The 72,089-nt window shown below is 29.2% G+C and overlaps 5 protein-coding genes across 5 annotated transcripts; 1 reads left to right on the top strand and 4 right to left on the bottom strand.

Annotated features, from left to right (window-relative positions):
* Window positions 1-33,270: 33,270 nt before the first annotated feature.
* LOC136089263 (vesicle-fusing ATPase-like) lies at window positions 33,271-35,887 on the bottom strand. The gene is made up of 3 exons (XM_065815111.1): window positions 35,766-35,887; window positions 34,883-35,140; window positions 33,271-34,110 (listed from the first exon to the last, which is right to left on the bottom strand). Exons 1-3 carry the CDS (start codon window positions 35,884-35,886, stop codon window positions 33,365-33,367), a joined length of 1,125 nt encoding a protein of 374 aa, XP_065671183.1. The 5' UTR covers window position 35,887; the 3' UTR covers window positions 33,271-33,364.
* Window positions 35,888-47,977: 12,090 nt separating this feature from the next.
* Window positions 47,978-48,940, bottom strand: LOC136089547 (histone-lysine N-methyltransferase SETMAR-like). Its single transcript, XM_065815599.1, has one exon. It carries the CDS (start codon window positions 48,938-48,940, stop codon window positions 47,978-47,980), a length of 963 nt encoding a protein of 320 aa, XP_065671671.1.
* Window positions 48,941-49,273: 333 nt separating this feature from the next.
* Window positions 49,274-53,745, bottom strand: LOC136089233 (uncharacterized). Its single transcript, XM_065815029.1, has 8 exons — window positions 52,599-53,745; window positions 51,794-52,459; window positions 51,439-51,678; window positions 51,225-51,301; window positions 50,664-51,076; window positions 50,369-50,527; window positions 49,769-49,960; window positions 49,274-49,609 (listed from the first exon to the last, which is right to left on the bottom strand). The coding sequence occupies exons 3-7, from the start codon at window positions 51,447-51,449 to the stop codon at window positions 49,769-49,771; spliced, it is 852 nt and encodes a 283-aa protein (XP_065671101.1). The 5' UTR covers window positions 51,450-51,678; window positions 51,794-52,459; window positions 52,599-53,745; the 3' UTR covers window positions 49,274-49,609.
* Window positions 51,507-57,000, bottom strand: LOC136089546 (uncharacterized). Its single transcript, XM_065815598.1, has 8 exons — window positions 56,290-57,000; window positions 54,840-55,980; window positions 52,937-53,326; window positions 52,599-52,714; window positions 52,364-52,459; window positions 52,172-52,284; window positions 51,794-51,991; window positions 51,507-51,678 (listed from the first exon to the last, which is right to left on the bottom strand). Exons 1-8 carry the CDS (start codon window positions 56,998-57,000, stop codon window positions 51,507-51,509), a joined length of 2,937 nt encoding a protein of 978 aa, XP_065671670.1.
* A 7,230-nt stretch (window positions 57,001-64,230) lies between these two features.
* LOC136089545 (uncharacterized) lies at window positions 64,231-64,794 on the top strand. The gene has a single exon (XM_065815597.1). It carries the CDS (start codon window positions 64,231-64,233, stop codon window positions 64,792-64,794), a length of 564 nt encoding a protein of 187 aa, XP_065671669.1.
* The last annotated feature ends 7,295 nt before the right edge of the window (window positions 64,795-72,089 follow it).

Genomic DNA, 72,089 nt, shown 5'->3' with positions numbered 1-72,089 from the left:
TACGCTAAATATAAGAAGCCAAAATACAAAACTTAGAATAAAATGGCGAAATGCAGAGTCATTTCCGAAGCATGAACATTAAACCAAACAGTCTTTTAAAACAAATTAAAAAATTAAATTTTCACACTTTTAAACAACTGATCTAAATAGCATCAAGAATAATTTTTCTAAAAAAAATAAAAAAATAAAAAACTAAAGTATAAAAAACGTAAAGTACGTAAAAAAAACGTAAAAAAAAGTAAAGTAAAAAAAATTAACTTAAAAAAAAGGATAACCGCAACAACCACTTAGGGGTCGTCCATAAAGTACGTAAGCTCATAGGGGGGAGGGGGAGGTCTTCAAAAAGCGTACGAAAGCGTATGGGGGGGGGGGGGAGGGTTCAACTTAAAAGTACGTACTTCGATTTTCTAATTTATCACAATTAACCAGCTAATCAATAGAAAAGTTATATTCTGACTAAAGGTTCTAGTTTGCCAACATAAAAAGATGTGTGGTATATGGAGTAGAGGGTATAGTTTTCCTCTATGCACACACATGTATGGACGCCCTAAGAACTTTTTGATGTTCCAGATAGGACACTTTCACACATCGTGCAAACTCATAACTTAAGTTTGTTTATACCTATGCCAAATGAGGAGGCCTTGCAAAATATCGGGATGGCGGAGGCCTGTGAACAAAAAGCCTTAAAACGCTTACCCTCCCGACCCCCAAAATGAGAGGGGTCTAAATTTTGCATGGTCATAGCTTTTTTGTAATTTACATTATTTTTCTACAAAAATTAAAATCTGTCGATAAATTTAAATTTAGTTTAGATGTTAAAGTTAAAAATTTTGCTACATAGTTCCCTCACGTTTGGGAAGGGAAGGGGGGAGGCAAACGCTTTAGGGCTTTTTGTTCCCAGGCCTCCGCCATCCAAATTTTTTGCAAGGCCACCTCATTTAGCATATTAACAAACTTAAGTTTGCACGATGCGTGAAAATGTTCTATCTGGAACATCAAAAAATCCTGGGGGGGCCATGCACACATGCCACCCCTTATATACTGGCCCTGAGTAAGACCTGAGGGCCGTGGTTGATGGGACGGAGTCACCCCCAAAAAAAAACGTTTCAATGGCGTCTCAAAATTTTCCAAATTTGACCGCTAGGTTTTGCTAAAATAAAAAGCTTCTTAAATTAGCAAAAGGGCACAAAATTTGTTGTTGCCCCCTCCCACTGGGTTTTACCCTTTGTTTTCAATATTACTGATCTCACGTAAGACTCGTTTTTTACTTACTAAAGAGGGGTGCCTGAAAAAAACGTTCACCTTAATTATAGTTTATTTACATTTGATTCGTTACTAAAACAAAGAAAAGGCTTCCATGGATTTTAACGGGAATCGAACCTGGATCTCCGCCGACTATATCCGCCGCATGAACCTCTCGCCTAAATACACGCTTACTTCCCCTTATTTTAAATTTATTTAAATTATTATTTGCATATATACTTTCAGACGTTTTTAAAATGCGCAAACAAAGAGCTTTGGGGTCGTATAAAGTATCGGGATGGGGGGGGGGGGGGTATTTGAGAAACGTACGTACTTTTAAGGGGGGTGGGGACATAAAAGTACGCATGGCAACAGGGGAGGGGGGTGGTCAAATTTCAAAATTTTTGGCGTACGTACTTTATGGACGACCCCTTAGTTTAATCATTGAAGTATTATGTTCTCATACTTCCATGGTTTAATGTAATTAAATGCAAAAAAAAAATGTATAAAAAAATAAAGTAAAAAAAATTAATTTAAAAAAAGTTAATTTATCAAAAGTTATCCTTTTTTTGAAGTTTATTTTGTTTTACTTAACTTTTTTTTTACGTTTTTTTATATCAAACTTCATATAACTTTTATTCAAAAAAAATACATTTTTTGATTTAAAGTTATATGATCGATTGTGAAGAAGAGTGTTCTATATAATCAAGGAGGTATAATAGAATGGAGAGAGGACGAAGCCAAAAATCGTTTAAAATTGTAGTACAGTCTTTGTTGTAAGTTGTTGTATATTTCAGCGGTAAGTCAAAATGACGCCTTTGCGTTGAAAAAAGAAAATTTTAAAATGTAATCTGAAAATCTGTTACCTTTGTAAGCTGTAATCAAAATGGATTACTCTCTTAAAAGTTGACTGGATAAGTTTTTAACAACTGTTCAAGCAGTAATCACAACAAAAATCATGATCTACGTAAAGTAATCGCTTTTTGAATACCTCCATACAAGGTATAAATATCAAAGTTTTAGACAGTTTTGAAACAAAATCATTGGATAATTTTTGTTAAAAGTGGTTTTTGACAAAAATCTCTCTTCCTCCAGTCTATTATACCTTCTTGATATAAAAAAATAACATCAAGTTATTTTTTTTCAGTAAATTTTTGATACTAATTTTATTTTAAATTTTCAAACAATAAAATTTAAAAAAATAACAAAAATGGAAATCACAATATTTAAACAACCAGTTTCCAACCACATATTTAAAATCAGGCATGCAGCAAGCATTTTATTTTTGTTGGAGAATTTAACTTTATGTAACGACACAGAGCAAACTCCAAACATTCATATGTTCATGTTTATGTAAAATAAACGCTTTGCTAAAATATTGCGATTATTGGAGTCTGTTAACTATAAACTAGGGATGTGCCGGAATTTGTGTCTTCTAGATCAATTTGCTTCTTCTGGCTGAAATTAAATTTTTTTTTACTTTTTTTTAATTATATTTGACACAGACTGTGTAAATAAATCAAAAAATCATTACCCTAGTACGCAATGTAGAACTATAGGTAAACCTAGGAAAAAAATGCAAATGTAATTTTATTTGCAGAAATAGTAGTACTGCAATTACATTTGAAAAAATTACATTTGTATTTTTTACCTAGGTTTACCTATACTTCATCAATGCTCTGTAGGATAATCTGCTTCGTTTAAAATTGTCGAAGAATAACAGTTATGAAAATTGAATTTTCATAACTGATTTTAGTCTATAAAGTTATTGTGGCTGGATAGCTCAGTTGGTTAGAGCGTTAAACGAAAAGTTAAAACCCAGACTATTGTACGATACAGGTTCAAATCCTGCCACCACCAACTGAGCGCTTGAGTAGTACTTGTGTATGCAAAAATGTTGGTCAATAACGGACACTACTTAGGATTAGTCTTAATGACTGTATGTGGCTGTTCCTATGCTAAGCCAAGAATATCTTCGGATATAACATTGTATTGAAAATATAGGAAATTCAAATAAATAAACAAAAGTTATTCGTAATTTTTAACCAGTATTTTCTTATTAATTTCTTTTTCGAAGTCATTAATTACTGCTTTTTTTTATTGCATAAAGACATTCTTTGATGTAGTCAACAAAAACATCTCATTTAAATTGATGTTTAGTGTTGTGGAGTTAAGAGGAGGGGAAGGGGGCAAAAAGAACAAGTTCAAGGCAACGGGGTTTGGGGATATTTTGGGGCATAATTCCTCCCGGAAATATTTTTTGCGAAGATTGCGATTATGGTAAGCATATTTTATTTGAGCTTTAATGTGTCTTGATGAAACTTGAGTTTACTAAGTTTATTTTAGTTCACAATTATAGTTTTGTAACTTTTGGAAATATACTTGGAAAATTATTTCATAAGTAACTAATACTTAATACTTCTGTTTTAGTATGTTATTTTAGAAAGCTTTTTTCTAAAATAACATAAAACTGAAAAAATATTGAATAAATAACCAAAAATTTTGAGAAATTCTATTTTTTGAACATATAAAAATAACGATGTTATAAAAAATATAATCCATGAAATATAAATTAAACAAAATATATGATCTAATTTTAAATCAATTTAAATACGAGTGGTATTGAGTGATATTATACCACGTCAAAAGCAATGTAAAAAGGTTTTATTATTTGAAATGCGGCGATTCTTTTTATCATCAAACCGATAAGAATTACTTAATCATCAGTGTCTTTAACTAATAATATTATTATATAGTTATGTACAATTAGGCTTTCTGAAAACCTTTTAATGTGTTGTTAAAAATCATATTAAACTCATTTAAAGACTTTATGAATAACCAATAGTATAATGATGTCTCTTTGCGTAAATTTTGAGATGTAATACTTTGAGAAAAATTTTGAGATTTTCCACGATTTAAAGTTGCGAAACCTTAACTAATACTCTTTTAGAAAAATACAGATGAGCCCTCCATTTGAAGGACTGCATCACTTATTGAAGGACCTCTCCGAGAGAGGCCGTGTTATAGAATATGCCCTGGGAAGAATAGAATTAGAATAGAAGAATAGAAGAATTCAATATTATATTTTTTGTACGCGTCTAACTCATTTCGCAACTAATTAGTTTATTTACTAATATCTTAAATCCAGTTTTTGTGAATGAATTAAATACAAATTCGATATTTATGTCGCAGATTCCGTCTGGGCCATATAGCCTTCTAATCGTTATTTATTGCGGTTTAACAGGAAACCATAATCAATTAAGTCTTAAATCCATTTTATGAGCCAAAAAACTTTAAAATAGTATTTTTTACTATACTATAACATTTATAATTATAAAATACTATCATATTTTGCTATCAAAAATGTTTTAAAATTGGTTTTAAGGGTTCCGTTACATTCATAATTTTTAACGTAGCATAATTTTATGTTTGTAGACCAAGCTGACCGGACCCGGGTCTTGTATGCCACATGGACCGTGAATCATGCAAGTTTTAAGAACGTCATAAAGATCACGATTCACAATCGGATCCGGAATTTCTGCAGATATTAAATTATTGATATCCTGTGCTGTTTCAAGCTTATCATCATTTGCATAGTGAAGTAAAATTTGAACATAGTTGCATTCTAAACTTTACTGCTGTAAAATGAAGTAAAATTGCAAAGTGAAGTAATATGCTTTATCCTCTATTTTTCCAAGGGGTATCGCTGCCAACAAGCATCATCCCATTGGAAAATATAGAGGATAAACCATAGGATCTAAGTTGGCAGACATACTTGATATAGTTTTAAGAGGATGACCTCTTGGGTATATAACAACTTCCCTGGAAGCAGGTGGAGCACTATCTTCACCAACAAATGCAACTGCAACTTTATTATGTGAAGGGAAATTATAGCGACGTCTATCTTACCTTTCAAGTAAAGACATTTTTACAACTGACACTCTCCTTCTATAGCTGTAAGTTTCTTCATCTTCCACTTCAGCCATGTTTTTAAATCCAAGAGCAAATGGGTTCTCTTTACTAATAATAGTTTGCAATCGAAAAATTAAATCATTTAAGCAAAGATCATTATCACGATGTTGCATTCTAAAATTTACTGCTGCAAGTGGATCATTGATGTATAGTTGACAATATGTCGGCGGAACATCTTGATTTGGCCTAAGATTACCCATACAATGAAAAACTTGACCACGTATTTTAAAACATGGCTGCCCATGATTCATGGGTTAAACAACATTAACTTTAAATGAAGCAAAAGAAAAACAGGCATTATAACTTCGAATATATTTAAAAAAAATCGGTTTGCATTTCCATCTGCATAATTTCCTTTAAATAAATCTTATTGAATTGGTGAAGGTTGCGACAAAACCACCTTTCCATTATGGCAACATAAAAAATGTGTTTTATCAGGAAATTTTTTTGCACCGCAATGCTGACAAATATAATTTATTTCTTCTAAATAATCATAATCTGGAATAGTATTCTAGCGACTTTCGTATTTAGCAGCAAATACAGTGTTTAGTTGACTATTAATTTCATCTCGTCTAAGCCTATGATAGTATTATATATATGATAGTATTTTGTAAGCATAAATGTGATAGTATAGTAAAAAAATACTAATATAACAATATAATATAAAAATTGTTGTACAAACTATTTAAGTTTGGTGAGTCAAAACTACGTAGAGTTTTGACTGTAACAGCCGTTAAATGTAAAATTTCGAAAATAAAATAAAAACAAAAAGTTCGTCGATAGAGTTTGATATCAAAAGTTCAAAATTTTGTCTATTCTATTTTTGAACGTGTTTTTGTTTGCAGAATCGATTGCATCTTGTGACAGTAAACTCCAATCGTCGACCTCTCTGTTTGTTATATAATAATACCTGCATAATTTCTTAGTATATTGTCGATGAAGTCTTTTATTATGACGATATCTGGACATGCTGTGATAAAAACTCAAAGGCTCTTCAAATCTAATATATTCCGTTGAATTTAATATTTTAAACATTTCTATTAAGTCGCCTCTTCTTCTCCTTTCTTGTAAGGTTGGTAAACCTAATATTTTCCTTCTTTTTTCGTAACAGATACCTTTCAGTGATTCAATCCTTGTCGATCTACGCTGTACATTTTCGAGTCTCTTAATATCTTTAGCAAAAAATGGGCTCCATACAGATGCTGCATATTCAAGCTGTGGCCTAATAGTTGACTTGTATAATAACTTTAATATGGAAACATCAAGATATTTAAATCCGTGTCTTAAAAAACCCAGTGTTCGATTTGCCTTATTTGCTACACTGATAACATGATTTTCCCATTTAAGGTCATTTGATATTATCACACCTAAATCACTTTCAACTTCTGTTTTTTGCAAAATGTGATCTCCTAATTTGTAACTAAATTGAGGATTCGAATTACCAATGTGCATTGCTTTACACTTTTCTCTGTTGAATTTATTAGACCACTTATTCGACCAGTCTAATAACTTATTTAAGTCTTCTTGAAGAGCTTTGTTGTTACTTTCATTATTAATTACTGACATTATTTTTGTATCATCTGCAAATAGTTCTAATTTATTTAGTATGTTTACTTTTAAGTCATTTATAAATATGATAAACAGGAGTGGACCGAGGACAGAATCTTGGGGAACTCCACTTGTGACTTCCTGCCAATCTGAAACAAACTCACCCAGAACTACTTGTTGTTTTCTATTACTGAGAAATGATTTACACCATTGTAGGATATAGGATTGAAAACCATAACCATAAAGCTTGCAGCATAACTTCGATAAAGAAACTGAATCAAAGGCTTTTGCTAAGTCCAAAAATACTATATCAATATTATTACCAGTTTCAACTTTGCTTGTTATATAATCTAAAGTCTCTAATAAATTGGAGCAACAATTTTTACCATTAACAAATCCATGCTGTTCACTTGCTATTAGCTTATTTAAAGCCAAATGGTTCATCATAACATTGTGAATAATTTTCTCCATAACCTTACATACTATTGATGTTATTGATATTGGTCGATAATTTGAAGGATCTAACTTATCCCCTTTCTTGAATAGTGGAGTTATGTTTGCAAATAACCATTCATTTGGTATAACACCACTATAAAATGACATTTTAAAGATCAGTGATAAAGGATGAGAAAGTGATTTTGAACATTCTTTGAGAACACGAGGATGAACTTTGTCAACACCAATTGTTTTATTAACATTAAGGTTTACTAACTGATATTCAACATCAGTGTCATTAAAACTTGGATCGCTACAATAAAAATTACATTTTGAAGGAAAAGTTACATGGTCTAATACCTCATCTTTTAAAAATACTGAAACAAAATACTTATTTAAACAATTTGCAATATCTACTTCATTTGTTATAATTGAACCATCAAAGGTTTTGAGTGCTTTAATCGAATCTTTTATAACTATTTTACTATTTAAATATGCATAATAATACTACATAACACTTTAAGGGTTGTTCTTTGAGTTTTTAGCCAGATTTAATTCAAAAGCTCTTATATCTTTGTTGACTCTTTTTTTTACATTTTTGTTCAATGTTTTATAGTTATTTACCATGTCAGTTTGTTTAAATCTTGAATGCCTGCATTTGTACCATAACCTTTTCTTTAACTTAACCATTTTTCGAAGTTCTTTAGTCATCCATGGAGCATATTTTTTACTTGTATCGTAGCTAATAATTGGAATAAATTTACCACATCCAGTATGATATATACTTAGCCATTTTTTATAAGCTTGACTAGCATTTAAATCTTTAAACTCATTTTCCCAATCAAAACTTGTAAAATATTTTGAAAGTTCTTCATAATTCCCTTTATTATATAATAATTTTTTTTTATTTTTGGTTTTCGATCAATATTGTTGTTTTTATAAAAATATTTGAAACTCAATATATGATGTCCATGTTCAATTCCACCTAGGGGAGGTAAGTGATTCAAAGAAAAAACCTGATTTCTATTTTCTGTGAGGACCAAGTCTAATAAATTTGTGTCAAACCCAAAGCTAACTTGAAATGTTGGCAACAAGACATTTTGATATATGAAGCAATCGCTTAAAAATTCTATAAATTCTAAGGCAATCAAATCTGAATCATTTTCAAGTTTACATAACCCATCATTGAACCATTTTATATTTGAAAAATTGAAATCTCCACAGATTAGAATTCCCGTGTATTTACCATTTTTCCAAGCTTTGTTTAAGTCGAATAGATTTGGTTATTTTCTGGCAACTTGATATATCACCAGCACCTGTTCTATATATACATCCACATAAGATATTTTCCAGACCAATCTCAACTGAACACCATACCTGTTCGATGGCATTATCAACTAAACAGTTTTCAGTTGCAGGATAAGATTTAATTATATTTTTTTATGTATATACAAACTCCTCCACCTCTAATATGTCCACGATCTTTTCTATACAAGTTAAAGCCTTCAATATTTGTTGCTGATTTATCAGTCCACCAGGTTTCACAAAGCATAATAATTTGCATCTGATTACAAGCTATTTCATAAAATAACTTATCAAATTTGTTATTCAGAGATGTGGCGTTTGTATAAAAACAGTTTAAAAAATTACTACTCAGATGCACTTCTTTACTATTAATATTTGAATCAATAAGCATTGTTTTAATGTTTAGTGAATCATGTAGTTTGCACACAGAAATATTATCATTGTAACTCATACATTGATTTAAATTTTTCTTATCCTTTTGGTTTATTTTTTGACTAATTTGATCTGATTTTTTTAACTTCATTATTTCTGATTCCAAATCGAAAGGAATTATTTAATGACCTTTCGAATTTAGCTCTTTATTTAGTTTATTTCTTTTTAAGACCAAGACCTCTTTGTAAATTTTCTTTCTAATTCATTCTGATCTGGATAAATAGATACTTTTTTAAAACTTTCAGAATCTTTTAGTTGCTTGGCAGCTTTTAATATTGAAAATTTATCTGAACTATCAGGTAATTCGACCAACAAAGGTGTACTTGTTTCCATTTTTGTGTTATTTCCATTTGTATTTTTGAAGCGACGGATTCTCTTTATTTCGTCAGTATTAATTTTTATTTCAGAAAAAAGATTTTTAAGAATATTTTCATCAAATCTTTTTCTATTTTCAGCATCCGAGTCAGTCGAATTTTGTATACCAAAAATAATAATATTTTTATCTCTTTTATACCCCGTTCATACTGACGATAAAACACGTTTTATCTTAAAAGCGTATTAAATTGTTATTGCAAAAAGCTGTATAAAACAACAATAAAACAAAACTGCAAGGTTGCTTTGTCAATATAAAAAGCATGTGTTAATATAAAACAACCTCGCCATGTTGTTTTATTACTGTTTTGCAGAGTTTATAACATTATAAACACAAAACACATTTAAAATAAAACGTGTTTTATCTCCAATGTGAACGGGGTATTACTTACATCTTTACTTAAATCTATAAAACCTTGTGTTACCTTTATTTCTTCTGTAGATTTATCGTATTTTTTATTATTACATAATTTACTCCAATCTAAAATGCTATCTTTTTTTTTTCTTCTAATACTTTAACTCGTTCTACTGTTAATAAAACATTTTCACACACTAATTTATCAATTTTCGACAAGTTTTCAATGTCTTTACGTTCCAATTCTGACACTTTGGTAATTAATTTTTCAAGCTGTTTTCTTAAAACATAATCAACTTTTGATGCCATTTCAGTACATTAAGTTTATAAAGTTATAATCATTAAACTTTTTTTAAATTTTTGAGTTATAAATTTTTAAAATAAAAACACGAACGCCATCTTTAACAGCACGCACGTTTTCTATTTAATAGCACGCCAACTTTAATAGCACGCCATCTTTAATAGCACGCACGTTTTCTATTACTATTTTTAAGTTTTTTGGTTCATAAAATGGATTTAAGACTTAATTGATTACGGTTTCCTGTTAAACCGCAATAAATAGAATTGTTTTTCTACTTTAAATAGCGCACACAAATAATTTTTATATATAAGAAACTGTCATTTAAAATAAATTATACAACAATTATATGACTTTAAAAAAAAACTTATCAGCTAGGAGATGTTTAAAAAAAAATTAACTTTTAAATTTTTTTATTTAGATTTAAAAAAATTAATCTAAATAAATTAGCAAATAATAATAAAAAAAATTATTAAAAACCTGCAATTCTAATAATAAACATTTTGCTAATACAGAAAAATTAATAAAAAAACGTTTAAACCCTTTTTCGCAAACTTCAATATTATTTCTTTAAAAAAATTATTAGTAAACGTTTTCAAAAAGTTCGCAAAACATTACAATATTTTGTTCTTCTATACCACATAAATACATCATCTGATAAATCTAAAATAAAAAATGTAACGAATAAGTAAATAAATAAGAAAAACCTTTCATACAAAAAATGGAAATCAATGTACCTTATAAAGAAAAGCTGGTGTGATTTACCAGGGTAGTACCCGCTAAAAAATGAGGCGTTGATTTGATGTTGATTCAATGTTTCTCGTCAACATTGATTCCATATTGATTTTTTGTCTAAAATGTTAGCCACTTATCAACGTTGATTTGGTGTTTACAAAAAACGTTGATCGAATGTTGCTTTTCAACGTTTAATTCAAACAATCATTTTTTCCTGGTGATTCAACACTGATTTTTATAATAGCCGACGGTATTTTGATATCGCTTTTTGATGCATATATCAAAAAAATATATATCAACAGTTTACGAAATATATATATATATATATATATATATATATATATATATATATATATATATATATATATATATATATATATATATATATATATATATATATATATATATATATATATATATTTAAACAACTTTAAAATGTATTCTACAAAATAGAGTGCTCAATGTTCTTAAAAGAACTGAGCAATTATAAATTAGAAGAAAATCACTTAAGAAATTTTTTTTTCATTTACCACTGTATTTCATCGATAAAAAGTCTTTTTATTTATAAAACACAGTGTTAAATGAAAAAAAACATTGTTAAGTGATTTTCTACTGATTTATAATTTATATATATATATATATATATATATATATATATATATATATATATATATATATATATATATATATATATATATATATATATATATATATATATATATATATATATATATATTATGTATGTATATATATATAAAATATTTGTATATAACATTTATACATATTGCTCAAATCTTAATTTGTTTTGTAAAAAACAGGCTGTAAATAAAGGATTTAGCAAAAAAGTTATTGATAGAGCAATTCAAAGCTAACTCAAAAGAATGAAAGAAAGTAGGCACTACATTAAGTAAGAAAGTTTTTTTATTGAATTTAACACAAAATTTACATTTTCAAACAATTTATTTAGCGTTTGCAGCATTGTTCATTTTCAAAACTTTTCGATTGAGTCGTGTTCCTGATTGACTTAAAAATTTCAAAATGCCTGAATAACATTCGCAAATTTTTGCATCATGATGCTGTCGTGTAATCGCATCTAAATCAAAAATTCAAATCAAATTTGAAAAAAATCAAACTGCAGAAATTATAGCAAATAGTTACATAAATGACTGACTAGGATAAACAAAATATATTTCCTGTGAAATAAAAAATCTAAAAAAGTGCATAAAACCATTCTTACCCACTATCATATGATACAGGGTGTATGTTTTAAAATTTATCTTCAATGAACCACCCGAGACATTAAAACAGGCCCCAGCGTCCTCGCTCATCAACAACTTTCCAAAAGCAAAAGCCAATTTATATTACCTTCACAACGACTAAGAGAACTTATCTATTATTAAAAAAATAAAAATTACTTAAGGGTCAGAACACATATTATGTTTATTCTATATGAATGAAATTATCTTAATTTCAATACATGGATTTTTAAAATTGACTCTTGAATCACTTTTCTCTTTTATCTATTTTTGCCATCTAACTCAACGCAAATCTTTTTTGAAAATCTTTTTAAAAAAATGTAGTAAAATAAACAATATTATTATTATTTATGTAAAATATTTTGTAAAAAATTAACCATGAAAAAATACCTAAATGGGAAAAATAAATAAAACTTTTATTTAATTTACCCTCGCAAGATAAATGTCTTTCTTTGCTATCCTCTTTATCCAAAACACAATTTTTAGAGCCATTTTCTACCTAGGTATAGATAAATTATACATACAAAAATTAAATAAAATTTTTAAACATTATATAGTGATTTTTATTTAAACTTGTCAACAAACATGTATTTATAAAATATTTGTCAACAAAATTATATTCTATAACATATAGTTCTGATTTCTATTAATTTTTTTACTGCACACGCACACAGATTTTAATTAGAACAAAAGCAACATTAGGACTTTTTTTTACAAATATATTTGAAGACAACATCATTTTCCCTTGAGATAGATTAGTTTCTTTCGAGAAGTCATTGTTATTTTCAGCAACTGAAAAGCTTGCTATTTCACTGTGTAAATGGGGAGTTAATATTGATTTAAAAACATCTATAATTCAGTAAAAAATAAGCATTTTATTTTAACAAACCATTATTTTACTTTTACAAAAATAGTTAACCTGCTATATTTGGAATCACGTTAGATGTTCTTTAGCTATTTGAACTATCAAAATAGTATCTTCCGCATAGTTCTTCATCACCAATCACAATATCTTAATCACTTTCACAAAATGTCATTGCTGTCTTTCTCCTTTAATATAAACTTTACTTTATAAACAAAAAAAGTGCATGATTTGTGTAATTCTTTATTGCAAAATTTTTTATTTGTTAAAAACTAATTTTAGTAAAATTTACTTTTGCTTTGTCCCCTTTTTCTCTTCGATGTCAGTTTCAATATTTGAAGTATCTGCTGCTTTCTCTAAGTGTGACTGAGCTTCTTCATAAACACAAATCTATGTACATAAAATCATTTATCAATATCTAATGAAGATGTAATTGAAATTTTTACGGCAAAAGCAGGCCCTATGAGAATGGAGTGCAATTGGTGCACCGCATAAAAATTAATGAATTTTAATGAAAAACCCATGAAAATTAATGAATTTTTTAGTTTTTAAAAAACACTAAAAGTTTAAAAAAAAAACTAAAAACATAGTTAAAAAAACTTTTTTTAATCGTTGGAAATCTTCTTTAAACATTCTAAAGACATTCAGAACATATAATTTAAACAAATGCCCATTGGAATATTGGATTTAAAATAAGTGATATTAAATGAGACTATAGTCATATTGTAAAGCAGGCCTAAAATAAATTTGCACCAGCACATGATTATCCTCTTCAGTGCCCTGGTCAAAACATACAGTTCAATATCTAATTCAATTATTTTACATTTTTTTATAGTAATATGCAAACCTGTAGTGTATAAAATCCTAGCAGGGTATATCTTCCAATCAGAGGTTGATGCCTGCAAGGTTGTGACAGCTTTACGAATCGCAGCGGAACTTTTAAATGGCAGCCAGAAGCATTTCCCATCATTTTTCATCCAACTTTTAGCAATCACTTCCACTTCTTTAATTTTTCCATTTAAAGTTCAACAATGGCAAATGAAATTTCAATATTCTGGTGCAATTTAATTATAAACAATCTTATATAAGTTACAAAATAAAATTAAAAATACATTAGAGATTAAAAACAATGAACTTTGTAAAACGCTTTTTAGATTTATTAATGTAAAACACCAGTGTAAATATTTTATTATTTCTATACCAGGTATTTGTTTCACACAAAAAATTTATAAATTAAAATGCATTAAACTCACTTTAAATTTGTTCAATGAACTACATATTTGATAATTTTACAACAAATTTTACAAAATGACACATGCACAGACATTCTTTAAAAAATTGATGGTCTGCAAGTATAATCAAAGTTTGTGTTTTTAATTCAAGAAATCAGCGATCATAAGCAATATCACAATGTCTAAGCACAAAAAAAGCATAACCACCTTTTTAAACAGGTATTATCAAGCCTTTCTTCAAAAGTTCTTTTTTTTTCGGAAAAATTGTTTTTAGGTTGGCTAATGAATTTACATAACAAACGTCTAAATAAGATGTTTCAAAACAATCAGGAAAAAAATTTCGAACTGAATGAGGATTTAGAGCCTTGCATTTTACAAGATCTACCAAAACCTCTTCTACTAAAATAAACCCTTTGTCTTGAATAAAATAAACTCTGTCTCATAGATTTGATGTGATCTTTTTATTTACCACTTGGGCAGAAATTTCTTTACCATTCCTTTCTCTAAGAAAAATATCCAACTTTTTTCTCTCATCTAATTGATTCACTATTTGGGCAACAGTCTGATGTAATTTTTGCACCATTTTTTTAATTCAACCCAAAAAGTTTTCAAAAGGAAAAGCTGATAGATGATCAAGACTCTCCCTAAAGTTAACACAATCATCAGCTAAATGAATCATGCTATGAACATTGTATGTTACCAAGATCTCCCCATACAAAATTTGTACTTCTCTGACAAACTATATAAGCAGCTGTTTAGCAAATGCCACTAACAATTCATTTTTGGCCATTTTATTAGAAAGCAGTATGTGCATAGCAATTGAAAGAGAAATAAATAAGTCATAGTTTTATTTATTTTTCCTTTTTAAAACAACAGGTCCAGCATAAAGCAGAATAATCGAAACTCTGTTGCTTTCCACTTCTCAAGTTCATTTAAAGAGCGTAGTCTATGTTGAAAATTGGATGGTATATAACTTCGTAAATTTATGAGTTCATTTGAAATACTGTCTTTAACAGATTGACTTATTCTAATACATCGGGGACCTTTACACCAGTTTATTAGAAGTTTTTTAACTACCCCAAGGCATATAAGGTGCATATAGTCTAATGGGAATTCAGTTACCATTGGGAAATTTAACTGAACAAGTGGAGAAAGACTCTCAAGCTGGTGACCTTCTTTATAAAAATTATTTTTAAAAGCCATGTCAGTACAAAGTAAAGTAGTCGTTTCCAATAATCTTACGCCATGTTTTTGTGTGCCAACTGCCATACATCTTTCACAGCTATGATAGCCACTATGCCCTATAATGCATTTAACAAATGCTCTTGCAGACGCATCACAAACAAAAGCTTTAATAGTCACCAGCAGCTGTTTATACCCATTAGTTTGCAATTTTTTCATTTCAAGAATAAAATCTTCAAAGCACTCATCCAAATTGTTTGGTTTTCCCTGACCATGCCAAATTGCAACAGCATAGGATCCTTTTCTGTTAATATTAACTAGTATAGGCCAAATGGAAGTCTTTTTACTATTGCACATAGGTGCACCATCAATACTTACAATTAGATCAAGCTTTTCCTTATTTCCAACTGTTGATATGTAATAATCAATTGCACTTTTAACTCCAAGATATATATAATCGCCTCCACTGACATATAAAACATTAACTTTTTGAAGAGATTTTTGTAATGTCTGCCAGCATTTTGGTATAGATGGAGTAAATTTATTTAAGTGAAATAAAAGTGCATTTAAAGCATCATCTTTTATACAGTATTTTAATAACCACTCATATAAAAAATCTTTTGTTGAAGTTAGAGTATCAATACTACTGTATAAACTATTTTTAAATGCAATGTCGTCAACATCACAATAATTAGATTCAACTTTACTTAAACAAAATTTATTTTCTGGCGAAGTGATTGAAAATATCAATATATCACTGTGCACATCTTCAGAAACTTCAAAAATCTTTTAAATGTCTAAATCTAGATGAACGCAATTTCCTCTACCAACATTGTTGCACTCTTCAAGAAGATATTTTATTCTTTTTTCAGTATTTCGTTTTTCTTTCATAAATTCTCTCATATATAGGCTTCTGTCATATTTAGGCATAATTATCTTTATTTTATTACATCACAAAAGAAAAAAAAATAAAGGCATTATTATTCTTATACAGAAAAAATCAATTTAAATTGCATTTTGTACTATATGATTTAAGTTTGCAGTCAGAATTTATCAGGCAAATACTTGCAGCCATTAATAATTTGCTATGATAATAGTAATGTTATTATAATAAGCATTAATAAGCCAAATTGCTGCTAAGTTGTGACTTTTTCATGTTAAATTGTTAAAATATTTATATTAAGATGTTCTATTATCCTTAAATAGTTAAAAAACTACCCTAATTTCATTAGGATAATCTTTATTCAAGAACTGAAAAAATAATTACTTAATAAAATATATGTTTTTCAATAAGTTTATACTCATTTTATACCGTATAATACAATTAAAATTTGGACAAACGTTTTATAACCACCAAAAATAACAAAAAAATCCCAGCAGAAAATGCTCAGCAAATTACTGTTAGTAAACGGCTCAATAAATTTGTTTTTTGTCAACAGTAAATCAACGAACGCTCAGTGTTTGTAAATAAACGTTGATTTGCTGTTGATAACATTGCTGTTGCTACAACATCCATTTATGGTTGATCGCCGTTGATCGCTAATATCAACGCAAAATCAACTTTGATCAACATCAAATCAACGCTTCATTTTTTAGAGGGTAGTTGTTAAATATAATTTTTTCATGTTAGCTTTTAGAAAATAATTTATGTTGGTACATCATGATTCCAAAATATTTATAGCAAAATCATGTAATAAACAGCGCTAGAAACAAAAAATCAAATTGAGATAAAGCAAATTGTATTTATGACAAAAGAATTTGTCTTGGCTTTTAGTTTATAAAATATTTTGTAACAAAATAATTTGTATTAGCTTCAAGTTGTTAGTTTTATAAAACAAATTGTATATGTGGCGAAATAACTTGTCTTGGCTTTTAGTGAATGATTAAAAGCAGTGAGATCTTTATATATATATATATATATATATATATATATATATATATATATATATATATATATATATATATATATATATATATAAATTTCTATCCCTCGCATTTGGAGTAGGGAAGGTAAATGTTTTAGGTTATTTTTATTTCCAGGCTCCAATCACCATAATTTTTATTTCTTAATTTACGTATAATTCGTTACTACACTACAGTTCGGATTATACGTATTTTACACAGAGGTGTAATGAATTATTTTTGACCAGTAGGTATATGTAGCAAAGGTGACAAATTTCTATTACCCAGGAATAATAACTTTAAAATAAAAAAATCTTTAAATGCTTCATGGGGTTCCTACTCCTCGTGGCCCTGGGCTTTGCTTACAATGGCCTTGCGGTAGTAAGGCCACTGGTACTACGTGCAGATAAAGATATTTACATAAATAGTTCTTTATTTTTCATGCCCATATAAAATACTGTAGTTTTTAAAACCACTTTAGGACTTGCAGGGTCTGGGAATATTTTTGAGCAGGCGGGTATTTTTCTTATCAAAGTGCCGAGAAAACCATACAAAAATAAAGCATCCTCTTCAAAAGTTTAAAGCTCCTAAATTTGCGGGGCATAAGGTTATAACCCCATATTCTGAGACTGTTTTAAACTTTACCTCTTTAGTTTTTAAATAATAAAAACTTTTAAGCAAAAAATAATTTTAAAAAGAACTTTAACAATCATGCCAATTATGTCTTTCAAATAGTTTACCCTTTCTGAGTCTCCCATGGGTATAAGCGCCTTCTGCTCATTGTCATGTTTCAGCTTTGTCTGAATTCTAGACCTTTCAAATGGATGGCCAGGGATTGACGGTTTGATTCAAAGTATGGCTTTTATAGCCAAAATTAGCATGAACTAAAAAGGATTTTAATAATGGGCAGAATCCTATTATTAGGTTTCTGCCTGTGAATAAAACCATGATTTAAACCATGATTAAAATGGGTTATTCCATGTGTGTGTTTGTATCTACCACCAAACACAAACTTAATTTTCTTACAGATTAAATTTGATTACCATGAACTATATAAATTTATTGTTTGTGATATCCAAAAAAAAAGAATGAATGCTACATCGATGTACTCAATGTCCGAAAAATACATCTAAATTAGAAGAAAAGCTATTTGAACTAATAGGGCAGTTTCAGGAAGAAGATACTATCAAATTTAACCAAGGGGTTACTATTGATAGATCAGATTTAGTTATACAGCTTTTAAGCATACCACATTAGGTAAAAATGGTGATGGAAAAACTAGTCAAGATAACAGCGCATCCATATATTTCTAAATGCAATCTAAATATTTAAAAAATTTTAAAGAAGAACTGCCATCAAATAGCGCATTAATTCTAGGAGATTTTGCAGAAAACTATAGTTTTGTTGTGCAGTATGAAGTACAAGGTTTCCATTGGAATAATCTTCAGAGCGCACTTCATCTATATTTGGCAAAGATGGCCAATTTCTATTTCCCTGGAATAAAAACTTTAAAAAAGAAAATCTTTAAATGTTTCTTAGAGCTCCTAAACCTCATGCGCATGGGCCCAGTGTTTAAGGGACCATTGGTTTTGCGTGAAAATACCTCTTATTTTTTGACTGGCTGGGAGTGAAAATACCTATTTTTAATATTTAAATATTTTTAACTAAGTTTATTAAATATGCATATTGTAGTTTAACACATAAGTGAGAATACCACTTACGTGTTAAACTACAATACTTACGTGTTAAACTACAATGCTTGAAGATTGATTGGTATTTATAAACATAAATACCAATCAATCTTCTGTCTCAATCTCAATAATATGTGGAAATTTTCAAATCATAAAATAATATAATTAAGGTAACAACGTATAATGCCAATATTTGTAAATTGTCACGCGACGACGCCTTCTTTCACGGTATTTTGAATGGGTTTTTCTTAAGGCAATTATCTTACATTTTAAGCAAATAATTAAAATGTCTAAATTTAATGTTTAAGAAATGTTTAATAAATACATACCAAACAGGGTGTACGTACCAAGGGAAGTCTGAATTTAATTTTTAATGTTAAAAACCCTTTCTTTCTATTTATATTGTTCAAAATGCAAGTAATTAAAAAGATAAAGCATGCTATCGGAAAAATCTGCCCACCTTTCTTGATCAAAAAAGGATGTAAGAAAGCTTAAAAGTATTTAAATCAATATATTTCTGAAAAATTAAGACTGTAAAGATTACATATTAATAGGGAAAAAACAAAAAAAATTTAAGTTTTACAGAAAATTCTGACTTTCTTTTTGATGCCTCCCATAAGTTTCTGGACAGAGTGATTTTTGTAAGTTTTAGCTGCGTAATCCCATTTTTTCTTCAAATCTGTAGCTGATTTTACTGTTTTTCCACTTAATTTCAATTTCTTTTTTATGATGGCCCAATATTTTTCAATAGGACGTAATTCGGGGCAGTTTGGAGGATTCATCTTTTTCGGAACCAACTTCACTCCATTATCATCGTAAAACTTTTGAGCATCTTTTGAGTAATGTATTGTGGCTAAATCATTAAAAACAATACTGAAGTACTTCTATGAGCTTTAATTAGGCGTTTTATACGAAAAAGACAACATTTCACGTATTCCAAAGATTTCATTGTGCCCAAAAAAACATGAATTGGCGATTTTTTGCCGCTAGAGCAAAGTGCCTGCCAAATCATCAATTTTTTCGAAAATTTATCAGTCATTACATACTTGTATTTATCACTCGCATTTCCTCTTATTTTAGAAGCATAGTAGCACTGCCCAGGAATTTGTCTAAAATCCATTTTAACATAAGTTTCGTCATCCATCAAAATGCATCCATTATGTTTTGTTAACAAGTTGTCATACAACTTTCGAGCTCGACTCTTTGCGGTTGAATTTTGTTTATCGTTTCGATTTGGCATTTTAACTACTTTAAAACTTTGATATCCAAGTCTCTGTCGCCATTTGTGTACAAAAAAATTAGAAACCTTTAGTTTTTTCGCTCGATATCTATCAGACCAATCACGATGTTCTTCCAATGAAGTCTCCAACCGTTCGAGAGCTCTAGGATTTGCTCTGCGTTTTTTTCGACCACTTCCTTGTTTTCTCTCAATAGTTTTCTGTTCTGTAAACCGTCTAAGAACAGTATCTACAGTTCTTCTTGATATTTTTAATGATTTCGCCAACTTTCTATTCGATAAAGTTGGATTTTTTAAGTGTTTGTCCACAATCAAAAATCTGTGTTTAGTTTGCTCGGTTGACATTTTGAAACTAAATAATATTTGTAATTATTTTTTTCTGCCAAAATGTTCTATTATACAAACACTACCACACACACAAAAATAATTTCAAAAAACGACCGTTAACTAGCTTTACCACACCGCAAAAGGTGGGCAGATTTTTTCGATAGCATGCCTTGCACAGCTTTATATAAAATAATTGGGGTTGTCCATTGATATATTTTAATATATGCTTGTTATTAATTATAGTCTTCTCCTCCTGATGATAAATATAAATACAACTTGACTAAAACTTTACTCAGGCTGTAATTGAAAAGGGAAGTAAAAATTTATAATTTCTCGAAGAAATTATAATTTTTTTTTTTTAATTAATAGAATATTTAAAAAATGAAGTACTTTATAACTTAATAAAAAAAGGTATATCCATTCAAGTTTCTTATTAATTTGTTTAAGTAAAAAATTAAAACAACCTCCGTTTGAATATATAAATTGTTTTTTATCAAGCTTTAGACCGTTCTCGATTTGACTAGCACTATAATAAAATACCAAACCGTAAATCTAACTGTTATCCCGGATTAATAACTTCTTACCATCCGTTCGAACAATTAACCTAGTATAATTTGCTTAATTATTGCTTTAGTTTGCTATAAATATTCGCTCTGTTGGCTTTTATCTACCGACGCATCATATTTATTCAACAAAATATTGAAGTTGTGAAAAAATATGTATATATACATATTTTGGGTATGTCCAGCGACGTAGCAGACATCCCCTAGACACGTCCCTGGTTAACATATATTCCATAATTTGGCCACTGAAGATTAATTCAAGAAATTTGCATGGTATTGATGTTAATGAATTTGGTCAATAATTTACTTGATTGTTTTTATCTCTTTTTTCGTAAAGTGGTGTTACATTTACCAGTGTAACTTAAAGAATATTTATATTTTTTAATAAAAAGTATTATTGAGTGCAATGAAATATTCCTAAAAGATATTTAGGAATATTTCATTGCACTCAATAAAACTTTTACTTTCAAAATGACATTTCCAGTCACTTTGATTGATAACATTGTTTATGTGTGTAATTACCGATTTTATAATTAAATGTAAATTTCCCATAATTTGACATTTCAACTTTAGTTGTGATTACATGTACCACCGCGCCACGGATGGATTACGGTTGCTCTTATTTCACGGAATAAAAACCATTTTTGTGGTTTCACATTTTTTTCTTTTTGTTTTAGACGGTTTTAAACACGCAACAGAAAATAAGCGTAAGTTTTTTGTTGTGGCAGCTGCGATAAATGTTATAGAAAATACTACTGTGATCAAAAAGTAAGATGAATTTTTAATTTAAACTTCCCGCCTTATTCGAATCGTCCAATCTTTTTTATTTTTAAGTTGGTAGGAATGTCATTATCATTTGCGCCAAATTACATGTCAAACTCAAAATTATTTTTTTTTGTTTACGCTTGTTTCTGAAGTACCAAAAGTGCATTCGGCGATTTTCACGATGTCTAATTTTGTTGAGCAAAGAAGTGCTATTAAATTTTGTTTGCGGAATAATATTTCTGCTGCTGAAACGTATCGAATGTTGCAAAAGGCCTTCGGTGAAGAGACTATGTCTCAAAAAAATGTTTACAAGTGGTACAAAGACTTCAAAGAAGGCCGAGAACGTGTTGATGACTTGGAACGCTCCGGACGACCATCGACTTCGATTGATGATCGCCACATCAACAAAATCAAAGAATTGGTGCTTGCAAATTGTCGGTTAATCATTCGAGACCTTGTTGACATGGTTGGAATATCATTTGCGTTGGTGCAAGCGATTTTGAAGGATCATTTGGGCCTCAGAAGACTCAGATCACGTTTGGTACCGAAATTTCTCAATTTCTTTGAAAAAGAGCGTCGCGTTAAAACGTGTGAAGCAATGCTTTCTGACTATCAAGATGTCTACAAACAAATTATTACTGGCGATGAGACTTGGGTCTACGCATACGACCCTGAAACAACCGACCAATCGAGTGAATACCGTGAAAAAGGCGAGCCGAGACCGAAGCAACCATGTCAAAGTCGCTCAAAAATCAAGGTCATGTTGACTGTTTTCTTTGATTATTGTGGTGTCGTGCACTACGAATTCCTTCCAACTGGCCAAACTGTCAACAAGGAATATTATTTAAGCGTTATGCGACGTTTGCGTGAAGCTATTCGCAAAAAGAGACCGGAATTATGGGCCAATAACTCTTGGATTTTGCACCACGATAATGCGCCTTCGCACACAGCACTGGTTCTTCGTGAGTTTTTCGCCAAAAACTCTACCCATGTTGCTCCACAACCACCGTATTCGCCCGACTTAGCACCGTATGACTTCTGGCTGTTCCCAAAGCTTAAGAGACCACTCGGGGGAAATCGTTTTGAGTCCATTGAAGAGATCCAACGTGAATCGGCACGCGCATTGAAGGCTATCCCTACCGAGGACTTTTCGGCATGCTTCGAAGACTGGAAAAAACGTTGGCAAAAGTGCATTGGGGCCGGGGGGGGATTATTTTGAGGGGGACGATACAGATTTGGAAGAATAAATAAAGATTTTTCATTTTATAAAAAAATTCACTTTTTGATCACAGTAGTATTGCGCGGCAAGTAAAATATATAAAATATATATTTCAATGTATATTTACTTAATATTACATTAATATATATTTCTATGTTTATTTAATAAACTAAATTAAATTATAAATTAAATTAAACTACAAATTAAATTAAATATGTATTTTTATGTATATTTAATTAAGGGATACGCCCCCTGAAAAATCTAAAAGAACAACTTGGTATTGCAAGCTATAAAACTATATATTTTATAGGAGGTCTTAATAAAATAATGCAAATTAATAAAAAAAAAAAAGAATTTATAGCAAACTTCTATAATGTTGGAAAAAAGAGGAAAATGTCTATATTATCAGCAGATGATAACTTAAGAACTGTTTTATATTTTTAAAAGAAACTTTAAGACTCTATAAAGAAAGGATTACAACTCAAACTTAATAAATTATTATACTTTGCCTCGATTGTCCGAAATATTTGGTCAAAGAAGTTAGTATAATACGAACAAGAATATTTCTTGATTTAAAAGTAAAGACTCAAATGTTTTTCGCTTAAGTTGCAAATGCAAGTCATAAAAACATACCCTGAAAATTTGATCACTCAACAATCTATAGTTTAAAAGTTATGATTTGCTAAATCTGGCTCATCGATAAAAATATTCATTTTGAGAAAAATAACTTTAAAATTTAAAATTGTTTATAAACAGATTTAGCTTTAAACATAACATACAAAAATACTTATATACAGTAGTGTGATTCTATTTTTTAGTTTGTCATGCAAACCTTTTCTAAAACATGAATAATTGTATTCTAAGAGCAACTAAATAAAAAATAATTAAAAATTTGAAAATTTTACTAGGTCAAAAAAAAAAGTTACTTTATGGAAATAAGACAAAATTATTTCTTTTTTTTAGTCTTTTTTTATTTTATACATAAGCAAAAGAAATACGACAAAGTTTATAAAGTGAAGTTATTTTTTATTCGACATTTGCATAAACATTTCTGTTAAAAAAAGTCTCTCAAGAGCATTATCAGACTCGGAGTCCTCTCTCAGCTACCTCATTTGTTCGATGCACATTCTTGAATGAGATTTTAACACCAAGAATATGTCTTGTCAGAGCTACTTGGGCTTTAATGCAACTTGATGTAGTTTCTTTTAAGTTTTCCCAGTTGGGTTCCTCTCTCATTTTAAACCATGCAAGTGACCAAGAACAGCTAATAAACTTAGCTATTTCTTTCAATAATGGTCGTTCTTCAGGAAGTAGCCTAACAAGACATATATTGCTCTGCTGTTCCACCTTGCTGAGTGAGAACTTGGTAATTTCGTTGGTAGCTGCAGTTTGGGTAAAATATTGGTGTCCAAATAGTGCCTAAATGCAATACATAACCTGGAAAAATAAACAATAAAATGGATCAACGCATTCATCACATATACAAATCATTGATATTGAAAATAATAATTTTTAATAAAACAAACCTAGCCAATAGCTTATAATCATCTCTCCAGGTTTTTACAGTAGGAGGAGGATGAGGTGTTTTATGCAGGATATTGTATGATTCTTTCAATTAAGGATACTTATTTTTTAGTTTTTGAATGAACTTAAAATCAGTTAGAGTAGGCGATTTTGATGGTGTTGGCAAGTGGAAAATTACCATTTTTTTCAAAACAAGGTCCAAAATGTGAGCATTGCATCCATAATAAGGAACAGGCCTGTTAAATAGCTTAGATCTTAAAATCCCTACTACTCCACTAGAACCATCATAAGATCCATCTGAAGTAAAATGGAATAACTTATTTAATTGTATCATTTTATTATTTAAAAATAAATAATTTTAATTTTACTAACCTGTATTGACAGAGCAGGTGTCACAAATTATAAGGGATATTTTATGCACAACATTATACTCTAACAATGTTTCCGTTATCATAGCGGCTAGATTTTTAGAAGTTCCGCTAGTATGTAATGTTTTGAGGCCAATGTACCAAAATATTGGTCCATCAGACTGAAGGGCGATGACCATGCGTTCCACTTTTTTAATCCCATAATCATATGGTGCCACACCTTTTCCATCAAAGTGTAATATAAAGGATAATTGAACAGACAAAGCTTCTTTAAGTTTAAGTAGAGTTGTGACTTCCAACCTTTTACCAACTTTAAAAATAGCCGATTGATTTGGAGTTAGAATGTCACTATGGAAATAACTTAATAAGCGAGTTACACTAACTCCTTTGTGGGTTGAGATACCAGCTTCTGCGCACATAATGGAAATTGGCATCGCCTTAAACCAAAAGTAAAATTAATATAAATTTAATAAAAAAACTTTTTTTATTTTCAAAAATTATTATTACTCACCTTTGATTTAAACTTCCGTTTGGGTCGTTTAAACAAAGGCTGAAAATCATTAACGTTATCATCATTTTCAGAGACTCTGTGTACAGTTGCTCTACATAATCAAGATGTTTTTTGGTATCAACTGCCTGTTAGCAGGATGCTCAACAATTGTTTGGCTGGTTAATGCACAGCTCTTTCTATCATCCATTTGATGGTTGTAGAAGATCTGCTCTTCCCTCTTCAGCTTTATATTTTTATTAATGATATCAAATGGCATAAAAAAAATATATATTCGATTTTCTCTTTAAACTTAATTTATAAGCTTTCACAACTTCATTCAATTTTTTTGTGATGCCAGCTCTGGATACTGAGGGCATGCTAAATTTCACATTCCAGAGCTGCTCCAAATCTTTTGCTATTATTTGCATAACAGCTCTTGATGGTGGTGCGGGGCGTGTGTCAGCTAGATGGTGATAGTAGCCAAGAATGTGGCGGACTTCTGGAATAGTTTTGAAATTGGCTAAGGATTTAGTCCGTAATCCATAAGGCGCTGCTGAAGCAAGCAGTTCCCGAGATTCCTTTGAACACGGTGGTATTAAGTTGTTTGCTTTTCTCTTTAATGCTCCTTTAGCACTTATGTGGGACATATTTAGGTAAATATAATTATAACTAAAATAGAAAATGGAATACAGTTATTTTATTTCTAATCCACCAATAATTGTTAAGCTAGTTTTATATTATATTCACTATTAACTTCAGCTAATTAAAAAAATATCATACAAATTATCCATTTTTTTGCCTAAGTATTTTGTCTTATTTCCATAAAGTAACTTTTTTTTTTGACCTAGTAAAATTTTCAAACTTTTAATTATTTTTTATTTGGTTGCTCTTAGAATACAATTATTCATGTTTTAGAAAAGGTTTGCATGACAAACTAAAAAATAGAATCACACTAATATACAGGGCTGTCTAGTTAAAGCCGTGGAGCCGGAGTTGCTAAACAAAATCGCGACTCGAATTCCAATAGTCAAACTTCTCGGTATTACACGTGCATGTACAAATCATTTAACCTTCGATGAACTTTTCATATATTTCGGGAAAAAAAAAAAAATCTTGATTATTGCGTAGTGTTATTTATTAAAGAATTCAAAGAATTTTTCAAAAATTTGTAATTATAAGGTTATAAGGATATAAGGTTTTAGGCATAACTGATCTTTTAAGCCCCACTGTCTCAATATGCCCGTTCTATCTTACTCATACAGTACTATTGTTGGTGACTATTCTAATTATATGTCAGCATTTAGAGATTTCCTAACAAACTGTTATTTAATTATATAAGTTTGAAGATTTGAAGTTGTTTAGGCTGCAGTTGCTTACTTTTAAATTAGTGAAAACGCGAACATGTTCAATTATACGCAAACAGCAAACCCTGCGTCATATTAATTGTTCAAAAATTGGCAGCGTGTTTATAGCATACATTACTGTTAAAGAATATAAAAAGTTATACACGCAAGTAAATATACATGCCACCCAATAATTTAAAAAATATTTTAAATTAAAAAAAAAAAAATAATTTGATTGTTTTTAAATCAAAATTTAACTTAGATTTCATTCAAAGCCTATATTTAAGTAGTTTTCTCTCAAATTGCGAGTGTTGCACATCAGATGGATGTTAAATGAAAATGGAAAGTGTTGCACATCAGATAGATATTAAATGAAAATGCAAGATAAATAATAAATGAAAATACAAGGTTGCACATCAGATAGATATTAAATGAAAAGTTTTTTTTCTATCAAAATCACCTATCTATCTAAATACCACTCTAGATGTTTTTTACGACAATAATCAACCAGATTCTCGGTGGGAAATGAGCTAGCGACTAGCCAGCAAATAACTAGTTAGTCGCTACCTTTGGGTAAAAAACGCTTTTAACACATATAAAATACGTAGTAATACTTTTTTTAGACGTCTTTTGTTCCAGTGTTAAGTTCTAAATATAATTTCTATTTCCATTTTTACTTAGCTCTTGAAGCATTGATTTCATTTCTAATTTTAATTTTACTTGTTTTGAATCAGTTCTGATAAAATTACTTTCAGTTTAGTTCTAATGATTTCAATCTTTGTAATTCTTATTTCAGTTACTAATTAAGTTTATATTTTAATTCCATCAAATTTTACAGCAATTAGTTGTCTTAACTGCTTTTTTTTTTTGAAAAAATTAAAGTGTAGTCTTGAAGTGTATGAATTTGGGTAACTTGTACTAGTTGCATTCATTAAAAAAAAAAAAAACTTTCGGCACCTTCCGGGGCCTTAAAAAAACTTACCCCACCCCAGGGTAAGTTGTCGCAAACTATACAATAGATTATTAACGTATTTAGTGAGTAAGAATTTATAAAAGTTATTTAATTTTACTATGAGCTGGTACCAATTAGTAGTTCAAATATGAAGCCAAAGGATACCCCACCTTTGTTCCTGGTAAGAAAATCCTCTAAAAAAACTTTTTTGTAAAAAATAAATTTTTTTCAATATTGTTACAAATAAAAATTAAGATTTTTTTTTATTGGACCCAAAATGAAATGGTCAATTAGGAAAGTTCCCTGAGATTTCTGAGTCTTTTTGATAAAAGGCTCTACAGATAAACGTAATTCTTCAACTTACCCTTGCTGCCAACTAGTCACGGTCTTCCCTATCATTATTTCAAGAAATGATGTAACACATAAGTTTCAAAAAAAATTATAGTTGAATTATAATTACAAGATTTTGTTAAGTTTCATAAAAATTTTCATCTCATATGATTTTTTCATTCGATTGCGGCGACTAACAGTAAAAATTCTACAAGGTAAAAAAATCCTTTCTACAAACATCTGTGATACTGGGGCGGACAGTAAATCTTTATCCAAAATTGCAATCTTGCTATACTTGCTTTTGTTTTGTTTCCAAAAGAGCACACCGTTACTTGGCAGCGTTGCATCACCGCTTATGTCTGCCAAATTCCTTGACAGCTAACTTTCAACAGTGAGACTGTCTTGGTTATTTATTTTTCTTTCTTTTAAAAAGATTTTATTTGAGAAGAACTTAAAGCGTTTTATGGCAGCAGATTCACATTCAGATTCATTTGACTCAGCAGCAGCTTGTAATTCTAGCTTTACTACACAAATATTTATTATATACATCTTTGTTGCATGGAGCTAGGCGCCCATTTCCGGTGTGAGGATAAAGACAGCAACTGTTTGATCTAACAAACATGCAGCAAACAGAAGAGGATTAAACGTATCTGAGTCCGGCTGCAGAATTGATTGAAACCGTTGACGTAGAGCTCCAAGAAGATTTGCTGTTAAAGACTTGTTGGTAGAATATTCTATTCTTTAAAATGACATTCCAAATTGAGTATAGATGGTAGAACCTGTGAAAAAGATTGGGCATTGCTATGAAGTATATCTGTTTGTACTGCAAAAGGTTCCAAAAGTGAAGAAATGTTTAGAAGACAAACTCGTTTACTTTTGCATGAAATGCTTCGAATGTGTCGATTCCTAAATTTAAGTAAACCATCTGAAATTAAAGTTTACTTATAACAATTTTAATAAATAATAATTGTTCTTGATGTACGTCTTACTTTTCCATGCTGTTGTGATGTGATTTAAAAGCCAGGATATAGTCTTTCCGTGTTATTATTAAACCTAATTTAAAGATTATATACCCTGTCTTGGTTTTAATGGTAATGACTAATGAACTTCTTACAACTTATTACCATTTTTGTTTTTTTAGTTTAAATAAAGTAAAACGCAATTTTGTAGATTTAATAAATTTCCCAAAATAATTCATATATACTAATAACATAAATAATAAAATATTATGTACCATTTCTGTAAGTACTTGATTCACCAATGTCTTTATTTTCAAAAGCCGGTCAATCATCTGATATGTACTGTTCCATCTAGAGGTGCAGTCAGTAATCACTGACTTCCCACCCTTGTCAAGAAGTTTCTCAATTGCCACACTTGATTTCTTAATTCTTGATACGACTTGTCTCGTTTCTAAGATGGTTGACTATAATGTTCATAAACTGGTTTTAAGAGAAGCTGGAGTGTGTGAGCCATACAGAGCATTTAACGATATGGAATATGATCTAGCAGGGATAAATCAGTTTGTTTTGACTGAGACAGGATCTCTTTCTCATCAGTTTCATGTTCAAACTCGTCAGATTAAAACTCATTAGATTCAGATTCGTCAGATTTCTTAGCTGCATGCACTTCCTGTAAGAGCCTGATGGCTTTAACCAGACCCGTTGTCTGAAACAGTCAACATAACTTGATTTTCTCTAATACCCCACTGGTCAAGACATTTCTTTAAACATTCGGCAAGGATCTCTCCCGTGTGGGGATGTTGGAGTTCCATTAAATTTAGGAAAGCATGTCGTGTTTTATCAATGGTGGTGTCATAGAAATAAGCAGACATTTCAAGGAACGATGCTGTGAGACCTTTCTTCGTCTAAGTATCAAGACAAATCGTTATTTTGCGTGTGCGATTCATCAAGTCTTTCAATTGAGCAAATTGTAGAAGAAAACGTTCTTTTATCCACTTGTTCGGTGTTGCAGACCCTGCAATATAAGATTTAAATCAGTTAAAATTTAACGCACATCAGTTAGTGTAGTTTGTTACTATAGTATTACATGATATATGATACTTTAAATACAGGTAAACATTTAAAAATTGTTTAGCATTGAATGAATTTAAAACAATAATTTAAAAAATTAGTTTTGTTAATTATTACCTGACAACTTAAATTTTAGGTCATGCGTTTTTATCATCTTTTGAAACGACGGCTGATCAAGCAATACCATTGGATAGCTAATATTAACAATCATTTTAATCACGCTATCCTGACGCACTTGATATTCAATTGACTCTGTTTGCCATGCAGTGGTTCGGTGTTCAAAAAACTTTCTTATTGTCTTTCCACTATTTCAGGAAAATGTAGAATTGATTTCATCAATTTGACGTTTCAAAACTATTTTTTCTGAATTTCGTTTTTTCTTGTCATCCGTGTAACATTTGTGTGTGTCTTTATGTATTCTCTGAATATGCGCTATCAAGTTACTGGAATTTTTTTCCGGCAAGAGTTGCGCTACACGCGCCCTCATAATTTATGTCCAGTACTAGACATGTGGATTTGTCAGTTTTTTCATCATAAACGAAGAATTTCCATACGGGACTGTCATGTTTCCTACCAGCCAACAACCTTGATAAACTCATTATTCTGTTAGTGATTGATTTGCAACTCTATAGAACCATAAGATGTTTATTTTATAACAAAAGATTGAACGCATTGAATTTATACTTAACCTAATGACAAGCACGTGACCAGTTTTGTGGTCTAACAATACATTCTATAGTTGAATCGGCTCATGCTAAAAAGGGATTAGTCTTGACTTATCCCCTTTTAGCATAATTTGAATAAATAGACAGATAAATGTGTTTTAAAACAATGTTATTTACTAAAAACACCAAGAAATCAATATTTAATTATACTCTTATTTATAAATAACTAATTTCATAAATATATACTATCTTCAAATAAATCTCTTTAGTCTGAGATAAGCAATACGAGCAATGACAACTTAGTCATCGTTTTCAACTTCAACTACTTCGGTTGTTGGCCACATAAATTTCAGCATAAAAGTCTTCAAACTCCACTGGAATAAAGGCTTGTAGTTTTTTTATGTCTGCCATTTTTTTAATCTTTATTGATACTTTTCCTGCAGGGTTAGCTTCTTTACTTGGAAAACATAAGTTTGGGAAACCCGTTGCTCTAAAAGAAAAGCTGTGATTCATTGTAGAAGGAAATTTTATATCATATGTGCAGTGCATGAACTTGCTTATTGAAAAGTACTGCTTTTGACTTGCTTACCTTTGGTTTCATCGGAAACACGACTTTTTTATAAAACTGCGGCCACCACGTCTTGAACCTTTTTGCTGCTTCATTGAGACGAGGACTCCTTAATTTTATATTGAGTTCCTCGCAAGTGCAGCATATGTCAACTTGCGGCCTTCCAAAGGAAAGATTATAGTTTTCTTTAAAGTAGTTGAAATACTTTGTTCCTCCAACTTTTATTGAAAAATATTTTTCTTTAAAACAGCCTATACATAGTTTTAACTAGTGATCGACCGAAACCGAAATTTGAGCCGAAACCGAAAGTACCGAAATTTCGGTTAAGTGAAGCCGTAGCCGAAACCGAAATTTCGGCCGAAATTTGAAAATGAATGTTTAAAATCCCTGAACCTTTTATGATCACCGAATTAAAGCAAAAAAAAACTATTTTACATATATCTAGCCAATCACCATGTAACATAGTTTGATAAAAACTCTAATATGTCAAGACATTTCAATAATTAAAGGTAATAATTGAAGTATTTTCTCTGCGAAATACATATTTTTTCATGTTTTCTGACAAAAGTCTGTTTCTTTCATTTGAATTTCTCTAGCAGTTAAAAACAACCTTTTAACTTCGGCAGATGTTGGTGGAGGTCTAAAGAATCTCTTTGCTACTTTTGCCAAACCAAACTTTGCTTTTAATGTTGTTTTCTAATATAAATCTAGAAAACTTTTTTTTTTTGTTATTTAGGTGCCCCAAGAAGACCTATAGGTCTTGTCACAGAGCACCGCGGAAGTGCATTTAACCAGGAAGTTCACGCCTCCTTCATTACCGTGACGCAAAAATATATCCAAAGCTCGTTTTGAGCCTGGATCTCCTGCTTATAAGGCAAGCGCTCTAACCACTGCGCCACGGTCGCACAAGAAACTTTAGATCTTCTTTAAATTTTGAATCAATTTTTGAGATTTATAGGACTGCCGGTAGTTGTATTGCTTTTTCAGTTAAGAGATTTTTTAGAGTAAACCACTTCTTAAATGTGATGAAAGTCCGCTAAGTGATTGAAGTTTTGGATTGTGCGATCCACGAGATATTTTCAAATTGCAAGTTCGGTATTTGAAATCACTAACTGTCACGGTAAAATGATTCCATAAACCAGTTTTTTATCGATTATTTTCCATTGTAAAATTTAGCACTGAGAAACTTTTGATTAAACTATTGGTTTGGGTTGCTTTACTTAAATGTTAATTCATTTTAAGAATGATTTGAGAATAGTAACTTAAAACTATTATGTAACGTGATTTCAATTAAAATTTTTACAATTGTTATAATTAAAAATTGATTTACTAACAAACGATTACAATTAGGAAACTGTCATGATCCCACTCTATATTAAAACTTAAAAAAATCTTTTAAAAGTTTCGGTTCATTTCGGTTGCGGTTTGAACCGAAATTTCGGCTGAAACAGGAAAAGTAAAAAAATTGTTGAAGCAGAAATTTCGGTTTTGGTTTCGGCCGAAGCCGAAAGTTTCCGTTCACTAGTTTTAACATTTAAAGTGGCAACTAGATAGCATATAGGCTTTCCAAGAAAATGGCTTTCTTTAGTTGGAAAGCTTTCAATGTGCTGTTTGATGAAAAATTTGATTTCTTCAGACAATACTTGTTTTATATGAAGTCCTATATTATCCACTGGGCTTTTCTCAATTATTTTCAAAGCTCGCAATCTTTCAACTCGTTTTTCAGTAACTGCATGTAAACTTAGAAAAGCTTTAAAACAAACCGGCATTCGATCAGAACCCACCATACTTAAAGGTAGCACTTTTTTTTTAGAACTCTCTTCTAACTACTAATTTAATAAACACGGGTTGATAAAAAAAAAAAAAAAAGAAAAAACGCAATGAGTGGGGGAAAAATTCAAAATTAATAAACGGAGACGGTTATTTTGCACCTCAGAAAACTTTCTAAAAAAGTCATAAAAGCTCTCTCTAAATTAAAAAATTTTTTTTTTTACAAAAATACCCGTACTGTATTAACCCATTTGTTACAATCCATTTTTCATCTTTTGACTAAATAGATACCTTAATAGATATTACAACATTGTTGGTCTAGTAAACAAATAAACTTTATAACTTTTGAATTGTCAGATTGCTTTATTAAATTTTTATTAAAAACATTGAGTTTTTAACAAATATGACGCTCATCATTATCATAAACATTGAGTTCTCTAAGTACGTTTTTCATATATATAACATCCCTTAATGATGGAATAAAGATAGTGGTATCAAAGCAGCCAAGTACTCGCAAACTTCGAAGAACATCTAAACTATTGCAAGTCGCTATAATCAATAGCTTGTGGTTTTTTGGTGCCTTTTTTTTTAAAAGTACAATTAAAGTTTGCAGCACTACATTGGAAAAACTCGGACCAATTGGAACATATTCTAACAAACCTTCAATGTCATCAACTATAATGCAACTTAATTCAGACTTGTATGCATCATTGAAAATTTTTTTAATTGCTTGACGCTTGGAACTTTCAGAATAACCAATCATATTTTCAGGAGAAACAACTTTTACAAAAGGAGAATTTGAAAGTTTATATGCCAAGTGAGCTGCAAGTGCAGTTTTACCACTACCTGCAGGACCATGCAATAACAAACTGACCGGTGAAACCAAACTACCGAATTGAGCTTGTTTAACTAGAAACTCACCATCTTCAATAAAACAGGAAATTGGATTGTCATATTTAAAAATACCACTACCAAACGCTGGTTTAATGTCGCTTATTGCATCATCAAAATCTGCTTTGGTAACCAAAAAACTTTCTACTGCATTTGGGTAAATTTCAACTTGACCTTGACTCACAAATTTATTCAAAGCATTAGTAGTAGCAGCACGCACCGAATCTTCTATTGATGTTTTTCCAGTACCTTTATAAAATTAAGCAAAAATACTAATATGCATCTATATAAGAAATAGCTAAATATGATTAATTATTTTTAAAGCATTTTTCAAAGAACTTGTATCAACTTATTTGTAAAACAAGCTCTTTTAATAACAAAAAAATCTGATAACTGTCTCCATTTTAAATATACCTTCATCCCCGCCCTCAAACTAAATTTGAAAAAATAAAACCAACCAAGGTCACTTCTCAAATACCATGAGTTTAAAATAGAAAATAGAGGTTTTAAGTACCCAATTCAGATCTAGGGAAGCAGTATTTGGATATTTCTTGGAAATAACTCCCATTATGCGGTAAACTATTACTTTGGTGATATTTTTAAAAGCATAAAAATATAATTTATTATTCTAAGTTAACCATGAAATAATAATCTTACATCATTATTTAACAATTTTAACACAAAGTTGTTCTTACTATTTCAAAATGACATTAAAAGCAGAATTTTATTTTTATATATTGTTATAAAATATATAATTAGTAATTGAATATAAATTAGATCATTCTTTTTATATTCATACTCATATACATTTTTTATGCATCAATTTTATATTCAAAATTAATAACGAAATTATCTATTTATCTATTATCTAATTATCTATTAATTAAGAAGTGAAAATTGGGCAATTTATATGCCAAGTGAGCTGCAAGTGCAGTCTTACCACTACCTGCAGGACCATGCAATAACAAACTGACCGGTGAAACCAAACTACCGAATTGAGCTTTTTTAACTAGAAACTCACCATCTTCAATAGAACAGGAAATTGGATTGCCATTTTCAATAATACCAATGTCAAGGCAATGATCAGCATCGTCAGTTCCACTACCAAACGCTGGTTTAATGTCGCTTATTGCATCATCAAAATCTGCTTTGGTAACCAAAAAACTTTCTACTGCATTAGGGTAAATTTCAACTTTACCTTGACCTTGACTCACAAGTTTATTCAAAGCATTAGTGGTAGCAGCACGCACCGCATCTTCTATTGATATTTTTCCAGTACCTTTATAAAATTAAGCAAAAATACTAATATGCATCTATATAAGAAATAGCTAAATATGATTAATTATTTTTAAAGCATTTTTCAAAGAACTTGTATCAACTTATTTGTAAAACAAGCTCTTTTAATAACAAAAAAATCTGATAACTGTCTCCATTTAAATATTCCTTCATCCCCGCCCTCAAACTAAATTTGAAAAAATAAAACCAACCAAGGTCACTTCTCAAATACCATGAGTTTAAAATAGAAAATAGAGGTTTTAAGTACCCAATTCAGATCTAGGGAAGCAGTATTTGGATATTTCTTGGAAATAACTCCCATTATGCGGTAAACTATTACTTTGGTGATATTTTTAAATGCATAAAAATATAATTTATTATTCTAAGTTAACCATGAAATAATAATCTTACATCATTATTTAACAATATTAACACAAAGTTATTCTTACTATTTCAAAATGGCATTAAAAGTAGGATTTTATTTTTATATATTGTTATATAATTATTATAATAATATATAATTAGTAATTGAATATAAATTAGATCATTCGTTTTATATTCATATTCATATACTTATTTTATATATCATTAGCAATAACATAAAATCAACAAAGAAAACAAGAAAGTACCTGGCGGTCCATATAAAAAAATTCCTTTCACATGCTGCAAACCAAGTTGTTCTTTATCTAAGCCGTCAACACCAATTTTCAAAAAGTCGCAGTCAGGATTTAATATTGTTGTGGTTGTCATAGTTGCTGCATTAAAAATATATAAAATACAATAAAAATATGGAAACAATCAATCAAAATATTTTATACAAATAAGTAATGTTTACAGTATAATAAATTTTAGTATTTCATACTAAATTCTATTTACGACTTTTATACAGAAACAAAAAATCTCGTGGGCGCAATTATGTACAAAAATAGCGTATGACTCGACTAGTAAATTACATCAATTAACCTTAATAATATTATGACAATAAATTTATAAACGTGACGATAAAGTTTTACAACAATCAGCCATAATAGAATGTTAATTATTATATAAATAGAATGTTAATGCTTTTCCAAAGTTTCCAAACTTTGATAATATTATGACAATATTAAGCATTAAAACTTCCTTATGAACTAAAAGAATTCAATTCATTCTCAACCTTTAAAACTAGTTTATTTTACTTTTTATAAAAAAATATAATTAATGTTTATATTTTCTATAATCAATTTTTGTTGTCCTTAGTATTGTTTTTTTTTTTATTTCTAATATATATTTTGTTGTCATTACTATTGTTTATTGTTATTTTTATAAATATTTTCATTACCATTATTAACTACTTTTAAATAATTATAATACTAATAATAATATTGTTATTTCTATTATTAAAATTATTACTAATATTGTTATTATTGTTAATATTATTAGTATTATTAGCATCGTTATTTTTATGTTATAAAGTTTATTATTGTTATTATAAATTGTGAAAGATGGCATTATATTAATTGAATTTTACTAACATTAGTAGGTGTTTACTTTATATTTGTAAATTTACTATTTGCAAACATCCTTGAATGTAAAATCTTAATTCAGAAATAAATGATTGATTTACAATAATTTTATAAACGTGACGATAAAGTTTTATAACGATCAGCTATTATCACATTTCTAAAGAGAGATAAATCAAATTTGGGCAACAGTACCCCCTTTCTGTCCCAGAAAGTCATAGCTGAAAATTAGCGTTTTTTTAGCAAAAAAAAAACAATATTTGTCGTAAAAAATGTAGACTTACAACACAGACATAGACAATTCTGTATGTTGTAATGGACACAACAAATGTTTAATTTTTTGTCCTTGTTGTGTCTATCAAATTTTTGATGGTGTCCTAAGATTGCTCAGTTAAAAAATAATTTTCACTTCATAAGTCTACAAAGCATAATTTTTTGTCTATTTGGTGTCTATGATTTTGTCTAAATTTACTTGATTTCATAAAACCAGAAATATTGATTTTTGCCAATAAAATCTAAATTACCCAAAAAATCCCTTAGAAACAAAAAAACTCCTTGATCACATATTTTTAAAATAATTTTATTGAAGGTGATAAAGATTTTAGTGACTAAGGAAAATTTTTAAAATGATAAACTTACCTTCAACTTTTTTGAAGTAATCCCAAACTGGAGAGGGCATTTTAAAAATAAATTTTCACGCACATTCACTGAGAATTGAAAAACAACTGAACTGAGTAATTAATGAACTTTAATTGAGCACAAAATAGTCCATTTTGAGGTTTTTAAATAGACATTAACTTTTTAATCAACAGCACACGCTGGACAAAAAATTAAAAAATGAACTTCTGTTAGAAAAATTGTATTTTTAATTTTGTGCTCATTTTCAGTTTTTGAAGCGATGCTGCAGTGAAAATTTAAGTACTCGTTATAAGTCTAAATTATATATTAAATAGATCTTCTATACCTCATTAAAAAATTGAGATTGTTCATTTAGTGTCCGTTTTTAAAATGATTGTCTAGAAAGACAAACATTTTTTATAGACAATTCATTTTTGATAGTTGTAATTAAAATTGTTGCAATTAGTGCTTTGTCGAAGTCTATTTTTGTCCTTTTATAATAAGTCCATTAGAGATTGTCTGGTTGCTATCTAGAATAGCCCTTGTATATATACATATATATATATATATATATATATATATATATATATATATATATATATATATATATATATATATATATATATATATATATATATATATATATATATATATATATATATATATATATATATATGTATATATATATATATATATATATATATATATACACACACACACACACACACATACACACACACACACACACACACACACACACACACACACACACACACACACACACACATACACACACATACATAAATACACGCATATTCTTTTAATTTAATATTTTGAAATTACTATATAGCATATATTATTATAATAACCATAATTAATTAGTAATGAATAAGATAATAACAATTAAAACTGTTATAGCAGTTATAGCTTACTTCTATTACTACTGTAATAGTAATGGAAGTAGTATTATTGAGTAACGATAAAAAAATATTAAATAGATTAAAAATATATAAAAATAAAGTGATCGGGAGAAATTTACGTTAAAATTATTTATGTAACTTGGCATAGGAAGAGACATACCAATCTTTTAACTATGCGTGGTTGTGGTGTGACAAATTACCATAAACTTTGCTATATATAGCACATTTTTAGCAACTATTAAAAACTATGGTTTATTTATATTTATAACGCATTTTTGGCGATTACTAAAAAACTAATTTATCTATGCTAATTTAAAAGTAACAAATACGAACGGTGTTGATCTTCAAAATATAATTTACAATACGCAATCGGTATTATTTGTGATCACCTTCGGATCATGGAGTAAGAATAGGATATAAGGAAAAAAATTATTTGTAATAAATAGTTGTAGAAATATATTTCGTATAGATAGTAATAATTGTTTATGAGTAGCTGTCAAGATAATTTTGTTTCATTTTATTTAAAAAAGAAAATCTTGAACTTGAATTTTCTGTTTTAATGAAGTGGGAGAAACTGTTCCATATATTGGAGGATTGATGCTATTCAAATTTTTTGTCATGTCTTATTGTCAAATAAGTTCAACAAATAAATTCTTGTGTGAAGAGGATCTAAGGAGGTAAAATGTTTGCTAATGATTTGTGAGAAAAAATGTGAAGAAAGCATTATACAATTCTGAAAATACAATTCAAGTGTTTGATGTCATATAGTTTTGAAATCTGTGATAATTCATGCAACAAAGAAAAATTGTCAAAGGAGTTAATCTAAAAGTGGATTTATGGTTTTATTCACTATAATGGCTATATTCTGGATTATTAAAAAAAATTTTAACAATTGATTTTTGGTTTGTCCCTAGATCTGGAATGTATAACTTAAGTGAGAACCAAAAATGGTTTATAATGCTCAATAAATGTTTGTCGCATTTTCTAAATCGATAAAGTACCTTATTTTAACCAATATTAATAGATTAATTTGATTTTTTCAGTAAATAAGGGTGATGAGATTTAAAGAAAATATTTTCATTTAACATCATTTCAAGATACTTTACTGATTTTGTGTGAGTTAATATTTCTCCATTATTGTAAAAACTTAATTTTTTGGTAATTTTTTGATTTATGGTTTTAAAGACTACTACTTGGATTTTTTTTAACATTAGGTTTGTTTTTATAAACTCTTATCTTGTTAAGAATCGATATTTTGAACTTTCGTAACAGAGTCTTCAATTATAAGTAAATAAGAGTCATTAGAAAAATGGTAAGAAGACACATTATTTAGGTATATTTAACTTATTAATAGATATAATAAAACGCAGTTGCCCAAGAAAAGATCCCATGGAGAATTCTAAATTGACAGGCCGGGTTGAACAGAGATTTTTATTATATAGCCTTATGTGCATCATTTTCTCATATGTTTTGCCTATATTACTGATATAATTATTTACTTATGTATTATTTTATATATTTCATTATTGTCTAATACTATTAGATAATAATGAAATAGGTCGTAAAAACTAAAATGTTCAAGTTTCAAGCTATCTTTGTGAACTAAGATAACATTTGCAACATTGAAAAAGCCTGGAAAGACTCCTTTTATAAAAATATGTACATTTCTATGAAAAATTTAAAAAAAGCAATGCAAAAATTTGGATACAGGCAGTAAGAGACATTTTTAGGGAATTAACAGGTTACAAATTTTTGACAGGTGTTCCCTGAAACTATTTTAATATACCTTTGTGCTTTGTATACCAATGTGCTTTTTTAAAGACAAAATTAGTTTATTTTTTAGCTTTTAAAAGTTGGAAAATAAATTTTATAAATAAAATAATAATAAAGATTTTGTTCTAAATATTATTAATATATTATTAATTATATTATTAATATTATTAAAATATTAAAATATTAAATAGGAAAATTAAATATAATTTGAGAAAAAAAGTTCAATATTTTTTTAAAAATATATAAGTCAAACGTTTTGCAAAAATATATGTGAAGCTTTAATAAAAAAAATCCAGATCTTATATCTAAAATAAAAGTTACGCTTAATACATAACATATTACGTTTAATCAAACAAAATATTATCACAAATAAGAAACATAAAACGTAAAAAAAGGCTAAGAATGTTCACCAATAAAATCGCAAATATTTCTATGTCGCAATTTTATACAATAACCACTCCGTAAAAAATGAAATTAAAAAAAAACAACATTTTTTTTTAGTTTTTTGATAAAAACGATGTCTTCGAGAACTAAATGTTACGAAATAATTAGCTCATAGTTTTAAAAAAATTGACTACTTTTATAAAATATATAATTGTGTTTTATTATTTTATGAAATACATCTTTTATTATATTATTTATACATTAGTATTATCAAAAATGCACTTAAAATAACATTAAAGGTTGTACATTGAGTTTAATTTTATATAGTCATAAAAATTTATAAAAAAGTATTGTTTTTATTCAAATCTCTTTTTTTTCCCAAAGAAATGAGAGTATAAATGCGATTGCTGGGTAACCCATTTATAAGTTTTTACAAGAAAAATCTTTTTAAGGGGTTAAAGTCAAGTGTACTACGTCAGAATATAACAATAGCTCAAATAACGCTCTCTCATAAACAAGCAAACGAACACACTTTTCACTGCACTCACTGACTGAATCGATGGTTTTGCTGCCGAAAGTGATTGACCTTGGTTAAAAACCATTTTTGCTAAACTGTTTGTCATTAGTTTAATGGTAACACTTTTTTCTCGTGAGAAAAAAGTGCTTCTATTAGGGTCAGTGAAAGTTCATAGCAAAAGTGCAGAAATTACAAATTAGTTTCACATTTATTACGAATTATAAATATGCCACAAATTGCATGATGTTATAACTTGATAATCATAACTTATAACTGTCAAGTTATGACGTCACGCAGTTTGTGGCATCATATAATATGAGTATAGATTAAATGCATGATTGATTTATTAATAAACTTCAATTAGAAATTACGTTTTTGACTTTTAACAAGCGACTTATTGAGGTATTAAAGAAATATCACGGAAATTTGTGGTAAGGAACGGCATTCGGCGAAAATCGCGTAATTCTCAGCTTTTGCTAAAAAACGCGGAATTCACGGCACCCGTGACATTGAAGTAATAACGCGATGATATATTATATCACTAGATGTCTAACTTGTGGGATTTTAATGGACAAAAAGTGAAGCCACTTTTTTTTGTTTATAACAATAGTCCGTCATTTGTAAAAAGGGCGAAAACTGAAGCCGAAGTGTGGAATAAAAGTTAAAAATGCAAGTCAAAAGTTCCCAACTTTTATAAATGATTATTATATACTTTCATAAAACTTTTTAAATTCAACTATGCCGTTTTTTCCCCTAAGCTCTTTGCATGTAATAACACAAGTAATAACCGTGTCAGATTGTTTGACCTACAAAAACCTCGACCTATTAAGTTGTTAAACATTTACTAAAAAGTGAATTAATTTTCAGATAACCTACTGAAGCCTAATTTGTTTTTAACTAATTTTTGACGTATTTGTTTTCGACCGGTTTATTTTTCAACCTATTTTATAGATTTTCATTGGTTAGCGAAAGATACTATGACTCAAAATGAGGTTTTGATTTTTCAACAAAACGAAGACCAAATATATCACAAAATGGGGGAGAAATGTAGGAGAGTGCTGCTACATCAATTGATCTATACCTGTCCCAACCCAAACCCTCAGCCGATGTAACAGCATTCCCTTGCATGTTATCCATAAATTAGTCAATGTTAGCAGTGTTAGCAATGTTAGCAATATTATCCATAAATTAGTCAATTAGCAGCACTCTCCCACATTTCTCTCTAAATCAGTAATATATCTGGTTTCTGTTCTCATTGTGAGTCATAGTATCTTTCGCTAACCATTTTCATTTTCAACCAATTTGAAATAAATTAATTTTCAACCGATTATCTGGTCTGTGTTTTTAACGTTTTTAACAAATTAGTTATGCTTCATAGCTTTTAATGCTAAATATTTGTTTTTAAAAGTTATAATAATTATACTTATAATTATTATAATTATAAATATTTTTATATATTTTTTTGACTAATAATAAGTTTTAATAAAATAAAATTTAATATTTAGGTATGCACGAACACGTAAACTGCCGTAAAAAAAAATATCTCAAAACCTGTGACCTGTTTTTTAATATTGTGCCACTATTCATGAACCAAATTAAATAAAAATTGATATCCGTTTAGTAAAAAAATGGGACTACATATTTATATATTCTATTTTTACTGTCATAAATGAAAAAAATTTTATTTCATAATATAAATCTTTACTTTTTTCTTTTTTGAAATTGAAGGGCCTTTTAAACAATTTATTTATCAGCTTATGTTCGAAATTTGAAGTAAATCTTTTGTGTGCATATTGTTTTGAAGAGTCATAAATAGTATACATTCGAAATGAAAATGAAAATGCAAAAATATAATTTTGAAATCTTTCCTTTCAACGAACTGCCTATTGCTGAAAACTTGACTTCTTATCAGCTATGTTTAGAAGGACTTGTTATTTATTTGTATATTTATTATGTATTATTTATATGTATATATTTATATATTTAAATGTATTATTCAAAATGGATTTTCAGCTACTAAAATATCAAATATATTTTTGAAAGGTTTGGTCTTCCAACAAGTAAAAACCAAATTAGGCCTTTAAAAGGTAGTAGCAACAGTAAATATAAAAAATCAATAACAAAAGATATGTAAAAGTTTCAAAAATTTTGCTTATTTTTTGAATTTTGAAGATTCTTCAACATTTTTATCTGACATTGCATCTGTTACAGTTCCAACTACGGTCTACAATAAATCATTTACATCCAACACATAGGTTTAATATGAAAATTATTGACTGTGTGCAACAGGTTTAATGGGAAAATTATTGACTGGTCTTGGATGACCAATATCTATGTTACACAAAGTCTGGGATTTGACTATTTCTCTGGCATTGAAGTGGTTAAAGATGTTCGCAATATTGAAGAATGCTCTTTCTTTATAAATCAAACAACAGACTTTTTTAATGGTTTTATTAATGATACGGTGTTTGATTCTATTGTTAACTTTTCTTCAAGTACTGATGAAATGAGAGACACATTAGTCTGCGTTTGCTTGAGTGCCATTGTTAATGTCATTGACCAGCAATACCAGCAACTGTTTAACTTGAATTCAGCTAATAAAATTAAAGCCCAAACATTATCAACACGACCTCACAACATTGACTCAGAAAAACTCAAGAGTATGTTTAGTGTTGCAAAGAAAACAGCTCCGAATGCTACACTTTGTTTCTTATCAGCAAAACTGTGTGCATGCAAAAACAAAACCACTGGTTTCCTCTTTGAAAAACCGACTAATACCTTTAAAACAAGTTGATAATACGAGCCATCTCCATTGCTAGAAAAAAAACGATTTGCAAATATACAAAAATATGAGGAATTGAAGATAGAACTGATTAAACGAATGGCTGGCAAGTTTTAAAAAAAGGGTTAAAAATAAAGAAAAATTTTTAAAAGATTTAAAAAAATTGTGTACCTCAGCAAACAAAACTACTGTTTCCTGATATAGAAAAAACTGAGGCTGCAGATACTGAGGACATTTTTTTGGTGATGTTATTGGACTAAATATCTGCCAGATGTGGTATGGTTCTGCCACTCAGTCATGATATCTACTGCAGCCGATTTCTTAGATTTAAAGAAAGAACATTGGTTATCATATATCATTTCTTATTAAAAATCAAATGAGTGTGAGAACAAGGATGCTGTTGAGTATGATATGAACAAATATCAACTGTCTGCAGATATCATATGTGGCAATTTGGCGTTATCGTGAATACGTTGTAACATGGCTGTGATGTGTGCGAGTTGTTAAATCTTAAAGCATATTAATGCTGATAATATATTTATACACTCTTGTTATTAGACATTGTTTAAAGTATATAGCCTTTTAACTTTAAATGTTAGGTGAATAGGTACTTTGAGTTAATATATATTTTAAACTTACATAAGTCATTTTAATGAAAACCACCTGCAATTATGTATTACTTATTTATAAAGAATAATGTAAATGATTATATGATTGCATACTAAGTATATTAAGTATATTTTGTAGTATTTAAATTCAAGTAAAATTCTTTTGTTATATTGATTGTTATTTAGAGAAGTTAAAAGTTAGTTTAATTTAATTTATTAGTTTGCTCATGGATTTTTTGCCACCAATTTCATATGATTGAACTATGATTATACCTAAAATTTTTCTGTTATCACTTTCATATATATATTAGATTCATTTTATTTTACGTATCATTGTAAAATTTTAATTTTGATCACAGAGCGTTAACAAGATGATAGAGATAATTTCAGCCGAATATTTATAGTATTGGTTGGCAATGCACAGTGGGCCAGAATTAGCGTGTTGAATAAAAAACTGTAACGTTAAAAACTTTAAAAAGTCTTAAGCATAAAAAAAAAACGTCAGACACTTGCATATACTGTCAATGTTATTCATTAAACTATTAGTCTCTAACATCCTTCATTTAAACTTTTAGTGAACTACACTAACCATATGGCTCGCCACTTAAAAATTTGCTCTGATTTCAAAAATATTTTTTGCTGAGTTTTGATAGGCATTTGCATACAAATTTGAGAAGACCTTTTTCAAAGCGAGTAAGATCATCATTTAAATTTATTGGATACGTTTAATTCGTATTTGAGCATACTAGTATACTGATTTACGATTTGTTATGACGTAAGTTATGATGAAACAGTGTCTTTTTCAAATTTTTTCAAATTTTTTCAAATACTTCAAGTCGAGTTATGTTATTAAACATTTTTATAAGATAACTTGATTATTAATATACGATAAGAGTTTTAATAATGCTACTTCAAGAGAAAATTTAAATATCTATAATTTAGTGTAAATTTATTCAAATAACTTTATTACTTTCGGAACATAATTGCAATCGAATCACTGCAATTGTCAATTAGTTAGTCTTCATATAATCATATAATATTCAATATAAACTTCAAATTTCCAGACAAATAAATTTTTGCTTGTTACAATGCATTGTAAAGTAAGAATTAAATTAGTCTAAAATCTTAAAATTTCAAAATCGATATTAAGTCTAAATTATAGCTAGTCGCAGCTGATTTTAATTAATAGTATTAAACAACCTTTATACTTCCTAAATATCAATAATTCCAATTTCAAGAGAGCGGCATTTGGTTGGAATCGAATACTTAAATATTTGATTTTTATGTATTTACAGTGAAATGATTTTCTTTTTCTTTCCTTTTTTGAAAACATTAAGATAATAAAAAAAAGTTTACTTTTAAACAATAACAGTTTGATGTGTTTAATAGAATTAAAAAAACAAAAAAAAGCAACATCCGTTAAACAATTATCTTTAAATCGATCTTTTTATAAAAGCAAAAAAAGTCGTCGATTTTGAACTAAAAAATATATCATAAAAAATACATGGTCGCAGCTGGGTTTTTAACAATAACTGCCGTTTAGTAAATGCAAAAATCAGAAAATTAAACAACCTTCGAGTGGCATTTAGAAAAAGGAAGATGATGAAGTTTAGAAAAACACCTTTAAAATACCAACAATTCTAAGACATGAATAATTTAAATACAAATATATAACTAAAACATATACTTTTTATAAGCACTAAGTTAATATGTTTATTTAAAATAAAAATAGTCTTAAGCTTTTGTAATTAAAAAAAGTTATGAAGATTTTGAGGATACGTATTTTTGAAAAAAAAAATTTGCTAAAAATTGACAATTTTGAATGGTTCTAGGAAGCTTGCCTTCATCTCTAGAAATTAAACGGATAAATTTTAAAGTAGAGTAAAGCTCCTATGTTTTAATAATAAACTAAAAAGAAAGTTTAGAAGATTTGATTTTTTTGGGACTTTTGGCCACGGAAAAAAAGTTCTGGCCCACTGTGCAATGCCGTAACAGGAACGATTTCTTGTTTGGTGTCATTATCAATATTGGTACCATAATTACGGAAAATGTGTAAACAAACAAGTGTTGTTTCTTTAGATTTTTGATTTAATAGAAAGTGAAATGCTATTTTAAATGGAAGTATTTAAGAAAGAAAAATGTTTTATTTTTTTCAGTTATATATTTGGCATAAGTATTAGTGATGTAAATTTTCCGGTAAACTTTGGTTCAAAATTTACCGGTAAGTTTACCGGTAAATTTTAAACAGAATGGGTAAATTTTCCTTTAAAAAATTTTTTTTTTCAAGTAACATTTGTTATTTGTAAAAAGCAATAGTAGTGTAGTGGTAGACCGCTCGCTTCATAAGGGATTAGTTCTGAATACAATGACCGCCACAACCGCCCTTAACTTGTTTCTCTCACGGCGATTTAAGCATTATATTTTATTGTGAGCATGCGCATAAGTTACGTTTGATAAAGTTACACAAAAAAAATGGCGATTAGATTTTTCGGCAAATAATGAAAATTTGTTTTTTTTATTTGTTATTAATGAAGTACAAATTTCATATGAATAAATAAACACAATACATTTTTGGAATTTTATATCCTTAAGTGTTTAACCGAAATCGTAAAAATAAATGAGAATGTTTGTAAACAAAGAAAATATCTCAGTTCAAAATTAAAGGTTTTTTAAGTTTAAAAACTAAACATATGTCATACAACCTATAGAATATCTTTTGTTTGAAAATTTTTTGACCAAAAAGTTTAATTGATTCAAATTCTGTAAAAAAATCAAAAAAAAACTGTATGTTCTGTTTTAACCGATCATTTTTTTAACTAAAATAAAATGATTTTACGGCAAGCTATGTATATATTCTATACTTTTTGTGCGTTCTGAAAAAATTTCTTTCCTTTATAAAAACCTAAAATTGCACAAAGTCTGGTGTTGTATCATTTAATTCTAACTAAGTAATTATAAACATGTTAAGAGATACATGTATTTATAATTTATACTTATAATGTATAAATTATAAATACATATGATTACAAGTGTAAATAATTACACTTGTAATCATTTACTTTAAAATGCGTAAGAGATTCCACAGTTATGGAATTTCTAATGTTTGTCCTTAACTTGCAGACATAGATAATGTCATATTTTATTGAGTAACAACTTATAAGATTTATGATATTCAAGATATTAACAAGAAAATCTACTTTTAATTGTGTAACGTATTAATTAAACTATAACTATGCAATATTTAATGTTGTAATGCATAGAAAATATTTATTTAAAAGTACTTAAACTTCATGCAACATTTTTCTATTGTAATTTTTCATTAAGTACGAACCTTGTTAAGTCGGACTCTCAAGGGGAATAGATGAAGTTCGATAATAAATAATAGTCCGACTTAGCGAATGTCCTTAAACGAAGCTCTCAGTATTTATAGAGTGTTCAAAGGAAATTATATATCTGACTTAGTAAAAGTTCGACTTATCCAGGGTCTGAATTTACGGGGTTCTACGGCAGTTTCTACTGATATTACATTTCTTATGCACAATGCTACCTTATAAACTATTTGATTATAAATCCGGGAAATTTTCAACAGCAATATTATCAGGTAACCAAAAAAGTTCGTGCGGTTTTTCCGTATATAATAAAAACACACAAAACGACAAAAGTAAGTACATTTATTCATCAAAATAGTCACCATTAGCATCTAAAACTTTTTCCCAACGTAAAACAAGCTTATTTATTCAACTTCTAAAAAATTCTCGGTCCTTTGAGTCTATAAAAGCTTTCAACTCCGTTTCAACCGCGTCCTGGTCTCGGAACTGCTGTCCTTTTAAATGATTTCCCAGGGAAAGGAAAAAATGGAAATCAGTAAGGGAGAGGTCTGGCGAGTATGGTGGATGAGGCAAACTCTCCCAACCAAGGCTTTGGAGCTTGTCCTGAGTCACGCGAGCGGTGTGCGGTCTCGCGTTGTCGTGGAGAAGCAGAACTCCTCTCCTGTGCACCAGTGCAGGCTGCTTTACAAGCAACAGGTCGTGAACTCGTTGCAGCTGTGCTGAGTAGACCAGTCCAGTAATGGTTTGGCCTGTTGGGAGCAGCTCGTAATGCACCACACCAGCTGTAGTCCACCAAATGCAGAGCAAAACCTTCCGCTCGTGGAGATTGGGCTTGGGTGTCTTTGGGATGGGGTCATCGGGGGACAACCAATGGTAGCAACGCTTGGTATTGTTGTACACAATCCATTTTTCGTCGCATGTCAATAAACGATCAAGAAAAGGCTCAACATTGTGGCGTGATAAGAGTGATGTGCAGATCGTAAGCCGTTGCTTCTTGTTGTCGATTGACAATTTGTGCGGAACCCACCGACTCAGCTTCCACGCTTTCCCAATCGCATGCAGATGCAGGCGGATGGTTTCAACACTCACAGCAAACCTCACTGCAAGTTCTTGGCAAGTTTGGCTGGAGTCAGACTCGACAGCGTCCTTCAGTTCATCCTCATCAACCAACAATGGGCGTCCAGAACGCGGCAGGTCTTCGATGGACTCATCTCCCGAAGAGAATCGCTGAAACCACTTCTGTGCTGTGCGTTCACTTACTGTACCTTCTCCAAATGCTGTGCAGATGTTTTTGGCCGCTTGTGTTGCATTCCTTCCAAGTTTGAACTCGTAAAGTAAGCAAGATCGAATAATCGTTGGTTGGGTTGCCATCCTTTCTTTACACAAAACCTTTCCTGTAAGCTCGTTACAAGCCTACACTATATATGCAGCAACTGCGCGTGACACACGCGTTCTATTACGCAACAAAGCTACTTGCCTTGTGCGATGTGGGTGTTGTAAAAAATGCTAAAAACAATTCAATTACCAAAAACCGCACGAACTTTTTTGGTTACCTAATAATTATATCAATATATACTTCCATACTAGAAAACTTCAAGTACAATTATTTTTTTTTAGTTTTCGGTAATGGTGCAGAATAGGGAGCCATTATTATTATTTTTAAATAATAATACATTTCTGAATTATATACTCCTTAGAAAACCTTTTTTTTAAAAGATTGGATTTTCAATACAAATTTAAGATCTAAACATTTTTTTTTCTTTTTTTTATTTCTGGTTTCATAGCTTTAGCTTTCGGATGTTTCTGAGATAATGTTCTTTCAGCGTGCTTTTCAAACGACTACAGCCTTTCATATGCCAAAACAAACGATTAAGGTTGTTAAATTCGGAATGTAAACTTTCGCCGCCTTAAACGCCAATGCTTAATGCCATTTCTGAATAAATTGAATTACATGGGATTCAAGCAAATGCATCTTTGGAGTTACAGATGCACTTGGCCAAGTCAACCGATAATACTCCATAAGCGTACGGATTGCTAAGTCTAAAATTAAATAATTTGAGTATTGAAAATCTTTTACACAACTTTCTTTAAATATACTAATCAAATATCTACCTAAAAGCAATCAAGACAATCATGCTTGTTTGCAAAATTTACTTTTCAATTAGCTCAATCACCAATCTGCTTAAAAAGAAAACCTACCTAATTCTTGAATATCATTCTCTGAAAAGATTGCGAGCTGTTCATGAGCTTATGACATTTTGAATAATAATGAAATAACTGCCTAAAATTCTGGCTCACTTTAACAGATAATAAATGAATATCGGTGCCAATAAAACCAAGAGTTGAGATTAGTTTTGGAATGGAATTGCACAAATCTAACAATGGCTGAGGCTAAAAAAATATTTATAAAATTAAATAATTTTTCAATATTTTACAACAAAAAAAAACAACACTTTTGCATGAGATTAAACTGATTTCTGCGGATTTTTGATCAATTCTAATAACTTTTGTTTTTGTCGACAAGCATTAGCTTATTTTTGTAATAACAAATTTACTTTTTCTGCTTAATTGTAGTTAGTGTAATAAGCAGGGGTGTCTCTAATCCCTCTAATTTGCAAGGATCGGGTAGTTCAAAACAAAAAATTAGAAAAAAATTAAAGGTTTTATATTAACAATTCGAAAGCCACTTTAGGATTTTTCCCAGTGACCTCATGTTTTTCAATTGCTGCTTTTCAGAACAACTGTTCCTAATAAAAAAACACATTAAAATATAAATAATATATACTATTAAATAAAAACCTTAAGCATTATGTGAACATGGTTTCCAACAAAGCATTTTCCATGATAAGCCTGTCTTTCTACTTTATTAGCCTTCAACACTTCATCAAGTTGCTGAATGCAGGGACCTGAAGTTTTATCAAGTACGTTTGCTTCATTTAATGAACTTAATTCTTTTATCTAGAAAAATATATATTTAAAATTTTAAAATAAAAGCATACATATATAAATTTTTAATAATATTTTTATTTAACAAAAATTTCATTTTAAACTTAATTAAACATTTTTGCAAACATAGTTTCATAATAATAAATACCTTGTCGTTTTTTATTAAATCATAGTAAACTATTCTTGGTGTATACATGTTCCTAATTTCTTCTGTTTTATCTGGCTCACATATAACCTTTAGAGAAATTGTGTCTTGTAGAAGTGCAATTTTATTGTCACAGTCTTCAATAACACATTTTACAAGATTGGATTGAACATGCATGTTAACATATTTGCCAAAATCAGCTTTACCAATTATATTATTCTTTAAAGCAAGTTCTCCAGCAAGCTTTATATCTATTAAGTGGCATTCCTCTTTGAACATGTTGAAAAACTTTAAATAAGTACCCAAAGATACATGTAAGGAGTTTAAAGACCTTTGTGAAATAACATGCTCTCTACATAATGGAGCTAGTTGGATATCTTTTTTGGTGATGTCACAAAAAAGACAGCAATGCCGACCTATGCATAACAGAAATGCTATCAGTATAGTAAGGTTTTCATTAATTTTTAATGTTTTTAAAGTCCTTAAGTTTCCTTGATAAGGTTTATTTACTTTCTAAAAGAAATGGTTTTTCGTATAAGTGTAAAAAAAGCAGAGCAAACTTACCAATAGCTCCTGTAACTCCATATACGCTGCAAAGAAAACCATAATCACCAAACATAAAGACACGAACATTGCAATTTCTAAATATTAATAACTGATAATTAACAATTGAATTGTAAGCATAAAAAAATAACAATTTAAATAAATAAAAAGAATATAATTTTATATAAACTATAATTGCATTTTATCATTGGCATTATTGCCAATGCCAACTTACTGCCATATCATGTTTTGTATCTCATCAACTTGCAATGTGTAACGAGACAGTCCTACTATAAGGTTAGTTCAATGGTCTTTGGCTTCAAATGTGCTGAACACAATACTATTTGATTTTGAGTTTGGTTGATCTTGGTTAACTATTTGATAACTCATTTTAAATGAACCATCTCCATAATCTCCACCAATTTTTATGTGGATTTCATCACACTTTATTCCATTTTGTTTTATTAACCTGAAACTTAAAATTAAAAAAAAAAAGCATTAAAAAAAGAATAATAGCTTCAACTCTTTATATGTTTAAGTAAAAAATATATTAAACTTTATAACTTTTGCAAATATATTAAACTTTATACCTTTGAAGAACATTTAGCCGGTTTTCAATATTTGAAGGTAGATTTTCTATGTATGCCCAGGGAGCATGTTTGATTTCAAGAGTAGAGTTATTATTTTCATTTTGAAATGTAAAATTCTCATCCAACACAATAAGATCATTATCTGCCCAGGTATTTGCAACAACTCTTTGTTTACTGTTAGAAGCAGTCTGGACATTTCTTGAATTCAACCATCGACAATATTTTGTGAGTAAACTTTTTCCTCAAATTAATTTTTTTTATTATAAAAGCATTAACAAGACATTATTAAAAACTCACTTTAACACATCTTTACATACATTTATGTGTAAACTTTTTTAATAATTGAAATTTCTTTAACTAATTGAAAAAATATTTTACCTAGTCATTGTTTTTAGTTTATTCCATGGTATCCCTACATTAGCTTTAAAGGCAACCAATTCTTCTGCAGAAAATTCAACAACTCCAACGTTAGCATTTTCCAAAATTTTTCTCTTTTGATTATAATGAAATGATTTTAGCATAACTGCAGTTTGCATTACTTGTGAATCTTTAGAAATTCTAATGACTAACCTCCTCCATTAGAAGTCTGTTTCTTTTTTTAAGCGTACTTGTACTGCATGATGCACTTTCCTTGTAAGCTTTAGGTGTTACAGTTAAGCAAAGAGGCTTTAAAAAAAGTATATATTTATACATTAAAAATATCATAACAATAATCTCTATTATTATGTTTATTTTAAACTTTAGACTAATTCATTTTTTCCATAAAATTTTGCATAACGATATTAATTTTTTTTTGAATACTTACTCTTGGCCCACCAGATGGAAATTCTATTGTAGTTGTTTTTGAATGCTCAAGTTTTTGCTTAATCACCAGCACGACTGCAGCTTCAATATTTCGAGGGATATCATTTGATTTATTGACTTGTAGAAAGAATCAATGAATTGTACTATGCTCTCTCTTTAAATGATCGTTTTGGCAATCATGACATTCATATTTGTCTTTAAAAAGAATTTTTTTTTCACAAAATCTGCATGCTATATATGAATGTTTTATCATTTCTGATACATGCAAAGAACTGCAAAGGCTATTAACCATGATGTAGGTTGAACATATAGAACATTTTGCTTCATTTTCTAGTTTACCTTTAATAAGCAATGCAATGCATCGGCTACAAAAAGAATGCTGACAATCTTTAATCACAACTGGTTGATGCATAATTTTTTCACCAACTTTACAAATACATAATGTTAAATGAGGATTGAGCTCAAGATTTAATTCAGAATACTGATCTTGGTTCAAAGGTAAGGATTTTAGAAACAGATTAAGGTTTATTTGCGTCCATCTTTTAAATGCTCCTGGTCTTCCTACATTTGGCTTTGGTTTTCGACCAGCTTTACCAAATACACAATTACACTCATTTGCTTGACATTTTAACCAAATTTTTGGTATAGCATTGAAAGTTTTATTACCTCGGTTTTCATAATTCACCATAGTTGCATTGCATTTCAAACACATTTGTGCTGGATGAACATCTAAACATTTATTTTAAATATTTATTTTAAAAATATTATAAATTCTATCACGCCTACTGATGGTTTTTATAGTCTTTTCCATTCAAATTTCCACAAATTCTGCATACTATAAGTAATTTTTGTTGATATTTTTCAGCCATCATAAAAATGAAGATTTTATAAAAACCTCTTGACTAAAAAATGAAAATATATTTCATAAAAAAATGATCGGTTATAGAAACTAAAATTTTTTGAGAGACGATTAACAATATTTTTATTAAAAACTAACCCAAATATCATAAAAATTTTACTTCGTCAATAATTAGCATCTATGTAAAGTGTTAGTTTAGGTAATATTCCAGTTAAAAGTTAAATAATTAAAGTGGATGTTTAAATATATTTTTCACATTGATTTTATGCTTAAAATAACTCATTTATGTAAAATTTCATTTTATGGGTCAAAATATTAGCAACCATTAAAATATTGTCTTTAAAAACAGGAAACAAGGTTGAAATATGATATACAAATTGAACACGCAAAATATAAAATTAGATAAGGTTGGCCCTAGATATATATATATATATATATATATATATATATATATATATATACATATATATATATATATATATATATATATATATATATTCTTTTAAACACCCAATAATTACATAAATTGTAGGTAAAAAAACAAATAAAGAAAATGACATGTGTATTCTTGTACTGTTCTTGGAATATTTTCTTCCATCAAAGTTCTAAATATAAGTCTTTGTTCCTTTAAATTCCATAATTGGACAGATTGTTTTAAAATTGCGGTGATATTGGCATCTAACACTTCCTTAGGGCGTGCAGTTTTAATTTTATTGCCCTCGATCATACATTGCAGCATATTAATACCAAATTGCTTGCATATTAGCCATATCTCACCAACAAATAAACTTTGGTTATTTATACACGGCAACTGAGTGATTATAATGGAGTAACATATGGGGTCATTAAGTAGCCTGATAAATAAGTTTAATTTGTTATAAATAAGAATGTTCGATACAGAGTCTACTTTGAAAAAAGAATGGAGGTAATTTTTACTATGCTTAGAAATATTAAAAAATGATTTTAAGACAGATCGTCCAACTTTATCAATATTCTGTAGAAACTTATTGTTGCAACCACCCAGTTCTAGTCCGTATAATAGCGTTGGAATAGCTAGGGAATTAAATAAATAAATAATCGTAGCAGGCTGGCAGAAGCGAATTCCGTTTCTTATAAGTGCTTTTGCAACAGATAAAAATTGCGTTATCCTTTCATTTATATTCGTTTTTTGGAGTGTTGCCGTCATATTTTTGTTCTTATTATCCCAAAGGAAACCAAGATGTTTTAAATTGCTTTGAAACTTAATAGGAGCATCGTTAACATAAATCACGTTATTGATGATCGAGCTTACTCCAGATATTAAAAATTCCGTTTTTTCTGCATTTAGTTTGATAAAGTTTGATATTACATACTTTTGGACGATGTTAATAAGATTTTAAAGACCAGATATAGTTGAACTTTGCAAAATTATATCATCTGCATACGCAATGACACCAGTGTATACTCCGTTTATTGAAGTTCCTACTTTGGATTCTGAGACAATTTTCTCTAAAAGATTTTCAGTATAAATATTGTAAAGATGAGGCGAAAGTATGGACCCTTGTCGAACTCCCTGAGACAACCTAAACTCTTCTGATGTGCATCCAAGATATGATACATTAGCAGTACCTGACCGATATAACGATGAAATGGTATGAACTACCGATAGTGGGATTTTTTTCTGATAATATAGTTTCTCAAATAGTAAATCCCAGTTACAACTATCAAAAGCTTTGTTAGCATCTAAACTGCATATATATACAGGTGAATTGTTATGATTATAGTGTTTTATTGTTTCACTCAGAAGAAATTCTGCGTGAAGGGTAGAGCTATTTTTTTTAAACCCAAATTGATGTGAATGACTCTCTGTGATATCTGGACATATGTGTACAATAAGATATTCGAGAAGTTTCGTAAAAATAGGTAGAATGCTGATTCCTCTGTAGTTATTTGGATTTTCCAGTGATGTTTTATAAGACTTAACTAATGGAATAATTGTGGCTGTTGATAAACATTTGGGAACCTTTCCATTTGTTAACATGCTGTTGTAAAAAGAAGCGAGTAACATTAGAAGATTATTACTGCGAGAGTTTTTAAGATGTTCAGCACTTATTCCGAAACAATCGTAGGATTTATTATTTTTAAGATTTAAAATACATTTTTCAATATCAGCTGTTGAAATAAACTTTGAATTAGGCTCTTTACTTATATGTGGAATTTGTTGAGGATTAAATTCTTTATTTGTACATTGCGGCGTATTAAGTATTTTTTGAAAGTGATGGCTAAATTCTTCAACGATTTCATTTTTGTTTTGCAATTTATTAATTGTAAAGAGTCGAGTATTCTTTTTGTTTTTTATTTTGCGAATATTGTCCCAAAACTTTTGAGGATTAGTATTGCGTAGATATTCGATATTTTTAGTTTTTTCGTAGATTTTTTTGTTATGTGCTGCTTTAACAGCTTTACGGAAGTTTTTTCGGGAATAGATATATCTTTTGTAGACTACGCATTCTACTGACTTGTTATAATCGGATTTTTGCCATTGCTTATAGTGAAAGGATAGGTTATCTTTACATCTTTTAAGCTCTGATGTCCACCAAGATTTTGAATACTTACATGTCACTTGTTGTCCAAAACACTGTTTAACTTTTTTTTTTTTTTTTTTTTTTTTTTTAGATTATTCACCTCCCCAAGGCCCGAGGGGGGCCACTACAGTCGAGGAGGATACTCATTTTTTTTTTTTTTTTTTTTTTTTTTTTTAATATTTTTTTTTTTTTTTTTTTTTTTTTTTTTTTAGTCATTATTCGTGGTACAACCCTCTCTCAACTCTTTAACTCCGAAACACGAACCTTGCCGAGAGAGCTGCATTTTTGATTTTGGAACATGTGATTTTAATTTCTGCTTCTATTTTTTCATCTATAAATGTGTAATTGCTAAAAGCTATAGATAGATTATGATTATAAAAATCAATAAACTTTTCATTCTTCCATGCATGTTTTGGAACTGAATCATACTTTTTCATTTTATTATTTATTTCGTTAGATAAGCTGCTACCTCTAAGGTTGATACTTGTGGATATCGGAAGGTGATCACTATTATTAAACGGTGAAGGGGGAATAACTTGACAATTTGTAAAACATAGTTCTGTATTTTTTGAAGATGCTATATGGTCAATGTAAGAAGAATTTAAAAGAGTTTTATGTTGATAGGTGTAGGTAGGACCAGCACCATTGACTATATCGACAAAAACCAACTCATTTGATTTAATAAAGTTTGTGAGATGTTTTGAAAGATTGTTTCGTGTTTTGTTGTTACGAAATTCTAAATCATATATTTTATAAGGAAATGACTGAAAATCTCCAGATATAATACATTCTGCTTCATCCTCATAGTTGTTCATGATTGAAGTAATTGTATGTAGTTGAGAAGAATATTTATCGTACGATTCATTATTGTTACGACAGCATGAAAGGTAAACCCCAATAAAAATTAAATGACGCTTGTTTATTGTGCCTTTTATTGCAAGAATGTTTTCATCCTCATGTATTATATGAAAAGACGACATACCTTTTTTAATAAAGAATGCGTTTCCTCCATACGGTCTACCGTGTGTATTTTTTTCTGCCGCATGAAAGATAACATTATGTGTTAGTAATGCAACATTATCTAACAGAAAACTCTCGATGTTTAGCAGCCAGTGCTCCGAAATAAAAATAATATCGAAATACTTTAATAATTTAGAGATATAATACGAGTTCGATTTAAAACTTTGACAGTTAAACGCACAAAGTGTTAATATTGTATTAGTTAAATTTAATTCTTTTTCTCCCATTATGATTTATAATTTGATTGTTGCATGAATGATGTAGAGTGATTTAAGAATTGTGGCAATTGTTTTTCAATATTTTGATGTGTTTTTTTGATTGATAGTGTTTCACGGTGCATTCTAAACGGTTTGACAATAATGTTATTATCCCAAACATCGGGTTTAAGTACCATTCTTTTTTCGCTACTTTTAATTTTCACTTTGAAGGATCGGTTGTACATGTTTTCTCTGTTAAGCTTAATGTCTAATGGCGTAATACCAATTTCTTTATTCATGTAGTTTGAAAGATCTTCTTCAGATAAGGAATTACAAACACCGCCTACAAATATATAAGACTCTCGAATAATACGTTGCCCTGCAATCGAGTTTCTGTTGTTAACGACTTTATTACCAAAGACGGGTTTTATCCTCTGCTTATCTATTTGGCTATTTATGACTCTATTATTTTTTCCTATCACTTTGAAATCTTGATAGTCTGCTATAAATTCGTTTTCTTTTTGCGGTTCAGGCTTAAGCAATTTAACCACGGTTGCGTAGGAATCTCTACTTTTATTTCTACAATCAACTTTCAAACTAGAATCCTCTGCAATGGAGCATACAGGAACATCTTGCAGTGTATTTATTTGGTTTGCGGAATGATAATTTATTGAATTTGAAACAATAGATTTTAAAACTTCTTGTGGTTTACTGTTACTTGCGTTAACAGATTGTGACGCACATTGAATTTTCACAATTTCGCTATTTGTTTTTTGTAATGCGTCGTATTTTTCCTGTAATAAATGCAAATCTGCCATGATTTTTTTATTTTCCGATTGTAATGCCTTTAAGCGATCGATAATTTCTTTTAAGATCGATGTCATATTTATATCTGATGATTGATAAATTTGTGGACTAACTTGTTTGGAGTTAGAAAGCAATTTATTGAAGTCCTTATGGAGTTGATTTTCCGCTATAGTAATCGACATCAGATAAATATCATCAAGACACGTTATTATCTTATACCGCTTTCTAAGATTTTTTTTCACTGGGTCTTCTGCGTCTAGAATAATGTTTAGCAACGAGAACTGCTCCATGTCAAAACGCTCTAATATTTCTGTAAACAATTCGACTCTTAATTTAAAAACTTCAGCCTCTTTAAACTGCGAAAGCCCATTGATAATGACTTCCTTTGGATGGGAACAAATTTCCTCTACATTTATTATATAGTTCTCTACAATATTGTTACTCGACTGTATTGTTAAAAACAACTCACCAATTTGTCTTGGTGCCATATAACATAAAGTTTAAATACATCAAAAATAAAAACTTGTTTTTTGTATTTTTTTCTGAAATAAATCTCTTCTGAAAAAAAAAAAAAAAAAACACGTCTGTTCGCCGCAAAGATGCGTAAAAATAGAGAAGATGCATCAAAAGTAGGTTTACCTAGAAAGACGACCTAGAAAGCGCGTCACAAGTTTAGCGCATGCGTTGTTGCTGAAATGTTCCGTCGTAAAAACCTCGTGGATTCAAAGTACCTTTTTTTTTGTATTTAAAGCAAGTTTACTTTTTATTTTGGAGATCAAGATGATTGAAAATAATGTTCACCAAGATTTGGAAGATGTAACGAGTAAGATTTTTTATTATTAGTTTATTATTTATCTATTATCAGTTTCTATTCAAGTATTGAGTAAAATTTTCATTCAATTTATATATTTAATAAATGTAAGTGTAAACACATATATGTTACAAATATATTGCAAGTTCCACTACTCACTGAACGTTTTTTGTGCAAGTTCCACTACTCGCTATAATTGGACATGCATTTTATTACCTTACTACATGATTTTACTATTTTTCGACTAATATATATATATGTATATATATATATATATATATATATATATATATATATATATATATATATATATATATATATATATATATATATATATATATATATATATATATATATTGTTTTAGTATTATATAGAACAAAGTAAAGGGGTAAGAACAGGTTTTTTTCAAAAATGTTGTTTTAAGCTCCACCCTATGGTTTATTGATATTTTTGCAATATTTTAATACAAATTTATTAATACAACCAGTTATTTTATACTTTTACTTATAAATGGAGTTTATGTCTTTATAAATTGTTATAAAAACTAATTATTATGAAAAGAACAAGATTATTTAATAGTTTCATAATTATGAGGTTCTTATAAACACATGTTATGTTTTGATCATTTTTTGATTTTTGTAAGAAAATAGTTTAATAATTAAGTTACACATTGATTAAATTTAACATTTATCTGTACTAAAATGTTTAATTACGTCATATTGTTCAAAGGCATTATGACATGATAACGTCATATTGCTCAAAGGCAATATGACATGATTACCATCATGTAAGAGGTCGTCCATAAAGTACGTACGCCGAAAATTTCAAAAATGTGACCCCCTCCCCCTGTTGCCATTCGTACTTTTTAGCCCCCTACCCCCTTTGAAAAGTACGTACGCTTTTGAAGTACCCCCTCCCCCCCTCCTTCTCTTTTCTCTTTATGAGTTAAAAACAACATTATTTTAGAAATTTAAATATTAGGAATCGTCCATTAAGTACGCCGGGAATGAGTAAAAATATTAAGTCATCAAAAAGTGGTGATATTCTTTATATTTCAAAACGTTCCATTTGATTAAAATAATTGCTCAATACTTTTCAAAAACAATATGAAGTATAAAAAGAATTTTGGAATTTCTTCATATTTTAATTTTCAATTAGTTAGCGCGATAACAGTGTTGTTAAGGGTAACAACTTTAAAAGCTAAAGTTTAAAAGTATTGTTAAACTATAAATATTAATTTTTGAAATTGTTATGTTAAAAGTATTTTTTACACTTTTATAATCTTTATTTTGTAAAAAATATTTTATAATGAAAATAAGATACTATAAATTATTTCAAAACTAAACAAACAACCCCGTTTGCATTTAATGTACCTTGTAAATTTAAGTTGTGCTTTAAATAGTTAGTTAAAAATTAGTTAGAAGGCGGAATTAATAAAATGAATAATAATGAAAAGTACAAAATTATTTACCAACAAGTAGCAAAAGCTATGCCACAAAAAAGTAAACAGGAGCAACAGAAAAAAGCTAATAGATTGTGGTATAAAGTTAAGCATAAAGAATTAACGTATGAATCAGTTTTAAAAGATCTCACACGAAAAACAATGGAAAGCAAAAGTCAGTTGATGTCTTTTTGGTCTAATGTTAAAACATCGAAGAATCAATCTATTGCAGTGAAGCTTCCTCTCATAAACGAAATATCAGATGAGGGACCAGAATCTTTGTTAACATCCGATGAAGCAGACAAAATAGATTTTGAAATCGATGAAATACTAGCTACTTCTTCTAAATTTGATATTCAAAAAAGTGAAAAATCACAAACAAAAGTCCCAATTGATCAGCCGCAAAAACCTCATACTCCCCAACAAGAGAAAATTTAAACTGAAATTTCGCAGTTAAAAGAGCAGCTGTTAACATTGGTAAATGTGCGCCGTGCAGGATTGATAACTGACGAACTTAAAATAAGATCAATTTTTGTTGAAAAGCAAATAAAAATAAAACAAACCCGTCTTAAAAAAATGAAACGCGAGGCAATCCGTCAAAGACAACGGCGAGCAAGTTTGAAACGAACACTTAATGATACTGTTGATGACACGCCCTACTTAAAATCAAAACTTTCTAAAATCAATAGAGAAAAAAATGGCAGACCAGCTGTAATTGAAGATCAGCCAGATCTTCTTACTGCCATCGTTATCATTGCATCAATAGGAGCCGCTGCTAGCGATCGACGAAGATCGCAGGAGTTACGTTCATGTATACACTTGATGACTTAAATAAAAGCCTACTAAAACTGGGTTATTATTTATCGCGATCTGCAACTTATTTGACTGATGCCTAAGCGATCAAACACACTTGAGGGAATACGTCAGGACTGCTAATATAGCTCGTGATAGGCATATCGATGCTGGATTTACATTTGCGTGCATGCAATACATGGATGAAATTTGTTCAATGTTTGGTCCAGATTCATGCTTTTATTTAAGTCTAGACGACAAAGCCAAAGTACCATTAGGATTAGCAGCTGCAACAAAACAATCACCACTTTTGATGCATCTTGATTATCAAGTATGTTTGCCAGATCATGAATTTTTAGTGGCTTCCAGACATAAACTTATACCGTCTGTTTATGCAGCTTGTATTATTGATCCAAACAAATTTGCTGACGCAGTGTCATATTCTGGACCAACGTATATTGCTATTAGATCTATGAAGGATGATAGCAGCACTGCTTTTACTCATGGTCGTAATTTGGAGCGTCTTGTTTCAATTGAAAATTTTAAGCTTCACATTTGTACTCCAGAAGGTCAGGTAAAACCTATATTTGTTGTTGCATGTGATGGAGGCCCTGATGAAAATCTAAGGTTTGTAAACCATTGCAAGTTGCAATTGCAAGATTTATAAAATGGGATTTGGATGTCTATCTAACAAGAACTCATGCACCTCATCACTCAGCATATAATAGGGTTGAACGGCGTATGGCTCCGCTGAGTCGAGAGTTAGCAGGATTGGTTTTGCCACATGATCATTTTGGGACACATCTAAATGCATCTGGAAAAACAATTGGCGTTGATTTAGAAAAAAAAAATTTTGCTAAAGCTGAAGAAACTCTAGCTGAGGTATGGTCTGATATAGTAATTGATAACTATTCTGTTTGTGCTGAATATGTTGAACCTTCCAAACTGTCATCAGTACCAGAGCAAGATTCAAAATGGATTGAAAATCACATGTCATGCTGCTGAAGGAATTTTTATTCCTGAGCCAAAGTTAACACGAAGTATTCCTAAACCTTACTTTTCTTCTCTAGCGCAGCGCTTGGGATATATAGGTTCCAAAATTTCGATGGAAGCTTCCTTTGATTTGTACTGCCCATCAATTTCACAACAAAAAATTGATCAAAGAACTTGCAAAACCTGCAAAATTTATCACGCTTCTAAAGCAAGTGTTAAGCGTCACAAATGCATGTTTAAAAACGTAATCAACACAACCTCAAAATAAAAATGACGATGAAAACAATGATACTCATTTAACAGTAAATGAAAGTAATTCTGATCAAATTCATGTCATTGAAAACATATTTGATTGGGTGAAATCACCCTTTGATTTAGATCACCAACAATTTAAATTAATTGATTAATGAAGACTATATTATTAATTTTGTTTATGCAATATTAAAACGATGTTTTGAAACCTATAAAGATAACAGTTTTTTTTTTAGTTTGTGATTACTTAAAAAAATTGTATCACCCTGCCCTTAACCACAACGTATACTTTAAAGGTACCAAACAAACACTCTTGCCAGTTTGTTGATTTAAAAGTTTCCTGTTTGCCAGCAAAAGCGCTTAAAGATCAACTGCACAAATTTTTCAACAAGTCTTTTTTGTTTTATTTCGTGTAAACGATCTTTTAAATGATTGCAAAGTAATAACTGTCACCTTGATGTTCAAATTTTCAAACACTTAATTGATTGCTTGCATTTTTTTTAGCTGAAATACTTTTCAAAAATTTATAATCTCCAGTTTTCTCAAGCTTCTTTGTTTATTTTATTTATCAAATAAGTTAGCCTCGACAAGACAAATCAATTTTGTAACGTGACATTTTTTATATTTAAGAAATAATAACTATGTTCTTATACACAAAAAATTTTCGTATTTATATATGATTGAGCACAAATTTGTTTTCCTCGGGGTAATTAATCTCCTACTTTAATTGCGATACAACAACATAGGTGGAGGGTATGCAAAAAACTGTGAAAAAACTATCCAGGCTGGATATTGTCAAAACAATTGTTATGACTATCGCAATCAAATCTTTTTGAATATCGCAAGAAAATACAATAATTGTGCATTATCATTAAAACTTTCCCTATTCCTAAATAACTAATAAACGTAACCAAGTATGTGAAATGTTACATTTGTAAAACACTTCAAACGTAACTATGAGGTACCATATAAACATTCCGGCCTGTTTATTTGAAACTAAAAACCCACAACATTTTTACCAAGTTCTTTAAAACTTATTACGTTTTTATTGTTAAATTTAAACAAATTTTACTAATTTTTAAGTTCCTTTGGTAAAAAGAACTTTAAAGTTTCCAAAAATAAATTGTAATTAGATCTTCTTTAAGGGCAAGTATACTTCCCTCCCTCTTCAACGGTCATTTCATAGTGACGGTCATGGTTTTATTATTTTAAAAAAATTATTTATTTATTATTATATTCAAAAATATCTAGTTATTTATTAAAAAACATCTAACGGGTGATGCGGAAGTTATCGGACAAATCCTAATTTCATTATTTGAGCATAAAAATTAGTTTTTGTGGTTTTATGCGTAGGCATAAACGTTCTATAAAATATAAACTTTATTATTTGAAACACAATTATTTAAAATGAGGTTAAATGCAGCTGAACGAGAATCTTTTCAAAAGCGACTAAAAATGTTTTTTGTAAATAAACCTAATATAAAAAAAAAAAAATCGTAAATCATTTTGAAAAGGAAGGATTTGCTCGAAGTACAATATATGATAACCTAAAAAGACTTGAAACTGTTCAATCGTTTTCTGATAGAAAGCACCCGGGTCGTCCGACATCCTGGACGAGAGAAAAGAAGGCCGAATTAACGAGACTTGTCAACAATCGAAAAGGGGTCAGTCAGAGAAAAATAGGTATTAAATTCAGTGTAAATCGATCGACAATTGGTCGTCAGTTAAAAAAAAAAGAATATTAAATATAGAAAACGTGAAAAAACTCCAAAATACACTATAGAACAACAAATATAGGCAAAGAAAAGAAGCAGGAAACTAGTTAACCAACTCTATAACACAAAATCGCTTCTAGTCATCGTAGACGAAAAATACTTTTGTTTTGCAGGGGACAACATGCCTGGAAATTCTGGATACTACACAAACAACAAAAAGACATGCCCAGAAAGTGTTCGTTTTATAGGAAAAGAGAAATGTCCAAAAAAATTATTAATGTGGATAGCCATATCTGACCGTGGTATGTCCAAGCCATTGTTTTGCACTTCCAAGGCTGTAGCGATCAATTCATCAACCTATATTAATGAATGTTTAGAAAAACGACTTCTTCCATTTATTCACAAGTATCATAGAGACTTGAACTATTTATTTTGGCCAGATTTAGCAAGTTCTCATTATTCTAAAGGTTCTCTAAATTGGATGGACCAATATGTCTATTACGTTGATAAAGAATCCAATCCCCCAAATGTTCCTCAAGCACGAATAATTGAAAAATTTTGGGGACATTTGGCACAGAAGGTTTACGAGGGAGATTGGCAAGCTTCAACAGAGCAAGTTTTGACTGATCGCATTAAACTAAAACTACAAGAAATTGATTTAAACTTTTTACAGTCGCATATGAAAGGCGTCAGAGCAAAATTGAGATCAATTGCAGATGGTGGTATTTTTTCATATAATAAATAATATATTTTTATTAAAAGATAAATGCTTTATTTAAAAAAAATATAATAGTAGTTTGTTTTTTTATTTATAAATAAGTTATTGACGTTTTTATTTTGTCCGATAACTTCCGCATCACCCGTTAGCTGTAGATAAGTATTTGTGAGTGGTGGTAAGTTAGAAATACAAGCATTAACTAAGAAAAATTACTTTTTTTAATTAGTGCGTACGTACCTTTATATTCAACCCACCCCCCCCCCCCCCCCCATACGCTTTCGTACGCTTTTTGAAGATCCCCCCTCCCCCCTATGAGTGTACGTACTTTATGGACGACCCCTAAAGTGATGTTTTTTGAACAAGTTTATTTTTTTCAATTTTTGAATTTTTTTAAATGTTAGGCTTTTTTTTTATAAGCCTCTCTAATTTTTCTCCGATTTTATATTAAAAAATTAGTGCAAACTAAAAATTTTTTTTTTTTGTACTACACGGTCGTTTGCAGGAGGAAAGTTATTATACGCATGCGCAGTGGAATTACATTTATTGAAGAATTTTTAAAATAGCTATGGTAACAGCGTTATAAAAACTAATCAGTGACAACGAGTAGTTTGTTCAATTTTAGATAATTAAATAGGTTTTTAACTAGTTTTTTCATGAAATTATTTTGAAAATAACTTGAGCTGTACGAAGAAATTTTTCAAATAAAATGCAAGACCTCTGATTGTGAATAATATCTACTTTCAGCTAAAGCAACTTTAGTGTTTTTGTTTACAATTTTCAAACCTTTTTTAAAATATTTTTGAGCGTAGAAATTTTTGAATTTAAATTTATTCAGCAAGATGAACCTTTTATCTTTTTTGTATTTTTCGCTTATATAAGGATTCAATTTTTTTTGCAGGGTTAAAAGAAAATCTTAATCATTAAACTTTTGTAACCTGTTGCTATGGTACTCTTTTCCGATGTGACTAGTGATCGACCGAAACCGAAATTTGAGCCGAAACCCGAAAGTACCGAAATTTCGGTTCAGTGAAGCCGTAGCCGAAACCGAAACCGAAATTTTGGCCGAAACCGAAATTTCGGCCGAAATTTGAAAATGAATGTTTAAAATCCCTGAACCTTTTATGATCACAGATTTAAAGCAAAAAAAAACTATTTTACATATATCTAGCCAATCACCATGTAACAGAGTTTGATAAAAACTCTGATATGTCAGGACATTTCAACAATTAAAGGTAATAATTGAAGTATTTTCTCTGCGAAATACATATTTTTTCATGTTTTCTGGCAAAAGTCTGTTTCTTTCATTTGAAAGAATTTCTCTAGCAGTTAAAATCAACCTTTTAACTTCGGCAGATGTTGGTGGAGGTCTAAGGAATCTCTTTGCTACTTTTGCCAAACCTAACTTTGCTTTTAATGTTGTTTTCTAATATAAATCAATGAAATTTTTTTTTTGTTATTTAGGTGCCCCAAGAAGACCTATAGGTCTTGTCACAGAGCACCGCAGAAGTGCATTTAACCAGGAAGTTCACGCCTCCTTCATTACCGTGACGCAAAAATATATCCGAAGCTCGTTTTGAGCCTGGATCTCCTGCTTATAAGGCAAGCGCTCTAACCACTGCGCCACGGTCGCACAAGAAACTTCAGACCTTCTTTGAAGTTTGAATCAATTTTTGAGATTTAGATTGTGCGATCCACGAGATATTTTCAAATTGCAAGTTCCGTATTTGAAATCACTAACTGTCACGGTAAAATGATTCCATAAACCAGTTTTTTATCGATTATTTTCCATTGTAAAATTTAGCACTGAGAAACTTTTGATTAAACTATTGGTTTGGGTTGCTTTACTTAAATGTTAATTCATTTTAAGAATGATTTGAGAAAAGTAACTTAAAACTATTATGTAACGTGATTTCAATTAAAATTTTTACAATTGTTATAATTAAAAATTGATTTACTAACAAATGATTACAATTAGGAAACTGTCATGATCCCACTCTATGTTAAAGCTTAAAAAAAATCTTTTAAAAGTTTCGGTTCATTTCGGTTGCGGTTTGAACCGAAATTTCGGCCGAAACAGGAAAAATAAAAAAATTGTTGAAACAGAAATTTCGGTTTCGGTTTCGGCCGAAGCCGATAGTTTCCGTTCACTAGATGTGACTATATATATATATATATAAATATATATATATATATATATATATATATATATATATATATATATATATATATATATATATATATATATATATATATAAATATATATATATATATATGTATATGTATAGTGCTCAATATTCTTAGAGAGAGCATAATATTGTTATATGTTAGTAACATAATATTTTTATTTGTTAGTAACATAATATATATATATATATATATATATATATATATATATATATATATATATATATATATATATATATATATATATATATATATATATATATGTATATATATATAAATATATATATATATAAATTAGTAAAAAACACTTATATAACTTTTTTCTTCAACTTTAAGTTTCACCATTGCTGGATCATCAGGAAGAGTTACTAAATTTAAAAAAAATTCAATTTATAGAAAAAATTATTTTACAGGAAGTTATAAATTATTATAACTGAAAATAAAAATAACTTTTTTTTAAATTACTATATTTTTTTGGTTAACGGGAAGTTACAGAAAGTAGTTATTAAATAAATTTCTTTGGAATGGGGATAATTTAATTTGGTCATTTGTTTTTATAATTTTTTAAGAGGTATTTATTTTCGTGTTTACATTTAGAAATTAATTCAAATTTTTAATTTAATAAATTTTCCTGATTTAAATGAGTAATTATTTCAAATTTTTCTTGCAAACATAGCATACATTTTTTGGAAATTATTATTTAGCAGGGCATTTAATATTGCTCTGTTCTTTAAGAACATTGAACACTCTATTTGTAAAATACACTAACAAAATTTACACACACACACACACACACACACACACACACACACACACACACTCATATATATATATATACATATATATATATATATATATATATATATATATATATATATATATATATATATATATATATATTAGGGCCCTGCACATAATATATATATATATATATATATATATATATATATATATATATATATATATATATATATATATATATATATATATATATATATATATATATATATATATATATATATATATATATATATATATATTAGGGCCCTGCAAATTGACATTTTTTGTTTCGAATTGAATCTCAAAGCAGGTCTTGATTTGCGAATCGAATCAGCAATTCGTGGTAAACCAAATTTAAGCATTTTTTTTTGCAAAAAAACAAAAGTATTTCTTTGATTAAATTCTTCTTGCCCATTTTTAATATGTTTTTTGAACACCTCAGAACTTTTAGAGGACATGGTCTTGTTATCTAGAGTGTTCCATAACGAGATGGCTCTAAATATAGTACAACATGTATCCTTATATTTGGAGCCATTTGAAGGTAGAATCATTTTTTTGCTACAACGAAGTTTAAAAGGAAGGTTTTTTGTATTGAATAAATCCTTCATAAATTGCGGATTTAGATAATTAATTGATTCAAAAACTTCTATCATAAGAAAGCGCAAATTTCTTAAGTGGATCCTCGGACTATTATCAAAACTTAACAATTCATCAAGAGATAAGTCAAACCTTTTATGGATAATACAAAGAGCTTTTTTATGAATTTTATTTATAAGGTTGTCATAGTATTTAGAACAAAACATCCATATTAGGGGACAATAAGAAAAATTTGATATTATGAAGGCGTTAAACAACAATGTAGCTTTATTACGGGATAAAAAACTTCTTATGCGTGAAAGGGCAAAACATTTACCATTAGCTTTACTGCATAAGTGTTTAATGTGTTCTCCAAAATTTAGATTCTTATCAATTGTAACACCAAGTAGTTTCACCCTATCAGAGGCAAAAACAGTTATATTACCTATTTTTAGGTATTGATTATTTGTGTTTTTTAAACCAACTAAAAGTAATTGGAATTTATCAGGGTTGGCAACCATCGAGTAAAACTTAAACCAGGCAATGGTATTAGTTGCTTCTTTTTGCAATCGAAAAATAACCTTTTCTAAGCTGTAATCACAGGCATACAGCGTATTATCATCTGCAAAGTTGCACAATTCTGTATCTTTAATAAAGAAGAATATATCATTTATAAAGATATTAAAGAGGATGGGGCCAAGAATGGAACCTTGAGGCACTCCCGATAAAATATCAACACAATTAGAAACAGAAGGTCCTATCCTTACCCTTTGAAATGACGGGAATGTTCCATCCTTACCCTTTAGAAATGACGGGAATGTTACATCTAAGATGCTATTATTGATACAATCTGTAAGACTATCCCTAAAGTATATTAAGTAAGATTTTAACATAAAAGTTGGTATTTCACCAGTTATTTTTTTTTTCATTCATAGACCCTATAATTTTTGTAATATCATCAGGTGTAATACAATGAAACTTGAAATTATGTGCATTCATTTTGAATTTATTTTTAATGTTTCTTATACCAGGATGGTCAACATACTTTTTTATAGCTGACTCAACTGGGTCTGAAGTGCAAGGAGAAAAAGACCATTTAATATGGTCGGCCATACTTGATGGCAATGCAACATTTATGAAATATTTATTAAAAATATTAGTCAACAAAGAACTGTCTGAGATAATGTTGCCATTTTCAGTCAAAGTGGTACGCTCGTTAGAATTTGTAGATTTGTCGGAAAAGAAAGGCTTAGTTAGCTTCCAGAGAGATGTATTTAAAGTCGAAAGTGTATTGATTTGCTCAAAGTACTTCTTCTTATTTTTTCGGTTAAGCTTAACCACCAAATTCCTTTGTTTTTTGTACATTAGAGCTGAAAAATCGGATTTATCAACTAAAATTTTTTTATATAATGAAGAGCGGAGCATAATTGCTTTTCGTAAGTCTTTAGTTATAAAAGGTTTATTGTTACCTCTTAGGATTTTTGATTTAAGAGGGGCATGAATATTAAGCAAATTGCTAAATATCTCATTAAAAGTACTAATATCATAACAAAATTTTAAGTTGAAACGGAGTTTTTTTGCAAAAATCTCACTTGAGAAAATTTTGAACGATCTATATATAAGTTTTTTAGGTGGTAACTTACAAAATGTGGATCTTAGCATGGTGTATATTAAATGATGATGATCACTCACACCCGTACCAAAGGTATTTGAATGTTGGAAGCTCAGCTTTCTGTTAGTAAGGATAAGGTCTATACAGGAAGGGTTATTGACCGATTTAAAACAAGTCGGTTGTTTAATTAAATTAATACATTGATAAAGTTGAAGGAATTCCTTCTTTTTTTTTTTTCTGAAGGTTGTATATTAAAGTCTCCTATTAAAATAAAATCTAGATATGATTGCAAATAAAAGTCAAGCACTCCTTTAAGGTGATTGAAGAAATAGTCACAATTCTGATTTGGGGGTTTTATAAGTGGCTATTATGAGCCATTTCCGCATTCTTAATTTAATTTCAAAAGTGATAATTTGAATGTCTCTGGGGAAATCCTTTTTAGCAAATCTTTTAGAAATGATATTTTCATTTATGTATACAAGAAGACCTCCACTATGTTGAGAGATATCAAGCCGATAAGGCGTTTTATAACCTGGATATAAAAATTGATTTATTGGAAAGAAGTCATCTAACTTGGTTTCACCTAATATAAGTATATCAACAGTTTTATTTATATAGGTAACAATATCTGAAATTATTACGAATTGAATTAATATTTAAAAATGCTAAACTGATATTTTTGGGATGTTTGGCCCTTAGATTATCCAAATCAGAATTTAGACTAATCTCTTCAATAGTACTTGGTAAGGTAGATTGGTGATAAGAATCTATAGGGGAATGTCTATCAAATAGACTTTAGATATGCGTTAAAGTTCATGGCAAGTCTACCTGATCCTCGTGTATTTAAGTGAAGACCACGAAGCCCAAGGTGTTCATTAGACAAATTAAAGTTATCAATAATATTAAATTTAGTTAGTTTTAATTTTTCGGCTAAGTGTAGCGACGTTAATTGAGCTTTAGCATTATCGAAACGACGTGTAGATAAAATTATTGAACATGAAGGGCTAGATTTTGAAATGAAGGAAACAAGATCTTTTAATTTTGCCAAAGATCTTTTAATTTTGCCAGATTCAGACGAATCATTTGTACAATTATTTGTTCCAACATGCAGGATAATATTTGAAGGTTTTTTTTTCAAAAGTGGAACTAGGTTATAATGCATGTCTTCAATGGTAGCACCACTAAATACTCTTACTTTTACTTTTCCAAGCTTATGCATTTTTTTTTCGTTAATCCCCATCAAAATAGAGTCTCCACATATTAGCGTCGTTCCTACTGGCCATTTATATTCATCTGTTTGGTTATTACGAGGATTGATTATTTTAGTGTCATTGTTTACTTTTTTTATTTGATTTTTTGTATTTTTTACATTTCCAACCGCTTTTGTACTAAGGGAACTTGGAGTCGAAACAACACCATTTGATGAAAGATTTTTATACTTTAAAAAGTCTGACTGATAATTTTTTCTGACTGAGACGAGTTGATTTGTTACATTTTCAAAATTATTTATTGAATTACGCATTATTTTATTATTGTTTGAGTTTGAGGATACAGCTGGTTCAGGAATATTATATTTTTTAGAATTTAAATAGTTAATGTTTAATTGACGGCGAACATCTGCTAAGTCATTATTTAAACGGTCTTTAATCTCTTTACTTTTACTATCAATAATTTTAATACTACATTCTTATTGCCGGAAGGCATTAATGGTTTCAGATTTTGGTGAATTAATTGAGTTTTGGTTTAATGGGCTATTAAAATCAAAATCGTTTAAAAAGTTTAAGTTTTGAGTTGATTTTAAATCAGTCACGGTTGATTTGACTTCTAGCTTATCGATTAAAACGGCAATAATTTTCCTGAACTCTGATAACTCCTCTTTTAGAAATAAATTTTCATCTTTTAAAATTGAAAGACTAATTTCACTGCTTTTTAAGTTTTTTAATTCGTAATTCAAAATTTTAATTTCAGATTCTAAGGTTTTAACTTTTTTATGATTAATTTACAAAGATCAGGTTCTAATTTTGTTTCAGGAACTATAAGTACTTTATACGACTCCTTACCATTTTTTATTAAGCAACTTAAAAGGTTTTTTGATACAAGTAAATTAAGAAACTCACTTACATGTAATTTTTCAAGCCGATTTTCAAAATGTTTCAATACTTCTTCGTAA

The sequence above is a fragment of the Hydra vulgaris genome, chromosome 13 (assembly GCF_038396675.1).
Source record: "Hydra vulgaris chromosome 13, alternate assembly HydraT2T_AEP".
Lineage (NCBI taxonomy): Eukaryota > Metazoa > Cnidaria > Hydrozoa > Anthoathecata > Hydridae > Hydra > Hydra vulgaris.
Note: the sequence above shows the minus strand (reverse complement) of the source record. Positions and strands in the feature narration are given on the sequence as shown.

What these genes read in the sequence shown, in the direction of transcription:
- LOC136089545 (XM_065815597.1), top strand. Translation starts at nt 64,231, where the DNA reads ATGCCTGGAAATTCTGGATACTACACAAACAACAAAAAGACATGCCCA.
- LOC136089263 (XM_065815111.1), bottom strand. Translation starts at nt 35,886, where the DNA reads ATGACAACCACAACAATATTAAATCCTGACTGCGACTTTTTGAAAATT. An exon ending in TTTTTTATATGGACCGCCAG is followed by an intron (nt 35,141 to 35,765) that starts GTACTTTCTTGT and finishes AATTTTATAAAG; the next exon opens with GTACTGGAAAAATATCAATA. An exon ending in TTCCTGTTCTATTGAAGATG is followed by an intron (nt 34,111 to 34,882) that starts GTGAGTTTCTAG and finishes AATTTTATAAAG; the next exon opens with GTACTGGAAAAACATCAATA.
- LOC136089233 (XM_065815029.1), bottom strand. An exon ending in ATTTAATAAAAAACGACAAG is followed by an intron (nt 50,528 to 50,663) that starts GTATTTATTATT and finishes ATATTTTTCTAG; the next exon opens with ATAAAAGAATTAAGTTCATT. An exon ending in ATGTTCACATAATGCTTAAG is followed by an intron (nt 49,961 to 50,368) that starts GTTTTTATTTAA and finishes ATATTTTTTTAG; the next exon opens with CCTCAGCCATTGTTAGATTT.
- LOC136089547 (XM_065815599.1), bottom strand. Translation starts at nt 48,940, where the DNA reads ATGGCAACCCAACCAACGATTATTCGATCTTGCTTACTTTACGAGTTC.
- LOC136089546 (XM_065815598.1), bottom strand. Translation starts at nt 57,000, where the DNA reads ATGTCGTCTTTTCATATAATACATGAGGATGAAAACATTCTTGCAATA. An exon ending in GCAAAGTTCAACTATATCTG is followed by an intron (nt 53,327 to 54,839) that starts GTCTTTAAAATC and finishes ATAAATGTTTAG; the next exon opens with ATGTTCATCCAGCACAAATG. An exon ending in ACAGACTTCTAATGGAGGAG is followed by an intron (nt 52,285 to 52,363) that starts GTTAGTCATTAG and finishes TATAATCAAAAG; the next exon opens with AGAAAAATTTTGGAAAATGC.